General features: G+C 39.9%; 1 long non-coding RNA gene across 3 annotated transcripts; it reads left to right on the top strand.

Moving 5' to 3' along the window:
* Positions 1 to 12,462: 12,462 nt before the first annotated feature.
* On the top strand, positions 12,463 to 33,130 carry LOC134481046 (uncharacterized). Of its 3 annotated transcripts, XR_010056215.1 has the most exons (4): positions 12,465 to 13,011; positions 16,278 to 16,381; positions 24,111 to 24,302; positions 28,299 to 33,130. It is a non-coding gene; the product is annotated as an uncharacterized LOC134481046 (long non-coding RNA). The 3 variants fall into 3 exon arrangements; XR_010056214.1 differs by having other exon boundaries at positions 12,463 to 13,011; positions 16,278 to 24,302; XR_010056213.1 differs by lacking the exon at positions 24,111 to 24,302 and having other exon boundaries at positions 12,472 to 13,011.
* The last annotated feature ends 38,959 nt before the right edge of the window (positions 33,131 to 72,089 follow it).

Raw genomic sequence — 72,089 nt, 5'->3', positions numbered from 1 at the left:
CGTTTCTGATTCATGTTTAATGTTTAGTTAAATAAAGCTTGTCAAGGGCTGGAGAGATGGCTCCGAGGTTAAGAGCACTCACCGCTCTGCTCTTCCAGAGGTCCTGAGTTCGATTCCACAGAAACCACATGGTGGCTCACAACCCTCTGCAAAGGGATATCCCATGCACTCTACTGCCCTGTGTATATGAAAAGGGCTTTAGTGTACTCAATGTAAGTGAAAATAAATAAGTAAACCTTTAAAAGAATGAAACAAAATGAAGCTTGCAAAGAAATTGAGCATCTTAAAATGCCAGGCACGTTTATCCGCTCCTTTTTTTTTATTTCGTGTGTGGATCACATAACCACAGAGGTGGTTCCCCTTTCCTTAACCTCGACAGCCCAACTGGGACAGAAGTGCAAACTATCATCTACCTATCTGGGAGTGGAGTGGTTGGATACAGGGAGATGGAGCATTTGCAGTTAGTAAAGTTCTGATGTCGGTTTTTATTTCCTTTCATTTTTGGATAGATATCGGGAGCCTTTTTTTTTTTTAAGTACAAATTTTGTTTTCTGTGCAACATTCTGATCATAGTTTCCCATCGCAAAGCTCTTTCCAGATCCTTCCTCCCCATCCACCACCCCGTACTAACCCAGGCCTGCCCTTAGATGTGGTTGATGCATACCCAGGTGAGTCTCCATTGGAGAAAGGACGATATTCCCATCTCCTATGACTGTCAATGGCCGATGACCTAAATGCCAGTGACTTCGGACTTGACTCCATTTTCCCCTCTGAGAACTGGGTTTGGATCTGTTGAATGCAGGCAGGCCCTCGGTTTTGAAACAAACAAACAAACAAACAAACAAACAAACAAACACACCAAAAAATATTTAAAGCAGGCAACAACTGCCTGCACGCCAAGAGACTGTTGACTCCTCTTTGGAGATAGTACGATGTGAAACTTGCTTAATAAAGTAGAGTCCACACAACACAAAGGGAACACTTTAACAAATTATGAAGGAGAGAGGGGGGGGGGTATGTTTATCTACCTCCTCTTGTTTCTCAGACTAGAGATTTCATCTTCCTCTGTCTCTCGAGTGCTGGTGGCTTTGCTGCTGGTTTGGGGGGGGGATTGGGATAGGGATAGGAAGAGAAAAGGCTTGAGTGCTGATTTTAAAGCTCTCTCTCTCTCTAAAGCTCTCTCTCTCTAAAGCTCTCTCTCTCTCTCTCCCCCCCTCCTTCTCTCTCTCTTTACACACACACACACACACACACACACACACACACACACACACACACACACACACTCACTTCCTAGGATGAAAGAAAAGAAATGAAAAGGAAGGCACCCATGGTGATGCATGACTTTGATCTCACTTTGGTCTCAGCACTGGAGAGGAAGATAGGAAGACCTATCTAGATGCAACGTGAAGAAGGCCTATGTCAGATGAGTTAATGGCTAGGGAACTGTTAGCTGGCTAGTCTGCCATTTTGTTGCAGTTGCTAGTATTATAAGGACACTTTCTCATTGGTTGTTTCTGCTGTTGCTGCCAGAATTCATTACATATTCTGTTAGGCTCTTCTGTGTGATAACACACTCAGAAACCGAACACTGTTGAAGTCAGTCTAACTGCTTTCTTTGTTGTCTAGTTACCCGCAATAATCTTGGACCTGAACTGAACACCCAGCAGCACTTCCCGCACCCACCCATGTATAAGCTTTTATAACCTGGACCACCAACACTAGAGCGACAGGGCAGACAGAGACTATTTGGAACCGGACTTCCATTTTGAGTTTTTGTTTGTGTTCTTGTTTTTTTCTCCTGTCCTGTCCTGTCCTGTCCTGTCCTGTCCTGTCCTGTCCTGTCCTGTCCTATCCTGTCCTCTCTGTCTGTATGTCTGTCTGTCTGTCTGTCTGTCTGTCTGTCTGTAAATCCACACATATAGTTCTTTCCACATCTTATATCTCAAAACAAATAATGCTTGCTGTGATCCTCATTTCATTCAAGGGTACTACTCTCTAGACCAGAGGAGCCCCCTTACAATTCTCCACAGGTAGTGATGACCGGAGTGTTCAGTGCGACTAAGCAGGAATTATATGGTTGCCGCCATTATGCTTGATCTTACCGAAGGTAGGGTTGCGGGGCATGGTTGCCACGATGGCGACCAGTAGACCGTGATTGAGGAGACCGAACAATAATTAACCTACAATTCTCCCTCTCTGTCAACTGTTTCTCTGTCACTCTCTGTCTCTCTTCCCTCCTTCCCTCCCCCGTCTCTCAGACCTGAATGAGCATTGGAACTAAAGTAAATGTACATGTGAAAAGAAGCCAGGTGTGGTGCTGCATGTCTTTGATTGCATCACTTGAGAGGTGAAGGTGGGTAGAACTCTGTGAGCAGGCTGCAGACCTGAACCAGGTACTGATTTCCAGGGCTTTTGTGCAAAGACCCCTGACTCAACTAAAGAAATGAGGAGGAAAATAAAGAAACAGATACAATTAACTTGGAATAAACCAAACAAACTAAGAAAAAGGAAAGGCAGTAATGGAGTGGCCTGGCTTACAGAGGAGGGGCAGACATTTATCTGCCATTGCCTCCTCGGTTGAACACACAAACACACGCATGGGGGAGGGGGGAGAGACAGAGACAGAGAGAGACAGAGAGACAGAGAGAGGAAGAGAGACAGAGACAGGGAGACAGAGAGAGAGACAGACACAGAGAGAGAGAGACAGACAGACAGAGACAGAGAGACACAGAAAATTCGATCCCTGTCTCTCTCTCTCTCTCTCTCTCTCTCTCTCTCTCTCTCTCTCTCTCATCACAGGCTGAGCTCAGGGACAGTGAGTTCCACACTCACTCAGAGAAAAACTCTGTCTCCAGTCACCCTCACCCACACGCCTTCAAAATGATCCATTGTACTATTTTAGATTTATGTCTGAGGAGCCCCTCTCCCTCCGCCTCCTCCTGTTACGTTGTAGAAACGTTTAATCCCAAACAGGGCTTCTCTCCTACCCTGCCTTGATGATTCTGTTCCTGGATAAAAGATACACAAGCTTTATTATCTACAGGAAGCCTTAAATAGCACTAGAAGACCTGGGCAGGCAGATATCTACCCTCTAGGTTGTTAGTTTTGGGGGTTTTGTTTGTTTGTTTGTTTTTGTGTTTTTTGTTGTTGTTTTTAATTTTTTTAGATTTGTTTTTTATTTATCTGAGTATGCTGCAGTTATCTTCAGACACACCAGAAGAGATCAATCAGATCTCATTACAGATGGTTGTGAGCCACCATGTGGTTGCTGGCAATTGAACTCAGGACGTCTGGAAGAGCAGTCAGTGCTCTTAACCGCTGAGCCATCTCTCCAGCCCCTGTTGTTGTTTTTTGTTTTGGTCAAAAACCTGGATTCTCGGGGTTGGGGATTTAGCTCAGTGGTAGAGCGCTTGCCTAGCAAGCGCAAGGCCCTGGGAAGAGCAAGGTCCCCAGCTCCGGAAAAAAAGAAAAGAGGAAGAAAAAACAAACAAAACAAACAAAACAAAAAAAACCCTCTGGATTCTCAGGAGCTGTGTGGTGTGTCCTCTTATGTTCTGGTGCCCTCTTCTGGCATGCAGACATATAGGAATCAGAGAGAGCCCACATTTTTGTCCAGGAACAAACAAACTGCCAAACTGCCAAACAAACAACAAAGGATTGTAGGTTTTGACTGGCTCTGTAGGTTTCAGAGAAAGGCAGGGCAGACCTCTGTGAGTTTGGGACTAGACTACTCTACCGAGCAAGTTCCAGGGAGGGATTCCACAGGAGCACAGTGGACTGGACAAAATTTTGACTTTGTAATTTTATTTTTTGCCCAATTGGGATTTATGATTTGATTGTCACAAAACTTATACCTTTCATTTTATTTTATTTTCGGCCAAAATTTCATTTTCAGTTTCACTTCCGATTTAACTTTTAATTTCTTGTCGCGCTTATGTTCGGATCGAGTTAATTCTCTGGGGAGCTGTGCCCTTGCCACTGGTGCTGGCAGAAGGGGATCCCGAGATCTAGAGGTTCTGTGTGGTGGGCTGTGTGGCAGAGGAAAAAAATGAAATTAAGAACATATATAAATCTATGGATTTGTATAAGGAGAAACGTATGGTATGGTGGGAAGATGTAAGGGAGAGAAAAATAAAAAATAGATAGATAGATAGATAGATAGATAGATAGATAGATAGATAGATAGATAGATAGAGTGATTCATGCTCCCAGCCTCCTATGTACAGAGTTCCCCGAGGCGTTTTTACTCGCCAAATAAAGACTGCGGTGTTTCCCAACACACCATGTGAATGTCCGTGGCTGTCGAAATTATTTCATTTATGTTTTTCACGTTTGTCGTCCGTGTCACTTCAAGGCCATTGTGACTTCAGTCTTGTTATTGATTCATATATGCTTTCTATTTCTTTTCATTTTTCAAAACCTTTTTGTCTAAATTGTATTTGTCATTCACCTTGATTTAAACATTTATTAAAGTCCAGTTTGCCATTTATTCGTATTTACTCGTATTTTATTATTATTTTATAAATTTATTCCATCATTTCGTTTCAGTCGTCTATATTTGCCCTTCATCTCGTTCCCGCTTTTCTTTTTTTTTCTTTTTTCTTTTTTCTTTTTTCAGAGCTGGGGACTGAATCCAGGGCCTTGCATTTGCTAGGCAAGCACTCTACCACAGAGCTAAATCCCCAACCCCGTCGTTCCCACTTTATGTCTGTTAACATTTAATTGTTTTATCTCCCTTGTCCTTCTGTGTCCCTCGTCTTAATTTCTGCTTTATTGTTTTCTTTTTTTTTTAAATTTATTTATTTAACGCATGTGAGTACACTGTAGCTGTCTTCAGACACACCAGAAGAGGGCATCAGGTCTCATTACAGATGGTTGTGAGCCACCATGTGGTTGCTGGGATTTGAACTCAGGACCTCTGGGAGAGCGGTCAGTGCTCTTAACCGCTGAGCCATCTCTCCATCCCATCTGTTTTATTGTTTACATCGCACTTACTCTGTTTTTATGGCGATCTATTAACTTTTTTCCATGTCAGTCGTCGGTATCTGTTGATCACCTTGATTTTTTTTTTTTTCTTTTTTCTTTTTTTCGGAGCTGGGGACCGAACCCAGGGCCTTACTCTTGCTAGGCAAGCGCTCTACCACTGAGCTAAATCCCCAACCCCGATCACCTTGATTTTTGTTTTATTGTTTATTCACATTGACTCTTTATTCATTATTATTTTTAAGTAAAATAAAATAAATAAAATTTAAATATGGTAAAAATATTTGTTAAACAGATATTAAAAGGGAGGTCTACAGCAGATTTTTAAACTAACGGGCACACACACACACACACACACACACACACACACACACACACACACAAATTTCTCCCAGAGGTCCTGAGTTCAATTACCAGCAACCACAAGGTGGCTGACAACCATCTGTAATGGGATCTGATGCTCTCTTCTGGTGTGTCTGAAAATAGCTACAGTGTACTCTTACGCATAAATAAAATAAATAAATCTTTAAAAAAAATAAAATAAAATATGAGGTTGGCTCTCTTTGCTCCTCTCTTTGCTCTTTTGCTCTTCCTCTCTTCCCCTCTTCCCCTTTGTCCCTTCTCTCCCCATTCCCCTCCCAAATTCTCTCCACGTGCTCATGACTGGCCTTTACTCTCTTCTTCTACCTTTCTTCTCTCATTAAACCTCTCCGTGGAGGGGGAGGGGTGTGTGTGTGAGTGGGGGGAGGGGGGAATGAGGTTGACCAGTCTTCCTGTGTAACAGAGGTTTAAAAGGAGGCTGGTCGACAAAACGTTTTTTTTTGTGGTTTTTATTCTCTCTCTCTCTCTCTCTCTCTCTCTCTCTCTCTCTCTCTCTTTCTCTCTCTCTTAATCAACTCGGAAGTCGATCTGCTGTCCCTTTTATTAAAAGCCAAAGTATTAAGTGGCGAGCCGATGTTTCAACTTTCACCATTCTGTTCCTTTCACCAAAAAGAGGGGGTTCTTTGGCTTTTCCTTTCCTTTTTGAAACAAAACGAAAGGAGGAGCTCGACCAGTTGGCCTAGCTTCCCTGTTCCTTTTCCCTCTTCCACGGTATGCTCGATGAAATAAAGTAAATAAATGAAGTTTCTAGTTATGTATTTGTTTGGGAGACCCGAACTCTCTCTCAAGAGAGAGTTGCATCTTCCCGCTGCCGCCCCCCCCCCCCCACACACACACAAGGCCTCCTCCCTGTATGTGGGGGGAGGGGGAGGGGTGGACAGGAGCTAGCTGAGAGGGGGTGGGGTGGGGCGGGGCTGGAGAATATGCAGGTCCCTGAAGGTCAGTCGGGGAAGTACTGCTGCTGCCCTAGCACGCTTCAGTGCCTCTTTAGAGTTTAGAGTTTTCTAAAGTTTTCTGCCTGAAATCAGCGAGTGATGATTTCACTGTGAAATGATGTCTGATCATCGCTCTCGCTGTCCTGTCAGGGCTCCGGCTCCTGGCAAATGTCTGACTGAAGGAAACCTTAGTTAGACTCACACCCAGCTGTTTGGAAATGGTAATGGAGTTGATAGCACACCCTGGGGGAAAGAGGCAGACTCCCTTTTTGCTCACTCTCAATTCCCAGCCTCGCCCTGCCAGCTCGGGGATTTCTAAGTAAGGGTGAATCTGGACCATATATGTACAGGGTTTGGCGTTTCTGATTCATGTTTAATGTTTAGTTAAATAAAGCTTGTCAAGGGCTGGAGAGATGGCTCTCCACAGAGGTGGTTCCCCTTTTCTTAACCCGACTGGGACAGAAGTGCAAACTATCATCTACCTATCTGGGAGTGGAGTGGTTGGATACAGGGAGATGGAGCATTTGCAGTTAGTAAAGTTCTGCTGTCGGTTTTGTTTTGTTTTGTTTTGTTTTGTTTCCTTTCATTTTTGGATAGATTTTTTGGATAGCCTTTTTTTTTTTTCTTTTTAAATACAAATTTTGTTTTCTGTGCAACATTCTGATCATAGTTTCCCATCGCAAAGCTCTTTCCAGATCCTTCCTCCCCATCCACCACCCCGTACTAACCCAGGCCTGCCCTTAGATGTGGTTGATGCATACCCAGGTGAGTCTCCATGGGATATTCCCATCTCCTATGACTGTCAATGGCCGATGACCTAAATGCCAGTGACTTCGGACTTGACTCCATTTTCCCCTCTGAGAACTGGGTTTGGATCTGTTGAATGCAGGCAGGCCCTCGGTTTTGAAACAAACAAACAAACAAACAAACAAACAAACAAACAAACACACCAAAAAATATTTAAAGCAGGCAACAACTGCCTGCACGCCAAGAGACTGTTGACTCCTCTTTGGAGATAGTACGATGTGAAACTTGCTTAATAAAGTAGAGTCCACACAACACAAAGGGAACACTTTAACAAATTATGAAGGAGAGAGGGGGGGGGTATGTTTATCTACCTCCTCTTGTTTCTCAGACTAGAGATTTCATCTTCCTCTGTCTCTCGAGTGCTGGTGGCTTTGCTGCTGGTTTGGGGGGGGGGATTGGGATAGGGATAGGAAGAGAAAAGGCTTGAGTGCTGATTTTAAAGCTCTCTCTCTCTCTAAAGCTCTCTCTCTCTAAAGCTCTCTCTCTCTCTCCCCCCCTCCTTCTCTCTCTCTTTACACACACACACACACACACACACACACACACACACACACACTCACTTCCTAGGATGAAAGAAAAGAAATGAAAAGGAAGGCACCCATGGTGATGCATGACTTTGATCTCACTTTGGTCTCAGCACTGGAGAGGAAGATAGGAAGACCTATCTAGATGCAACGTGAAGAAGGCCTATGTCAGATGAGTTAATGGCTAGGGAACTGTTAGCTGGCTAGTCTGCCATTTTGTTGCAGTTGCTAATATTATAAGGACACTTTCTCATTGGTTGTTTCTGCTGTTGCTGCCAGAATTCATTACATATTCTGTTAGGCTCTTCTGTGTGATAACACACTCAGAAACCGAACACTGTTGAAGTCAGTCTAACTGCTTTCTTTGTTGTCTAGTTACCCGCAATAATCTTGGACCTGAACTGAACACCCAGCAGCACTTCCCGCACCCACCCATGTATAAGCTTTTATAACCTGGACCACCAACACTAGAGCGACAGGGCAGACAGAGACTATTTGGAACCGGACTTCCATTTTGAGTTTTTGTTTGTGTTCTTGTTTTTTTCTCCTGTCCTGTCCTGTCCTGTCCTGTCCTGTCCTGTCCTCTCTGTCTGTATGTCTGTCTGTCTGTCTGTCTGTCTGTCTGTCTGTAAATCCACACATATAGTTCTTTCCACATCTTATATCTCAAAACAAATAATGCTTGCTGTGATCCTCATTTCATTCAAGGGTACTACTCTCTAGACCAGAGGAGCCCCCTTACAATTCTCCACAGGTAGTGATGACCGGAGTGTTCAGTGCGACTAAGCAGGAATTATATGGTTGCCGCCATTATGCTTGATCTTACCGAAGGTAGGGTTGCGGGGCATGGTTGCCACGATGGCGACCAGTAGACCGTGATTGAGGAGACGGAACAATAATTAACCTACAATTCTCCCTCTCTGTCAACTGTTTCTCTGTCACTCTCTGTCTCTCTTCCCTCCTTCCCTCCCCCGTCTCTCAGACCTGAATGAGCATTGGAACTAAAGTAAATGTACATGTGAAAAGAAGCCAGGTGTGGTGCTGCATGTCTTTGATTGCATCACTTGAGAGGTGAAGGTGGGTAGAACTCTGTGAGCAGGCTGCAGACCTGATCCAGGTACTGATTTCCAGGGCTTTTGTGCAAAGACCCCTGACTCAACTAAAGAAATGAGGAGGAAAATAAAGAAACAGATACAATTAACTTGGAATAAACCAAACAAACTAAGAAAAAGGAAAGGCAGTAATGGAGTGGCCTGGCTTACAGAGGAGGGGCAGACATTTATCTGCCATTGCCTCCTCTGTTGAACACACAAACACAGGCGCCGAGAGAGCGAGAGAGCGAGAGAGCGAGAGAGCGAGAGAGCGAGAGAGCGAGAGAGCGAGAGAGCGAGAGAGCGAGAGAGCGAGAGAGCGAGAGAGCGAGAGAGCGAGAGAGCGAGAGAGCGAGAGAGCGAGAGAGCGAGAGAGAGAGAGAGAGAGAGAGAGAGAGATCTGTTAATCTGTTTGTCTCCCTCCCCTAGTTTTTCAGACAGGGTTTCTTTATGAAAAGAAAGAAACTGGTAGCTGTAGGCTGGTAGCTGCTGGCTGTTAAAGGTCTAGGTAAAACAATGTGATGGCCTAAGAGGAAAATAAAGAAACAGATACAATTAACTGTTAAGGCCTAGATGCCGTGTGAATGAGGCCTACATCAGATTGGTTAAGATAACTGTCACCTGGCTAGCCTGCCATTTTAATATTGCAAGGACGCCTTCTCATAGTTTGTTTCTGCTGTCACTGCCAGAGTTCATTACATATTCTGTTAGGTTCTGTATGACACACACTCAGAAACCAAACATTGTAGAATCCAGTGTGTCCTTGAGTGCGTGTCTACAATGCGTGCGTGCGTGCGTGCGTGCGTGCGTGCGTCTGTGCATGCGTGTGTCCATGGCCATGCTAGAGCCCACCCCAGATTTGTGTTTCAGAGATCTTTACTTATTTATTTTTCCTGCCTTGGCTTGTGTAGGCACTAAGTCACCACACTTCCCGAAAAACAAAATGAAACAAAACAAAACAAAATCCACCAACAAATGGACCAAACCCAAACCCCAAGCCAAACAAACAAATATTCCTGCCTGCCTGTCTGTCTATCAGGGCTACAACAGAGAGAAGTGGAATCTTGAATGAACAAAACTAGAATACCTAAGTCTGCCTGTTTCCCCTCTTCCCACCCTCCCCTGCCCCCCAGCCCATCCCCTAGAGCTGGTCTAGCATGTTCTCTGACCCTGGGGGTGCGGTGAACCGGCCTGCTTTGCTAAACTCTGTAGTGTATAAACTTGGTAACTCTAGAAAGCAGGAGCTGAAAATGTGCAGATAAGGTGGTGGTCGAGCTGTGTGTGTGTTGGTGTGGGAGGGAGACTGCTTCGGTAACTGCTGCTTTTCAATGTCCGGCTGAAACTCTGTGCTTATGATGTATCTTTTGGTTTATTCGATTTTACTTACTGTCTATTGGGTTTGCATTTGATTTTTATTGATTTTATTGATATTTATGTTTAACTATTTTGACCTGGCTAAATGACTGACTGACTGACTGACTGACTGACTGACTGACTAAGTCTACCTGGCATACAGGAGGAATTCAAGGACGAACGATTGTTTAAGTATGACAAAAATAAGTAAGTAAGTAAGTAAGTAAGTAAGTAAGGGGGTTGGGGATTTAGCTCAGTGGTAGAGCGCTTGCCTAGCAAGTGCAAGGCCCTGGGTTCTGTCCCCAGCTCCGAAAAAAAAGAAAGAAAAAAAAGTAAGTAAGTAAGTAAGTAAGTAAGTAAATAAATAAATAAATAAATCAATAAATAAATACGATCATTTAGAAGTAATATAGGCAGAAGGAGAACATGTGGCTGTGGATGGTCTGAGGCTTCTGGCTGCTTTTGGGTGCCTCTTCACCTTTCTGCACGTGCAAACTGAGTTTAATTAAGTTCTGTTTCCCTAGAGGCTGGGAAAGGGAGAAACAGAAGTGACCTGGAACATCAGGGCTAATGGCCGGCTGCCTCCATCTTGGTGAGGTCAGGTGTCAGCCAAGCTGGCTGCCAACCATCCACAGTTGAATCCAAAGTGCCCAAATGGGACACTATAACAAATCATGTATACAGATTTGTGTATATAGAAAACATTTTTCCTTTCTCTTCTTTTCTTTTCTTGAGAAATTCAGCTGGTCCTGATGTCTTTCCCTCGGTGTGTCCCTCTGTCATCTCTCTCTCTCTGTCTCTTTGTCTTACTGTCTCTGTCTGTCTCTGTCTGTCTCTGTCTCTGTCTCTCTGTGTGTGTGTGTGTGTGTGTGTGTGTGTGTGTTCCTTAATCTCAGCAGCACTACTCATCCAATCGATTTTTCCTCTCCCCTTGTCTCCTTCACATGGCTATTACCCCACCTTAAACAGCACTAGAAGAGCCTGGCAGGCAGATATCTACCCTCTATGCTGTCAGAATTTTTTTTTTTTTTTTAAAGTCAAAACCTGGATTCTCAGGAGCCATGTGGTGTGTCCTCCTAGGTTCTGGTGCCCTCTTCTGGCATGCAGACATATAGTCAGCAGAGAGAGCTGTGTGGGTGGCCGAGGCAGGCAGAGTGGACCTCTGTGAGCTTGAGGCTAGATAAGTCTACGGAGCAAGTTCCATGACTGCCTGGGCTATACCAAAAGAAACGTACCTTGAGGCAAAACAAAACAAAGCAGAAAAGGTTCTGCTTTTATTTTACAGACATGTGTTCTCTCTAGTCCTATTGACTATAGAAGTTTGATCATGAAGTCACATTGATTTTTATTACAGAGTTTATTTGTGTGTGAGAGAGAGAGAGAGAGAGAGAGAGAGAGAGAGTTTTTTCTTTAATCTTCAAACATATTTTTTATTGTTTATTTATTTTATGAGCACACTGTCACTGTCTTCAACACACAAGGAGAGGATTCCATTACAGATGGTTGTGAGCCACCATGTGGTTGCTTGGATTTGAACTAAGGATCTCTGGAAGAGCAGTCAGTGCTCTTCACCGCTGAGCCGTCTCTCCAGCCCTGAAACAATATCTTGAATAAACAATAACAAAAACACTAAAACTAAGTCTGCCAGTTTTCCTCTTTCTTTCTCTCTCTCTCTCTCTCTCTCTCTCTCTCTCTCTCTCTCTCTCTCCCTCCCTCCCTCCCTCCCTTCCTTCTTTCTTCCTTTCTTTCTTTTTCTTCAGATAGGATTTCTTTTTTTTTTTTTTAAAGATTTATTTATTTATTATATATAAGTACACTGTAGCTGTCTTCAGATACACCAGAAGAGGGCATCAGATCTCTTTACAGATGGTTGTGAGCCACCATGTGGTTGCTGGGAATTGAACTCATGACCTCTGGAAGAGCAGTCGGGCGCTCTTAACCGCTGAGCCATCTCTCCAGCCCCAGATAGGATTTCTTAGTGAATGATATTTATGTTGATATAAATTTTTTACGTACTTTTGACTGGCTAACTAACTAGCTAAGTCTGCCTGTCCTAAAGAAGGAGTTCCCCTGCCACAACTAAATACGTGCATAGAAAAAAAATATATAATTATTAACTTGGGATGAAACTAATGTAACAAGCAAGCAAACAAACACACAAACAAACAAAGTAGGGATGGTGGTGCTGGGTGCCTGGTATATGGGAGATGGGAGACCTGTGGTCTAGAACGTCCAGAGCTCTGGCCTCCATACTCTGGACTGCATTCTCTCTAGCAATCTTCCCAAAGTAGCTGTATTTAACCATGTTTTTATTTTTTAAATTGGCTCTCTCTCTCTCTCTCTCTCTCTCTCTCTCTCTCTCCCTCCCTCCCTCCCTCCCTCCCTCCCTCCCCCCACCACACACACAGAGGCACGTGTGAACAAGGGAATGCAAATGCACAAAATAAGTATGTTTTGATCAGAGTGAAAACAAATCACGGGAATTTTAACCATTCCACCATCATTCCACCATTCTTTTAATTTACTCTCTGTGTTTAGTCTTCCAAAGAGGGTGGCAGGTGTGTGGTTTGGTGAGTGCCGGCTGGCGGTGGCAGCGAGGAACAGAGAACAACAACAACCCCCCCTCCCCCCCATCGGGATCGGTGGAGGGTTTTAAAAATGAGTGAGCCATTTAAAAATGGTGTGGAACTGAGGTCGCCGCCACCCTCCCCTCACGCCGGAGTTTGGACGCTCCCTTTTCCTAACTGTGCCTGTTCCTTGCTAATTGTTAACCGATTCGAGAGTGCATGTCCTTTCACTTAGAGGTGGCCTGTTTTCACCGCTCCGTCCTACTTTCCTTTTCTGGGTGCCTGAGGGGGTTGGCCCCGAGTCCATCCCGCGTTCACTGTGTTCCGGCGGGACAACCGGGACCGTTTGTGCCATTCGGGAGAAGTGGTGGGTACCTGCCCCGTTGTGCGTGGGTGACTGTCCCCCTGAGCTAGGGAGGTCACTCCGGAGAGACGGAATGAGTGTGTGTGGCGGCGGCGGCGCGTGACAGTCTGTATTGGTTTGCTTGATCGAGATCGCTGTCGGGCGACACCTAGTGGCGACAAGTTTCCGCAACGCTCCTGTCCCCCCGGTTGGTGACAAAGGACGGGGAAGTGCCTGTGGTGAGCCGGCCAGGGTGAGAGGGTGACAGGCAAGCAGGCGGGTGCGCGACGGAGACGGTGTCCTGTCTGGGGACCATCTCTAGCTAGGAGGTTGTACCTGGAGAACTTCAGGGGAGGAGGGTGGCTGTACGACATATTGGGACACAGGGAGGGGTTGGTGGCAGCTGGATGAGGTCGACCAGAAGGCTTGGGCCCCGTCCCGGATTTTTTTTTTTTTTTCAAAAAAATTTTTTTTTTATTTCTTCCCTCCTCTCCCGTCCCAGCCAGCGGGACCATAGACACTTTTGAGGCCGAGAGGGTGCTGTGTCCCCGTCTTCCGAGCCGAGGTGGCCCGGCTAGGGGGCGCCACGGAGTTTTTTCTTTTCTTTTCCAGGAGTCCCTTCGGTCCCTGATAGCGGGAGCCTGGACCTCTGAGGCCGAGAGGGTGCTGTGTCCCCGCCCTCCGAGCCGAGGTGGCCCTGCTATGGGGCGCCTGTGAGACTTTTTTCCAGGATCCTCCCCGGTCCCTGCCAGCGGGAGCATGGACTTCTGAGGCCGAGGGTAGCTGTGTTCCAGGCTATCTACCATGGCCTCCTCGGTCTGTGAGCACTCAGGGTTCTAAGGTCGACCAGTTGTTCCTTTGAGGTTCGGTTCTCTTTCTTCATGGGGACCTCTTGGGGACACGTCACCGAACATGACTTCCAGACGTTCCGTGTGGCCTGTCATGTTTATCCCTGTGTCTTTTACACTTTTCATCTTTGCTATCTGTCCTTATTGTACCTGGAGATATGTGCTGATACGCTGTCCTTTTGACTCTTTTTGTCATTAAAGGACGTTGGAAGAAGCTTCCAAGGCTGTTTGCTTGTCCAGCCCTAGCTGTTTTTTTCTGAGCATGGGCCTCTTCGATGCTTGAAGCTTAACCCACTCCCCATGCGTACTCACTTCCTACTTTCCCGTGCTTTCTTGCCTGTGCTCTGTGGGGAAGCTTATGACAACCGTCCCCCGTGTCAGCTGTTCCCGATTTCCCCGTGGTGGTTGTCGTCCCTTATCGGTTGGAGTTGTTGGTGCGACTGGAAGGGTTTTCCGGGTTGGTGCTAGTGCTGCCTGGTGTGCTCCTCTGCGGTCGACGGTTTTTTTTTTTTTTGGAAGGAGTTCCCGAACCTCCGCTGCCTGTTGTGTCCCATTTTTCCACGCTATGTGGACTCTTTTAAAAAAATATATATACATACATACATACATATATTATATACATACACACATACACACATACATATATACATACACACGCACATACCTATACTCTTTCCTCTGAGATTCTCGGATGTCGACCAGTACTCGCGACGGGCACTGTCTTTTTTCTCTTTTTTCTCTTGGAGGAGGTCGACCAGATGTCCGAAGTATCTGGCGACGAGTGCCCTTTCGCGGTCGACCAGATACTGGCTTTGGAGTGTTTTCTTTTCTTTTTCTATTTTTTTTTAAATCTATATCAGTATCCACATATATCTTTCTTCTGAGATTCTCGGAGGTCGACCAGTAGTCCCGACGTCACTTTGCTTTTGGTAATCCCTCTCCACTTGACGGAGGTCGACCAGATGTACATAATATATGGCGAAGCGTACTTTACGCAGTTGACTTGGTATTGCTTTCTGGCTTTTTAAAAAAAAATTATTAAGAGCATATATATAATATATAATATACGATATATAATATATGATATACGATATACGATATATAATATATGATATACGATATACGATATATGATACATGATATATGACATATGATATGTAATATAAGATATGTAATATATGATATATAATATATACTATATAATATATGATATATGATATAAGATATATAATATGTAATATAAGATATATAATACATAACATATAACATATAACATATAATATATAATATAAGATATATAATATATAATATATATCAACCAGTTCGCCCTCCGGACTCTCCACCCCTCCGCATTGGAAAACGAGGTCGACTAGTTGTCCTATGCCTTACAAGGCATTGACTGGTACTGGCAGTACTATGGTTTTTTGTTTTTGTTTTTGTTTCTTTCTCTTTTTTTTTCGGAGCTGGGGACTGAACCCAGGGCCTTGCGCTTCCTAGGCAAGCGCTCTACCACTGAGCCACTGAGCTAAATTCCCAACCCCAGTACTATATTTTTAGGTTTACATTCAATTTTCTCTCTCTGTCCCCTGGGGACAAAGCTCTTGTAAGGCGGGAGAGAAGAGAAAGGAAGGGCAGAATCAAGTTGCAGAAGGATGACCCAGACCTGGGTGGTCTTGAATGGCCCTAGGTAGATTTGTGTACTACGTGTGTGGCACTAGCACAGGATAAAAGGTTCAGACATTTTTAATATTTACTGTAACACCTGGGGTCTGACTGGCTTCAACACAAGCTTTTGTTATCTCTACTCAATTTAACAGGACTGTGTTAATAATAAAAATAAGCAATGTGGAGAGTTCATTCACAGAGGGTTAGTGTCAGACTAGGCCAAGAGACAGTCTGATCCCCTGTGACTAAAGATACAGACAATGTTGAGCCATCTCTCAGGGCCTGAAAATCAGGCCCTGTGCCTGAGAAGCCAATGCTCTTAGGGACCGATCCCTCTATTCTGTCCCATGAGAGTGACATTAATAGTGATGTGTGATTCGATGCTCCTACCTCCACCCTGATGACCCAGAAGCAAAATAAAGTTTATAGTCTTTATAGGAAGTAACTCAGGCCTGGTGCTTAAAGACATTTTCCAGCCCAAATCGCCCCAAAATTAGGGTTGAGTAAAACAAAGAAACAACAAAAAACAAAATAGAGAAACTGACAATACAAATCTTTGAATAAATAGTTGTCGACCTCTTGATCAAAGTCACGGAACTTGAGTTTATCTTATATGTTGTAAAATAGGCAGCACCGTTGGCTCACACGGACACACGTCAGGTTTACTATGCTGGAATCTACGCCTACTTTGAGAAGAGAAATGAACTTGCAGGTATGCAGTATGTTTACGGATGGGCCGTGAATCCTCTTTATTCTTTGGATCTTTATGTGCCTTAGGTGTCAGAGTAGCTGTGACCTCTCCTAGTAACAAAGGGTCGACTGCAAATCACCAAATGTAAATTATTGGGCCTCATGGACATCAGCATGGAACACACCCCAAAGTAAGTAAGAATCATGGTAAAACATCCAAAAGCCTGAAGTCTCACCCTTGGAACACAGGAAGGTAGATATTACAGAACTGATATCTAATGGGACTACAGAACCACATTCTGTAGTCCATGCTGTCTATGATTTACTGATGTCAGGTATTTTTTGCATAAAATAAAAAATTGGGAGTTAATAATTTTAAGTAGGTACACAATATCTACACTGTTAAATTCACTCTGTAGCTTGGCCACCTTTGTTGCCAAAATCATTGCAAAAAAACTAGAATTGAAAAACGGAATTTTTGAGTACACATTCAGAAATACCTATAAAGTCCCCTATCAAGGAATGAACAATTGGAAAATGAAATACAATATTCACTCAATTAAATGTCTGTAGGGAATAAATGGCCTTTGGGAAACAGAGAGAACCTAGGAAATTGAGCTGTTTGTTACAGGAATGGACCTGGGAATAGAATTATTATCCAGAAGAATTTCCTACATCCCATGTTCCTAGATCTTTTCTACCCAAGACAAGCCCCTAACTAACTTTCTCCATTCAGAACATGTAACCACTAAGGAAGCAAAGAGAAGTTTCTAGCTGTAGAGAGATGTAGTAAATAAATGTTTCCACTGTGTCACAGGAGACACTCCTGGAAAGGGCACCCTCGAATCTGGTCAATGTAAGGAAAGCTGTTCAGCAGGTAGGCCATGGCAGTTCTCAGTGACATCATCATTAGCCCCTCCCTGAAAAATCTCTTGTATCCTGGAGAGCCCTAGCTTCTTCTGTGATCACAAGTGTCCTGACTGGATCTGCCTCTCAGATATTCCTTCAGTACCTCTAGGGTTTACTAATTGGCCTCTAATTCAGAGTAAACAGCCATTTGGAAGGGAGAACAAAGAGAATGAAAAGAACAGAGTTGGGGATAAAGAAGCTGGCCTTCTGTCTTGGTATAAGAAAAGAAGAAATACGTGGTCCATGGGAAAGCATAGTGAGTCCTGTGTAGGGGTTGAGTGGGTGTGCTGAAGAGATAGCCTTGATCTGAGCCTTTCATTTATGGGAAACAGGAGTTGGGAGCCTCTCAGAAACATCTGTACTTCCCTGCTTGTTTTTGTTGGTAGAAATCAGAGAGTTTATATCATTAATTTCTTTATTCCAAAAGCCAGGTATTGGGAAGGGCACAGTTGTTTTCCTGAGAGCTCATGGCTTTTACTCTTTTTGCCCAGAAGAAAAGGGTCCTAACGAAAAAGGGAAAGACAAGTATTGTGTCCTCAGCTCAGAGTAAACTCCTCCATGGTTTGGATTCCTATAATGCATTTTGTTTCTAACTCTGATATCTGGGAGAGAGAAGTGCTTGTAGTTGAGACTTCATCATCTCAGTCTTTCCACTAGTATTAGTCGGAAATACTAATTTCAGGGAATGAAAGTGACAGTGACCCTCTAGATATCTGAGTCAATAGGTCTGATTACCTTGCAGTTTTAGTTACTTTTATTTCTTTCATTTATTTTTTAATTTTTAAGCTAATTTAATACTTTTTTCGATATTTCTATATTTACATTTCAAATGTTATTTCCTTTCCCAGTTTCCTGTCCATAAGAGACCTAAACGTTCCCCTTCCTTTCTATTTAAACCTCCCTTACTCCCCCTTGACATTCCCTTGAACTGGGGGTCAAACCTAGGGAGGACAAAGGGCCTCTCCTTCCTTTGGTGCCCAACAATGCCATCCTCTGTTACATATGCAGTTGGAGCCATATGTCTGTCCATGTACAGTCTTTGGATATTGGTTTAGTACCAGAAAGCTCTGGTTCATTGGCAATGTTGTTCTTATGGGGTTGAAAGCACCTTCAACTCTTGTAATCCTTTGTCAAAATCTACCAACAACATGTCCATTTACAATTTTCTGTTTTGCCACTAACATTCACTTGTGTATTTGACATGCTCTAGCTGTGCCTCTCAGGAAAGATCTATATCCAGTTCCTGGAACCATGCACTTCTTAGCTTCATTAATCTTATCCTAGTTTTGGTGGCTGATCTATCTATCTATGTATATATGCTTTTGGTGGCTTCTACAGCTATGAGGTTAGGTGGAATTTTAACGTGGATTCTGAACAGCTAGGTCAAGAACGGAGAATCCACAATAGACAATGCCCAAGAGACTCCCTCCTGTTCTTATGAACCTATTGAAGTTGAGGTTTCACTGGACCTCAAGACATTCCTCTCCCTGCCCATCCTCCTGTACCTTATGTTTGGCCTGAAGTAAGAATCATGTTAAAACATCCAAAAGCCTGAAGTCTGGACCTGGGAACACAAGGAGGTAGATATTACAGAACTGATATCTAATGGGACTACAGAACCGCATTCTATAGTCCATGCTTTCCTTTGATTTACTAATGTCAGGGATTTTTTTGCATAAAATAAAAATTTGGGAGTTTATCATTTGAAGTAGGTACACAATATTTACACTGTAACATTCACTCTATAGCTTGGCCCCCTTTGTGGCCAAAATCATTGCAAAAACTAGAATTGGAAAACGGAATTTTTGAGTACAGATTCAGGAATATATATATAAGGTCCCCTATCAAGCAATGAACAATAAGAAAGTGAAATACAATATTCAGTCAATTAAAGGTCTCTAGGAAAAATATTGGCCTTTGGGAAACAGAGAAAACCTAGGAAATTGAACTGTATGTCACAGGAAAGAACCTGGGAATAAAAATATTATCCAGAAGATGCTCCTCCACTCCATGTTCTTAAATCTTTTCTACCCATGCCAAGCCCCTGACTAACTTTCTCCATTCAGAGCATGTAACCACTGATGAAGCAAAGAGAAGTCTCTAGCTTTAGAGAGATGGAGTAAGTAAAGGTTTCCACTGTGTCACAGGAGACACTCCTGGAACGGGCACCCTCGAATCTGGATAATGTAAGGAAAGCTGTTTATAGGTAGGCCATGGCACGTCTCAGTGACATCATCATTAGGCACTCCCTGATAAATCTCTTGTAACCTGCAAAGCCATAGCTTCTTCTGTGATGTCACAACTGTTCTCGTGACTGCAACTCCTTCTCAGATATTCCTTCAGTACCTCTAGGGTTTACTACTTGGCCTGTAATTCAGAGTAAACAGCCATTTGGGAGTGAGAACAAGAGGATGAAGAGATCAGAGATGGGGAGAAGGAAGCTGGCCTCCTGTCTTGGTATAAACAATGAAGAAATACGTGGTCCATGGGAAAGCTCTGAGTCCTTGGTAGGGTTTTAATGAGTTTTCTGAAGAGATAGCCTTGATCTGAGCCTTCCACATATGGGAATCAGGAGCTGGGAGCCTCTCAGAAACCTCTGGACTTCCCTGTTCTTATGGTTCCTGGAAGTCAGAGAGTTTATATTATTCATTTCTTTATTTCAAATGCCAAGTGTTGGGAAGGGCACACTTGTTTTCCTGAGATCTCATGGCCTTTATTCTTTTTGTCAAAAAATAAATGTCCTGAGGAAGAAGAGATGGACAAGTATTGTGTCCTCAGCTCAGAGTAAACTCCTCCATGCTTTGGATACCTATGGTGCAGTTTGTGTCTGACACTGGTATCTGGGAGAGAGAAGTGCTTCTGGTTGAGGCTTCATCATCTCAGACTTTCCACTAGTATTACTCTGACTACCACTTTAGATATCCGAGTCAATAGGTGTGACTAGTTGTCAGTTTTCTTTTCTTTTATATATTTCATTTTTTTTTCCGGAGCTGGGGACCGAACCCAGGGCCTTGCACTCCCTAGGCAAGCGCTCTACCACTGAGCTAAATCCCCAACCCCTTATATATTTCATTTTTTATTTTTTAGCAAAATTTATTGTTTTTTTTAACTGGATGTTTCTATATTTACATAAAATATTATTTCCTTTCCCAGTTTCCTGCCCATAAGTTCCCTACCCGTTCCCTTCCCCTTCTTCTCTAACCCCCTGTTCTGCCCCTTGACCTTTCCTTGAACTTGGAGACAACCCTAGGGAGGACCAAGGGCTTCTACTTCCATTTTGCCCAACAAGGCCATCCTCTGTCACATACGAATTTGGAGCCATAGGTATGTCCACGTACATTCTTTGATTAGTGGTCTAGTACCAGAAAACATTGGTTCATTTGCATTGTTTTTCTTATGGGGTTGTAAGCCCCTTCAACTCTTGAATCCTTTGTCAAAATCTACCAACTAGAGGAATTTTTTCAGTTCACTGGTTTGCCACTAGCATTCACTTCTGTATTTGACATGCTGTAGCTTTGTCTCTCAGGAAAGACCTAAATCCGGTTCCTGGCAAAATGCACCTCTTACCTTCATCACTCTTATCTAGTTTTGGTGGCTGATGTACATATATAATTTTGATGGCTTCTACAGTTATGAAGTAAGGTGGAATTTAAAACATGAATTCTGGGCAACTAGGTCAAGAATGTAGAATCCACAATAGACAATGCCAAATAGACTCCCTCCTGTTCTTACGAACCTACTGAAGTTGAGGTTTCACTGGACCTCAAGCCATTCCTTTCCCTGCCCATCCTCCTGTATCTTATATTTGGCCTGAAGAAAGAATCATGGTGAAACATCCAAAACACTCGAATCTGGCCCTGCGAGCACAGGAAGGTAGATATTGCAGACCTGATATCTAAAGTATATAGAGAATTGAATTCTATACTCCACGTTGTCATTTTCTTTTCTGATGTTTGGTAATTTTTAGATAAAATAAGGATTTAGGAGTTAATCATTTGAAGTAGGTACACAATACTTACACTGTTAAACTCACTCAATAGCTGGATCCCCTTTGCTGCCAAAATCATTGCACAAAATGGAATTGGAAAACAGAAATTTTGAGTACACATTCAGGAATATTTATAAAGTCCCCTATTAAGGAATGTACAATTAGAAAATGCAATACAATATTCACTCAATTAAGGTTTGTAGGGAAAATCCTGGCCTTTGGGAAACAGAGAAAACCTTGAAAATTGAACGGTATATCACAGGAAAGAACCGGGAATAAAATTATTATCTAGAAAAATCTCCTACATTCCATGTTCCTAAATCTTTTCTACCCATGCCAAGCCCCTGACTAACTTTCTCCATTCAGAGCATGTAACCACGGATGAAGCAAAGAGAAGTCTGTAGCTTTAGAGAGATGGAGTACATAAAATTTTCACTGTGTCACAGGAGACGGAAACGGCACCCTTGAATCTGGTCAATGTATGGAAAGCTGTTTAGTAGGTGGGTCATGGCAGATCTCAGTGACATCATCATTAGGCCCTCCCTGATAAATCTCTTATAACCTGGAGAGATGTCACAAATGTTGTCATGACTGCAACTGCCTCTCAGATGTTCCTTCAGTACCTCTAGGGTTTACTAATTGGCCTGTAATTCAGGGTAAACAGCCATTGGGGGAGTGAGAACAAAGAGGATGAAGAGATCAGAGATGGGGAGAAGGAAGCTGGCTTTCTGCCTTGGTATTAAAAAAAGGGAGAAATATGTGGTCCATGGGAAAGCTCAGTGAGTCCTTCCTAGGGGTTGAGTGGGATCACTTAAGAGATAGCCTTGATCTGAGCCTTCCACATATGGGAATCAGGAGCTGAGAGCCTCTCAGAAGCATCTGGACTTCCTTGTTCTTATGGTTCCTGGAAGTCAGAGAGTTTATATCATTCATTTCTTTATTCCAAAAGCCAAGTTTTGGGAAGGGCACAGTTGTTTTCCTGAGAGCTCATGGCCTTTATTCCTTTTGTCCAAAAGAAAAAGGTTCTAAGGAAGATAGGATGGACAATATTGTGTCCTCAGCTCAGAGTAAACTCATCCATGCTTTGGATCCCTATAGTGCAGTTTGTGTCTGACTCTGATATCTGGGAGAGAGAAGTGCTTCTATTTGAGACTTCATCATCTCTGTCTTTCCACTAGTATGACTCTGAACACCACTTTAGATTTCCGAGTCAATAGGTGTGATTAGTTGCCAGTTTTCTTTTCTTTTATATCTTTCTTTTTTTTTTTTTTTAGCAAATTTTAGTGCTTTTTAAAACTGGATGTTTCTATATTTACATTTAAAATGTGATTTCCTTTCCCAGTTTCCTGCCCATAAGATCCCTACCTATGGGCTGGAGAGATGGCTCAGCGGTTAAGAGCACCGACTCCTCTTCTTGAGGTACTGAGTTCAATTCCTAGCAACCACATGGTGGCTCACAACCATCTGTAATGAGATCTGATGCCCTCTTCTGGTGTGTCTGAAGACAGCTATAGTGTACTGATATACATTAAATAAATATTTAAAAAAAAAAGATCCCTACCTATTCAGTATCCCTTCTTCTCTAACCCCCCTTACTGTGCCTTCAAATTCCCTTGAACTGGAAGTCAAACCTAGGGAGGACCAAGGGCTTCAACTTCCATCGGTGCCCAACAATGCCATCCTCTGCCACATATGCAGTTGGAGCCATAGGTCTGTCCATGTATAGTCTTTGAATATTGGATTAGTACCAGGAAGCTCTGGTTCATTGGCAATGTTGTTCTTATGGGGTTGAAAGCTCCTTCAGCTCTTGTAATCCTTTCTCAAATTCCACCAAGAGGTCTGTTTTCAGTTCAGTGGTTTGCTGCTAGCATTTACCTCTGTATTTGACATGCTCTACCCGTGTGTCTCAGGATAGATATATATCTGATTCCTGTCAACATGCTCTTCTTAGCTTCACCAATCTTATCTAGTTTTGGTGGCTGATATACATACATCCATATATGCATCTTGGATAATTTGAGCTTTTGGGCCAATATTCACTTTTGGTGACTGCATTCTATGTGAGTTTTTCTGTGATTGGGTTGCCTCACTCAGGATGATATTTTCTAGTTCAATCCATTTTTCTATGAATTACTTGAAATCATTTTTTTGATAGCTGAGTAGTACCCAATTGTGTAGATATACCACATTTTCTGTATCCATTCCCCATAATTGTCATCTGGGTTCTTTCCAGCTTATGGGTATTATAAATAAGGTGCTATGAACATAGTTGAGCATGTGTCTTTGTTGTATGTTGGAGCATCTTTTCTGTATATGCTCAGGAGGGGTATGGCTGAGTCCTCAGTTAGTGCAATGTCCAATTTTCTGAGGAACCTGCAGACTGATTTCCAGAGTGGTTGTACCAGTTTGTAATCCCACCAAAAAGGAGTGTCCCTCTTTCTCTACATCCTTATCAGCTCTGCTGTCTCCTGTCTCTTTATTTCAGCCATTCTGACTTGTGTGAGGTGGAATCTCAGGGTTGTTTTCATTTACATTTCCTTGATGACTAAGAATGTTGAACATTTCTTTAGGTGCTTCTCAAATACGTGATTTTTCTCAGTTGAGAAATCTTTGTTTAGTTCTGTACCATAATTCTAATAGGGTTATTTGTCTCTCTGAAGTCTAACTTCTTGAGTTCTTTGTATGTATTGGTAATAGCTCTGTATTAGATGTAGGATTGGTATAGACCCTTTCCAAATTTGTTTCTTGCTGTTTTGTCCTAATGACAGTGTCCTTTGGCAGGCATTTTTCTACTACAGTGAAGAACTGTCAGTTAGTGAACTAGAGCAGGGACTGGCTCTTCCTGACTTCCCTACTTGTCCTGAACAGTAATTGGGGAAACTAAACAATCATGTTCTACTCCTACAAGGCATGTGTATCTACAGTCGTGGGTCTAGAGAGACCTACCCATGATTCTGGGCATCTGAACATCAACTGTATGCTGATGGAGTTTGTAGTTTTCATCCTGGCTTCTGTAACTACAGGCTATGGTGTTCTGAAGCCAAATTACACCATGTGCAGCTGTGAATAGGCTTGAGGACGCTGTCTCCTTGGATTTCTGAAGCATTGCTAAGGGATCCAGAGGAAATCAGCACCCTCTACTCAACAGATCTCTGGGAATGCTGACATTCTTGCTTCATCTCTCTATGAAGCTAGGTCAAATGATCACCTGTCAGGTATGTACTTGAATATCCTTCAGTGTGCTAGCATTGTACTGCAATGAAATACTATGCAGGAAGAGGTGTGTGAAACACCTCAACACTTCCATTAGAGATCAGTGAGATGAGCTGTATTTACATTCAAATGACTGTGTATGTTCCTGGTCTTTGGCTTTGATCATGCAGATCTATTCTCTCATACTTCATTGTTCATGTGGCCAAGTTGTGGGGAAAGCACCACTCACAATTGTTTCCCATCCTCCTTCACAGGGTAATACATTTTAGTGCAACCCTTCACATCCTATATTCTAGATTAACTGACCTAACTTTTCTTCTATAATGCATCTCTATTATCCGTACACCATGCATGTGTGTGTGTGTGTGTGTGTGTGTGTATGTGTATGTGTGTGTGTTTGTGTATGTGTGCTTAAATGGTTAGTTTGTATGCAAGTTTACAGAAACCTTGTCACTGAAAGGAGTCTATGTAAGAAATCTATAAACTGTGGATGGGGTAGAATGTTCTCCCACAATGTGACCTTCTAGAAAGAGTAGCATAATCTTCAATAAAAGAATACACTTGAAAGTAAAACTTGGAGGAAATGCCCTGCCATGTCTTCATTATCACTGTGATCACTGACATTGTTCTCTAGGCTTCTGTGGCCAGATATGTGGGCTCTGACGCCAAGTTGTATCCTGTGGATCTGTGAATAAGCTGAAGGAGGCTGTCAACTTGGTCACATGACACATGTGAAAGGAATGAGAAGGCAGTAGCAGGCCATTGTGACACTGCCCTCCCAGTAGAAACATGGAAGTGTTGACAATCAGAGTGTGGGAGTCTCATGTTTGAACTTTGACACCTAGCTAGGCAAAGTGTAACCTGTCAGTTCACTTCCTGAGTACCATCCACAAACCAAGGGTAGGCTCAGATGAAGCACTGTTGAAGACAGATACTGTCCCTTGTGAGCTGCATCTCAGGGTATGTGGAAGACCATTCAGCCTCCTGTGACATGGGAGATCAGAGTAATGAGAGGCAGACAGAGGGGACAAATCTGTGTTTATTTTTCTGGGCCACCATAACTACATTTTCCAGGCTAAGGATTTGCTCATGGAAGTCTAGTGTCTCACATTGGTATAGGCCAATCTGTATGAAGTCTTTTTTTTCCTTTTTCCTTTTTTTCAGAGTTGGGGATCGAACCCAGGGCCTTGCGCTTCCTAGGCAAGCACTCTACCACTGAGCTAAATCCCCAACCCCTGTATGAAGTCTTAATAGCACAACTGACCCCAGGCTTCTTTCTTAGTTACTGGGATTTACAGGCAGTCCGTCATACCTTGTCATCTAGATTCACAAATTCTTTTCTGGCTTCATGTACACAAGGCATATTCTTTCATTCTCTCTCTGTGTATGTGTCTTTCTCTCTGTGTGTGTCTCTATGCCTCTCTGTCATATATTTTCCTCTTTTCTACAACAGTCTTTACAAATGAAAGCACATTTCATACCAGCGTATGCACTTGATTCTCTCATAAACCCCAGTGTGATCTGAACTTGCTGTCCAATGGAGAACCACAATTAGAAATAGAGTTGATGTCCAACTCTACTAGACTAGAACTTTGAGAACTGAGAAGATGTAGAAAATTCAATAACTCCCAACAAGCCTAGGGTCCAAGGAGCATGTATAGAAGAAAAATTTTCAGAGATCCAAGAAATGCCTGCCAGGCTGACCATGGGCTAGCTTCTCTTTGCAGGGTCTTCCAGCATCAGGAGAAAGGTAAAATGGGGCTTCAATAAACCTGTATAGTTTAAGAATACCTAGTCTCGGGGCTGGAGAGATGGCTCAGCGGTTAAGAGCACCCGACTGCTCTTCCAGAGGTCATGAGTTCAATTCCCAGCAACCACATGGTGGCTCACAACCATCTGTAAAGAGATCCGATGCCCTCTTCTGGTGTATCTGAAGACAGCTACAGTGTACTTATATATATAATAAATAAATAAATCTTAAAAAAAAAAAGAATACCTAGTCTCTTCCCTTACTTTACCCTTCCCTGTCTGTATGTTCCTAATGGATGTTGTACATAAATGTAGTAGTGACACCCTTTAAAGAGTATAGACCTTGTCACATGTGGCACCCAACAGATGAATTTGACTTTTTATCCCTGGTTGAAGCTCCTTACCAAAGATCTATAACATCTTTTTCCCTATGACTGCTGCTTTGTTTTGGTGTGTGTGTGTGTGTGTGTGTGTGTGTGTGTGTGTGTCTGTCTGTCTGTCTGTCTGTCTGTCTGTCTGTCTGTTTCTTCCACATGATACCTCTCTATACTTCAGTTTGACTTCTTAATTGCTCATTCCAAGATTGACCCATCATGCTTTCTGTGAGTGTTTGCTTTTGATGACTCAAATTACACCTGTGTTAATCAATGCACCTGTAGCCAGAACTGTGTACAACTGATCACATCACGACCTGCCTCATGGCTAAAATAAGTAATTTTTGAGGCTCTGAGGGAAGTTTTTAATCAGAATTTATATGTTTTCTGGATTTTTTACTCCCCCATCCAAACTGTAGTAGTCTGCGTAAATTCCCGAAATCTTTGCTTAATTGTATTTATCTATGTACCTGGCCTACTGGGAAGGCATCATCCCAACCCTCCAATATTACTTAGCAGGAGCAATAGATGAGGAATTTGAAGAAACTGGTCGTTTAGCTATAGAAGATGTCCCCTGAGAGGGATTAACTGTGTGGAATCATCAGTACACTGACAATCATCCTGACCTAAATTCTCAGCTTCCTTTCTTCCTTGTCATTTTAAGTGTGCTACCAAAGGTGGGGAGGACCATTTCTCGGCTGTGTTTGAAAATTGACTCTTCACTATCCATGCATGAAGGTGGGAAAAAAATCAATGAAGTAGTGATATTTCTGGTTTAAAAGGGAGAGTGATTGAAAGTCTTCCCTTGTGTCTCAGGCAAAGCCCCTGGAAAGGGCAACTTGGCTTATTGATTTGGAGAAGAGCTAGTTAATGGGTAGTTATGTGCTGTTGAAGGGGACATTCCTCTGGATACTCTAATATATGCTGGAATTTCCATGGTATTCTCTGTGATGTCACTAGTGTTATGGAAACAGAAAATGCCCTTGTGACATTTAGTTAGTAATTATTGGTTTACCCACAGAATTGTTTTTCAGAATAATCAGGCTATTTCCAGATAAAACAGAGAGCATGGAAAGACGAGAGAGAGAGAGGAAGAAGATATTGGGACTTCTTTCTTCTTATAAAAGTGCAAAACATAAATTATCTGGTGGAAAGCAGAGAGAGTGAGCCCTGGGCTTGTGCTGAGGAACTTCCAGGAGGAGGTGGTCTTGGCTCAGGACTTCTAGGAGTAGGACTTATGATCTGAAGCCTCTGGATTCCTAAAGAAGAGACCCAGAGTCAAGAATATATGATGAATGTTTGGCAGAGAGCCAGGAATTGACAAGCATGCAGCTGGTTTACTATGAGTTTCTTAATTTCATTCTGAATGAGGAAGAATACCAATAAGAGCCACAGGGATAAAAACTTTGACTCTCAGGGTACAGTATTGAACTTCATCTTCAGAGGATTCCTGGACATGTCATTGAAATTTTATGACAAGAACTGAGAGGGCTACTCCCCTGGACATGTATCAAGGTCTCTGACTCTTTATCTTGAACATACATGTTTAAGACTTGGTGGTTCTAAGCACTATGGATTCCAGGACTTACCTGCATCACATCAGATATGAACTGAAAATGTCCTCCAATTCTTTATGTCTTGGCCAGATTTTGTTGTTTAGGGCCAGTGGACTGCAGAAGGAAGTGAGGCATACATATGTCTAGCAATCATGGTTGGGAGCAGGAAAGTAGCTAATAGGTATAACTTGAAGAGAGCTCTTTCAGTGTTTCAAAGTATCTGTAGAATTCCCCTTTCCTATGCTTCGCTGTAGGACTCAGCATGTTCTCTCCTGTGCCTGGGCCATTACTACGCATGTTCCCTTGTATTTATCTACAGGGTCTGCTGTGAAGGCATCATGCCAACCTTCCACCGTCAATGAGCAAGTACAGCAGATTAAGAAGTTGGAGAAACTGACTAATGAGCTCCCGAAGATGACCTGTGTGTTGGGTAAACTCCCAGGAATACTGACCCTTTGCACCAACAGCATTTGGACAAAAGATAGCCATTATGCCCACTTCTTTGTTGACTGTCCTGACCCCTCTGTGTTAACCTCAGTTTTCTAACATCACAGGAAACTGTAATTGTAATGTCGTCATGCACAAACTAATTTTCTTATGTGCCTCTCAGAGTTAAACATGAAGACAGGATAGGAGTGTGATGGGAAGCTATTTCATTTCTCAGATAAGCAGAAGCTTTGATTGGAATAACAGTCTTGGAATATGGCAAGTAATGTGTGAGCTCTCTTCCTGGACAGAGAATGCATTTTCTGTCTTCAGAGGAACAGAGAGCTGGTCAGCTTCAGAAGCACAGTAACTTAAACTTAGATAAGTAAACTTTCATTTATTTATTTTAAAGATTTATTTGATTTGATTTATGTGCATATTTTGTAACTGTCAGACACAACAGAAGAGGGCATTAGATGCCATTATAGATGGTTGTATGCCATGATGTGTTTGCTGGGAATTGAACTCAGGACTATGGAAAAGCAGTTAGTGCTCTTAAATGCTGAATCATCTTACCAGACTAACCTACTGTTGATGATGGTGGTGGTGGTGGTGGTGATGATGATGATGATGATGATGATGATGATGATGATGATACCACAACTCCAAATAGATCAAGACTTACCCTCCTGCAATGGTCTTCCCCCTCCCCTGTCTCAAAAAGAACCTACAATAAAGAAGACACCATCACAGCTGCCCATTTTCCCCAGCACTAAATAAAGAAAAGTTTTACATTGTCTTGGTTATGGAGATTCTCTTGTTCACTGGGCTCATAGCTTCAGACCTGAAGCCAGGTAGACTATGGAAAATGGAGCTCCTTTTGGAGGAAGCTGCTTACCTTGGAGGAACTGGGAAACAGTGAGCAAGAGTAAGATGTTGGTCCACCACCTTATCCCTTGCTGAGAACAAAGTTTCCTCTTCACAGCCTGAGAACTGGGTAAGGAGGGTAAGCTGGCATGGCTAACAAGCCAATCCAGTTTTCCATTGGGTATAGAGGGGGAGCATTTCATTGACTATGCTGAATGTATCTCCTGTCCACTGTGTTCTAATCCCATGCAAGGAAAGTTTGGTTGATTTTGTCTGTCCTGTGTCCCAACAAGAGTCTTTCACATTCTGAATGCTGTTTCTTCACTGATATGAACCTTGAGAGAACGGAGGGAGCCAAGGAAAGCCACAGACAACATTCTACATTCTAGAAAATCAAGGCCTTCTCATAAAAAACACTTCCTTGTAGCTGTGAATTCAGCAGGGAGGCAAATTACAACCAATGTCTGATAATGCAGCTGATATCTGGTATACAGGCCTGTCGACTAACTATTCCATGGGGAGAAAGAAAGCATCAAAAATTAGCATGAGGGGTTGGAGATTTAGCTCAGTGGTAGAGTGCTTGCCTAGCAAGCACAAGGCCCTGGGTTTGGTCCCCAGCTCTGAAAAAAAGATAAAAGAAAAAAATTAGCATGAGATACAAAAAAAAGACTTAAAAATGAGTCAGAACTCTGTCACGTGTAGTAAGTGGTCCCAGTGAGGGTTACAAATAACATGAAGGGTATTTGTTTGAGCAACAGTTACTCTGCTGAAGAACTCAAATGTTCATTTGTGCTTGAAAATCTGTCACAGAAGACTGTATTGATATCATACACTAGTCCAGAGAGACCATAACCAAAAGTATATTATTCCTTCTGTAGTACAGGGTTGAAACTACTTCACATCACACATTTCTATGTTCTACACAGATGAAAGCATTCCCTAAATCTTTGTCTTAGTAATTTGGTTTTATTTTTCATTTGGAAAATGGCTGAGTATTCTTCAGTTCCACACCTGAACTGAAGTGACTGTTCCTCAGACTGTATACGTAGAGGACATCTGAGTAGTAGTTGACATTTTTAGCCAGGTTAGTCTCCCCATGGATCTGTTTGGGCCTGAATAAGCATGCATAGACATATTTTAGCTAAGGGAATCATGTAATAGACAAAACATTACAGAATCAGTCTGCTGTAAATATTTTTCTTTTACACAGGTCAAGGACTGTGTATCAAAGGCTGTGTATCAAAGGTTGTAGATAATTGCACCATCCCTAGATGATGATATATCAAGAAGAATTCCTTAGGGCTACACAGATCGATCTAAGTATCCCCACACAATTCTAACCCAGGAGGGACAAGAAATCACTTCACGTGGAAACTTACAATAATCTGATGCTATGGTATGTGAACTGTTAATAGATAACGAAAAACCACCTAAAAAGCACATGCAAATATACAAGATGCTATTCAAAAATTATCCAGAGGCAGTTTGCAACCTACATTTAGCACAAAGAGGTTGATTCCCAACTTCACAGATTCTGATCAGAACCATTGAGTATTAAGAAATCTATATTAGAACTCACATGCGTATCACATGTCTGTGTAACTAGGTAGTCACAGCGAACATGACATTCGGGAAGCATAGCCTGAACTTGCCAAGAATGGAGGGAGTGCATTTAGCTGTTGAAGTCTGGGCATGAAACTCAAATGTCCAAAATACCAGCTAGATATCATTTACAGAACAATAAATACTTGATGAGTTTTGGGACAAAATTCGAATCTAAAGACTCCAAAAATTATTTATCATTCCACTCTGAATCCCTATGGAGAGATTAATGGTGGATATTATGAATTTAGTCTGTACCCCAGAGTTATAAGAAAATGGTGCAATTTGAAGTGATCAGATATGTTAAAGAGGCATTCAAAACAAAGGAGGTCATGCTATCTTTGAACAGGTTTGCTTCTCAAACATGTAGCATGAGTTACTGTGAATGACCTAGACACACACACACACACACACACACACACACACACACACACACACACGCACATATCCTACAAATAATTGACTTGCTCTGTGCTGTGTGTGGCATGTTGGATTTATCCAAGATATGAGGTGTATACTCCACAAGTAAGTTAAACCCAAAGTCAATGAAAAATTTAGAATTCCTCTTCCTTTCTTGAGAAAGCATTCTGTGCATGAGTAATGCTTACATTTTAAAGTTTAAGAGGAATGACTTAAAAACAGTAACAACTGAATCCCACTTTGAAAACAACATTTCAGAGATGTCTAGTGATTCAATTTTGATTTTATCAACCTGCAGTTGCTCAGTTCTCATGATTGGAGGATTGAACCAGGTCATTACTAGACATAACTCTGTAGGGACAGTAAGAGCTTCAACAATTCTTCAAGTTGAAAAACCTAAGAAACCGTACTGGCAACAGTTTAATTCAAAAGGGAGAAACTTGTGCTTGGGTAAATCCAGTACCTAAGACTGAGCAGCTGGTTCAAAGCCAAGGAGAAACATTGTATCTAAATAAGGACTTCCTGATGCAGAACATGTTACTAAAATGAAGAAAGCTAAGGGCTTCAGGAAATATGCATGAGGAAGACTTTGAATGGTAGAAATTTTATGCTATTAATTTAGTGGTACACTTTGAGAGGACGAATTTTTTTTCTTTTTTCTTTTTTTCCGGAGCTGGGGACCGAACCCAGGGCCTTGCACTTGCTAGGCAAGCGAGAGGACGAATTTTTAAAATGTTTATCTCCTTGGAAGTGAAAATATTTGAGCTGAGTAAATGCTGTAGTCCAGGTAGGAAAGGGAAGTGAGTTTCCATTCAGACATTGGAATTCCCTTCACACTGAACATGAACATGAGAGGGTTTCAAAGAAGTGTTGAAGCACATCAAAATACTGATGGGCATCCAGGAGGAGTCTCAGAGGGTTAATTCTTTCTTGTTCTGAGGGATTTTCAAGATTCTTATTGAAAATCAGTCAAGAGAAATTCAAAATCTAGAAACCAAATTCTGTACATGTTTCATTTTAGCCTTGGAAGCCCTTGACCTGTAAAGAACCCAAAGATGCATAGCTAGATTCATCTTTAAAACTGTATTACAATTGGTGACTGACTGCCTTCCCGCTATGTTCCCAAGGCCAGCCACAGGGTATGACTGTGGTGTTAATCTTCAACAAGAGAATGCTGCTTAACTTAATTACTGTGTTTTGTTTTTGGTTTGAGTTTTGTTTTCTTCAGGTATTAACTTTGTTTGTTTTGGTTGGAAGTTTTGTTATTCATTCTTTATTAATTTTTGTTCTTGTGGTGTATTTGCAGTTCTGTTAAGGTCATGCACTTTATATTATGATTGTATCATTTAAGCACTTTTTGAGAAAAGTTAATATATTTTTTAAAGAATAAAATGTGTTTTTCAACTTATAAGAAACTTGTTTTTTTATGTGTAGTGTAGCCATCCTGTAATCCCAGAAACCATATGCAGAGATAGATCACTGAAACATTCAGGGGCCTGGGGATTGATAATTTGTTCACAACAAGCCAGAGGTAAATATGTGGATTGGACTTTCAATGTGGCTAGTGTGGCCTACTGTGGATACCAATTTCATGATGGAAAAGGTATCCATGATGCATCCTTGTGGTCCTATATTTAGGTACTCCTAAAATATAGTACTCTAGGGATGATCATATAGAACAAACTAGTGAGAAACTCAATAGTTTTGCTCTAATGATTCTCAGGAAATGAAAACATTCACCAATGGAGTAAAAATAGAAATCAGGAAAACCAGACCTATCTGTCTCTGGTTACCTGAAATATAGTCACAATGGGAACCACATGGGAGAGATAATGAATTCCATGTTTCTAAAAACCTTTTTTATACTTAGTTTTTATTTTGTTGGACTTGAATATATATTTAGTGCCTATGTTGGATAGTTGTTTGGTTCAGTTTACTATCATTATCATTATTATTGCTATTATTTCTTTTATATATAAGTGTTTTGCCTGCTGTAAGTGCTATGCACCATATACATGCAATTCCCGCAGAAGCCAGTCAGGGTCATTGAATTCCACCTGGAACTGGGTTACCCTTTTGGTTCTATATTAAGCAAATGCTCAAAATGGATGAGTTGTATTACAGAGCAATAGTGATAAAAACTGCATGGTATTGGTACAGAGACAGACAGATAGACCAGTGGAATAGAATTGAAGACACAGAAATGAACCCACACACTTATGGTCACTTGATTTTTGACAAAGGAGCCAAAACCATCCAATGGAAAAAACCAGCATTTTCAGCAAATGGTGCTGGTTCAACTGGAGGTCACCATGTAGAAGAATGCAGATCAATCCATGCTTATGACCCTGTACAAAGCTTAAGTTCAAGTAGATCAAGGTTTACATCAAATCAGACACACTCAAACTAATAGAAGAAAAAGTGGGGAGGAATCTCGAACACATGGACACTGGAGAAAATTTCCTGAACAGAACACCAATGGCCTATGCTCTAAGATCAAGAATCGACAAGTGGGATCTCATAAAATTGCAAAGCTTCTGTAAGGCAAAGGACACCATTGTTAGGACAAAACGACAACCAACAGATTGGGAAAATATCTTTACCAATCCTAAAACTGATAGAGTGCTTATATCCAAAATATACAAAGAACTCAAAAAGACTGCAGGGAGACAAATAACCCTATTGAAAATGGGGTTCACGGATGTAGATCTCTCCTGAGAGACACAGCCAGAATACAGCAAATACATAGCGAATGCCAGCAGCAAACCACTGAACTGAGAACGGGACCCTTGTTGAAGGAATCAGAGAAAGGACAGATAGAGCTTAAAGGGGCTCGAGACCCCATATGAAAAACAATGCCAACCAACCAGCGTTTCCAGGGACTAAGCCACTACCCAAAGACTATACATGGACTGACTCTGGGCTCCAACCTCATAGGTAGCAATGAATAGCCTAGTAAGAACACCAGTGGAAGGGGAAGCCCTTGGTCCTGCCAAGACTGAAGTCCCAGTTAAGGGGATTGTTAGTGGGAGGCGGTAATGGGGGGAGGAAGGGGAGGGGAACACCCATGTAGAAGGGGAGGGGGAGGGGTTAGAGGGATGCTGGCCCAGAAACCAGGAAAGGGAATAACCATCGAAATGTAAATAAGAAATACTCAAGTTAATAAAGATAAAAAATGGGATTCAGAGCTAAACAAAGAATTCACAGCTGGAATGCGGAATGGCTGAGAAACACCTAAAGAAATGTTCAACATCTTTAGTCATACGGGAAATGCAAATCAAAACAACCCTGAGATTTCACCTCACACCAGTGAGAGTGGCTAAGATCAAAAATTCAGGTGACAGCAAATGCTGGCGAGGATGTTGTTGGTGGGATTGCAGACTGGTACAACCATTCTGGAAATCAGTCTGAAGGTTCCTCAGAAAATTGGACATTGAACTACCTGAGGACCCAGTTATACCTCTCTTGGGCATATACACAAAAGATGCTCCAACATATAACAAAGACACGTGATCCACTATGTTCATATCAGCCTTATTTATAATAGCCAGAAGCTGGAAAGAACCCAGATGCCCTTCAACAGAGGAATGGATATACAAAATATGGTACATCTACACAGTGGAATATTACTCAGGTATCAAAAACAATGACTTTATGAAATTCATAGGCAAATGGATGGAACTGGAAAATATCATCCTGAGTGAGGTAACCCAATCACAGAAAAACACACATGGTATGCACTCATTGATAAGTGGCTATTAGTCCAAATGCTCGAATTACCCTAGATGCACAGAACACATGAAACTCAAGAAGGATGACCAAAATGCAAATGCTTCAATCCTTCTTTAAAGGGGAACAAGAATACCCTTGGGAGAGAGTACTGAGGCAATGTTTAGAACAGAAGCTGAAGGAACGCCCATTCAGAGCTTGCCCCACATGTGGCCCATGCATATACAACCACCCAATTAGATAAGATGGATGAAGCAAAGAAGTGCAGGCTGACAGGAACCGGATGTAGATCTCCCCTGAGAGACACAGCCAGAATACAGCAAATACACAGCGAATTCCAGCAGCAAACCACTGAACTGAGAACGGGACCCTTGTTGAAGGAATCAGAGAAAGAACAGATAGAGCTTAAAGGGGCTCGAGACCCCATATGAAAAACAATGCCAACCAACCAGTGCTTCCAGGGACTAAGCCACTACCCAAAGACTATACATGGACTGACCCTGGGCTCCAACCTCATAGGTAGCAATGAATAGCCTAGTAAGAACACCAGTGGAAGGGGAAGCCCTTGGTCCTGCCAAGACTGAAGTCCCAGTTAAGGGGATTGTTAGTGGGAGGCGGTAATGGGGGGAGGAAGGGGAGCAGAACACCCATATAGAAGGGGAGGGGGAGGGTATACAGGGATGTTGGCCCAGAAACCGTGAAAGGGAATAACAATTGAAATGTAAAAAAAAAAATACCCAAGTTAATAAATATGGAGAAAAAAAGAAATGTTCAACATGTTTAGTCATAAGGAAAATGCAAATCAAAACAACCCTGACATTCCACCTCACACCAGTCTGAATGGCTACAAAAAGGTGACAGCAGATGCTGGCAACAATGTGGAGAAAGAGGAGCACTCCTCCATTGTTGGTGGGATTGCAGACTGGTACAACCATTCTGGAAATCTGTCTGGAGGTTCATTGGAAAATTGGACATTGCACTATCTATGTACCCAAGTATACCTCCCATGAGCATATCCCCAAAACATTCTCCAACATGCAACAGACCACTATGTTCACAGCAGAAGCTGGAAAGTTCCCAGATTCCCTTCAACAGAGGAATGGATACAGAAAATGTGGTACATCTACACAATGGAATACTACTCAGCTATCAAAAACAATGACATCATATAATTCATAGGCATGTGGATGGAACTAGAAAATATCATCCTGAGTGAGGTAATCCAATCACAGAAAAAACACACATGGCATGCACTCACTGATAATCGTATATTAACCCAAATGCTCGAATTACCCAAGATGCACAGACCACAGGAAACTCAAGAAGGATGACCAAAATGTTGATGCTTAACTCCTTCTTTAATAGGGGAACAAGAATACCCATAGTAGAGCATAGGGCAGCAAAGTTTAGAGAAGAGACTGAAGGAACAGCCATTCAGAGCCTGCCCCACATGTGGCCCATACATATATAGCCACCAAACTAGATAAGATGGATGAAGCTAAGAAATGCAGGCCGACAGGTACTGGATGTAGATCTCTCCTGAGAGACACAACCAGAATATGGCAAATACTTAGGCAAATACCAGCAGCAAACTACTGATCTGAGAACGGGACCCCCGTTGAAGGAATCAGAGAAAGGACTGAAAGAGCTGAAGGGGCTCGAGAGCCCATATGAAAAACAATGCCAACCAACCAGAGCTTCCAGAGACTAAGCTACTACTCAAAGAGTATACATGGACTGACCCTGGTCTCCAAGTTCATAGGTATCAATGAATGCCTAGTAGGGGCACCAGTGGAAGGGGAAGTCTTTGGTCCTGCCAAGACTGAAGCTCCAGTGAATGGCATTGTTGGGAGAAGGGCAGTAATGTGAGGGTGGATCGGGACAGGAACACCCCTATAGATGGGGAGGGGTAGGGGCTAGGGAAATGTTAGCCTGGAAACCGGGAAAGGGAATAACATTTGAAATGTAAACAAGAAATACCCAAGTTAATAAAGATTGAAGAAAAAAAGACACTTCTTCTGGAAGAGGAGAATGTATGATTTTCCATTCAGGATCTGTGGGAAGAATTTTAGACACCTGGGCAAATGTGGAATATCCTATAGACCCTTGGAAACATTTGATTAGTTCCAGAAACACTTTGGTGGGTAGGAACATCTTGGGGGAAAATGGAAGATCCAAGATCTCCATGACTAGACAGGGAAAGGTGTTGGGGACCTGGAATGTGTGGGGAAATTACCTGTCCAAGTTTGTCAGTAGAAGCATCAGCAGAAGGTGGCCCAGGCAGAGTGTGAACTTCTTTGAATCTTTCACTGTTCTCTCCAGTACTGTGTTTTGTAGATGTTGCAGGCACTCTGGCTACCAACTCATCAAAGTCCATATGTTCTTCAAACCCAGTAGACATAACCTGATATTTTTCACCTTCCCAAGAATGGGCACTAAAGATGAGGCCACTCTTTTTCTGGTAGCAGGATGTAAAGCAGATGTTCTGGTATCCCTGGTCAGTGGGTTACTAAGTGGTCTGCTATTCTTGGTCAGTGGATTACTCATGCCCTCAGGAATCCTCAGAGGATGTGGATTTCTTGTTCTCTGTCAGTTCCCTTCTGGGGTCTAGGGCCATCTTATTGACTGAAGCCTCTATACGATCTTTGAGTTTCTGTAGCTTTTCTGTAACACGAGCATCAGGTTTTTTGAATCTCTGATCTTCATAGGGTTTTGTGCATCTGAACTTGTGCCGAGTCCGTCTAAGTAGTCCTGGAGGAGGAGCAAAGTCGCTCGGGTTGCTGCTGTTCAAGTGCTTCCCCCGTTGGGGTAGGATGTTGTAATCCGGTTGGGGGACACTGAATGGGCTTCCAGGCCGTGGAGGCTGGGAACCCTTCAAGTGATTCCCCCATTGCGCTCCGGTGTTATAATCATCTTGGGGGACACTGAAGGGGTTCCCGGACCGTGGAGGCTGGGAAATCAGCGGTGCATGGTCAGAGGGTAAAGTCCGGGATGAGGCTCGCTGGCCTCTCTCCACACGTCTGGCCATTTAGTCGTTAAGGAAATTGAACAAGAAATGGCCAATGGGCTACTACCCCGTGAAGGGGCAGTGAATATACTTGCCAATCATGAGTCATGTCGAACATCAGTTAAGCTGTATCCTTTGAGTATGGCTCTCTCTCCCGAGAACCATGGACACATCCTGAACGGGAAGCAGGCCGAACTCGAGTGACCATTGATATCGAGAAACAAGCAAAGCTCGAGAGGGGCTGTCCTCGAGACTGCACTGGCCAGTCAGGAACTGCCTCACTTGACAGTTCTGCTTGTAGTAGCGGGGCGATCATCCAAGCTTTCTGAATGAGGAGGAACCCTGTCGACTCTCTTCCTTTGAGTCTAGAGTGCTACCTGCTCTTGTGCCCACTGTCAGAAGCCAAGACAAGGGATTCCTGATGGAGCAACATGATTGGAAAGGGCAAGGGGTGCTTAGGAGACTGTGTGGTCAAGCAACTCTTACAACAGGGTAGATCCCTCTAACTGGAGGCCATCAGTGGTGCAGTGATGTGTCTTGTAACCTCATAACCGAATGGGAAAGGCTGATCCAGACCCTTGCTCCCCAGAGATCGCAGGGAATAGAAAATCACTTGTGGACTGTGTTAGGGAATGAACATGTGATAGGATTTGAATAGAGCATAGAATTCATGGGATTCATATTAGAATTCCATGTGAGTTCCAGGTGTTACTGTGATGCTTCTGCCTTGATGTATCACTATTTTTTCTTGTCCTAAAGCTCTTAATATTCTTTCCATGATGATATTTTTGAAATATTGAGTATGCTACACAATGGAATGTATTTTCTCTAGTCACATATATTGAAATTCTAAATGTCTCTTGACCTCGTATGCAGTTGCCTGGCCAGAAATCCTGGGATGCTTTCAATACTGGTAAGTTGATTGAACACAAACTGTTTGTGTTACAAGCTTTGCTTGTAAATAATTCTTTTGGTGACCCCCAATTAGATTGCACAAATGTCTCCTGCCTTTTACAGCCATATCTACAATCACCCTTGCTTGGAGAAAGGAGTTAAGTGTTATGCCTTCTTTGAATGAAGAGAAAGATATAAGGCTACACTCCTCAGAGAAACAAGATAACAGGGACTGTAGGAAGAAATACGCATCTAGGCAACAATAAGTGTTCCAAGCTAACCTGTGCAGTAAAATAATGTATGAAAAATACCACTCCTTTATTATTAGTATTATTAATCATTGTATTTGTTTAAATTTCTAATATTAACCCCTTTCTGGTCCCCCTTAATAAACCCCACCACCACATACTCCTCTTTGTCTCTAAGAGGGTGCCTCCCCAACCCTCCCACTCATTCTTGCCTCACCCCTCTAGAATCCCTCTTCTCTGGGACATCAAGCATCCAAAGGACCAAGTGCTTCCCCTTCCACTGATGTGAGATTAGGCAATCCTCTGCTACATATGTAGGGTACCAGACCATGTATAATCTATGGTTGGTGGTTAGGTCCATGGAAGCCCTGTGGGGTCTGGTTAGTTGATATCGTTGTTCTACCTCTAATTACAATCCCCTTCAGCTCCTTCAGCCCTTTCCCTACATCTTCCATTGGGATCTCTAGGCTCAGTTCAATGGTTGGCTGTGAATATCTGCATCTGTATCAGTCAGGTGCTGGCAAAGCCTCTCAGAGGACAGCCATATCAGACTCCTGTTTGCAAGCACATCTCAGCATCAGCAACAGTGTCCGATTTGGTGTCTGCAGATCTCTGGATGGCCTTTCCTTCAGTCTCTGCTCCATTTTTGCACCTGCATTTCCATTAGACAGGGATAATTCTGAATTAACAAGAGATGGGTGAGTGGTCCCATCCTTGCACTGGGGGCCATGTCTATCTACTGCAGGTGGTGTCTTCAGGTTTGATTTCACTGTTGTTGTGTATGTTGGCTAATGTCATCACTGTTGAGTCCAGGGAACCTGTCGCATCCCTAGTATCTGGGCCATTCTAGAGGTTACCCCCATCCTCCACTGTTACTTCTTTCTATACTCATTCTCCTGGTCCCCTGTGCTTCTCTCCTTCTCTTCCCACATCTTATCCTGCTCTCCTGTTTTTCCATTTCACTCCCCTCTCCCACACAGGGTCCTTCCTCCATCTGCCTCCCATGATAATTTTCTTCCCCCTTCTAATTGGGATTGAAGCAGTCCCACTTTGTCCTTTCTTGTTAAGCTTCAGAGGGTATATGAATTTATTGTGGATATTCTGACCTCTTGGGCTAATATCCACTTACCAGTGAGTGCATGCTATGTGCCTTTATTTGTGTTTGGGTTACTTCACTCAGGATGATATTTTCTTGTTTCATCCATTTGCCTATGAATTTCATGAAGTCATTCTTTTTAATAGCTGAGTACCACACCATTGTGTAAATGTACCACATTATATGAATCTGTTCCTCTTTTGAGGGACATCTGGGTTCTTTCCAGCTTCTGTCTTTTATAAATAAGGCTGCTATGAATATAGTGGAGCATGTGTCCTTGTTATATGTTGGAGCAAGTTTTGGGTATATGCCAACGAATGGTACAGCTGGGTCCTCAAGTAGTAAATACAGCAGTAAATACTATGTTCAATTTTCTGAGGAATCTCCAGCCTGATTTCCAGAGTGGTTTTAAGAGCTTGCAATTTCAACAGTGAGTATAGTATTCGAAGTCCTAGCCAGAGTAATTAGAAAACAAATGGAGGTTCCTTTCTCTCCACATCCTTGCCAGAGTCTGTTGTCACCTGACTTTTTTATCTTAGCCATTCTGACTGGTATGAGGTAGAATCTCAGGATTGTTTTGATTTGCATTTCCCCAATGACTAAGGATGTTGAACATTTCTTTAGGTGCTTCTCAGTCATTCAATATTCATCAGTTGAGAATTTTTTGTTTAGAACTGTAGCCCACTATTAAATAGGGTTATTTGATTCTCTGGAGGATAGCTTATCGAGTTTTTTTGTATATATTGAATATTAGCGCTCCATCGGATATAGGATTGGTAAAGATCTTTTCCCAATCTGTTATTTGCTGTATGGAACTAATGACAGTGTCCTTTTCCTTACAGAAACTTTGAAATTTTATGAAGTCCCATTTGTCAATTTTTGATCTTAGAACAAAAGCCTTTGGTGTTCTATTCAGGAAATTTTCCCCAGTACCAATGTGTTCGAGGCTTTTCCCTGCTTTTTCATCAGTTAGTTTCAGTGTATCTGGTTTTATGTGGAGGGCTTTAATCCACTTTTACTTGAGCTTTGTACAAGGATTTAAGAATGGATTGATTTGCATTCTTCAACATTCTGCCCTTCAGTTGAAACAGCACAATTTTTAAAAAATGCTATCTTTTTTTCCACTGGATGGTTTTAGATCCTTTGTCAATTATCAAGTGGCCATAGCTGTGTGGGTTCATTTCTGCGTCTTCAATTCTATTCCATTGATCTACCTGCCTGTCTCAATACCAATACAATACAGTTTTTCATCACCATTGCTCTGTAATACAACTTGTGCTCAGGGATGGTGATTTCCCCAAAATGCTTTTATTTTTCAGAATAGTTTTCTCTATCCTGGGATTTATTTTATTCCAAATAAATTTGCAAACTTCCATTTCTATGTCTGTGAAGAATTGAGTTGGAATGTTGACGGGGATTGCATTGAATCTGTAGATTGCTTTTGGCAAGATGGCCATTTTTACAATATTATTCCTGCCAATACACGAACATGGGAGATCTTTCTAATTTCTGAGATCTTCAATTTATTTCTTCAGAGACTTGTGTTCTTGTCATATGTATCTTTCACTTGCTTGGTTAGAGTCAAACGGAGGTATTTTATATGCTTTTTGACTATTGTCAAGGGTGTCATTTTCGTAATTTCTTTTTTTTTTTGGTTCTTTTTTTCAGAGCTGGGGACCGAACCCAGGGCCTTGCGCTTCCTAGGTAAGCGCTCTACCACTGAGCTAAATCCCCAGCCCCCCATTTTCGTAATTTCTTTCTCAGCCTGTTTCTCTTTTGAGTAGAGGAAGGCTGCTGACTTGTTTGAATCAATTTTATACTCTGCCACTCTGCTAAAGTTGTTTATCAGGCTTAGAAGTTCACTGGTGGAATTTGTGGGGTCACATCATCTGCATATAGTGACATTTTGAATACTTCCTTTGCAATATGTATCCCTTTACCTCCATTTGTTTTCTAATTACTCTGACTAGGACTTCGAATACTATACTGAAAAGGTAGGGAGAGAGTGGGTATCCTTGTCTAGTTCCTGATTTTAGTGGGATTGCATTAAGTTTCTCTCCATTTAGTTTGATGTTGGTCACTGGTTTGCTGTATATTGCTTTTACCATGCTTCAGTATGGTCCTTGAATTTCTGATATTTCCAAGACTTTTAACATGAAGGGGTAGGTTCTGTAAAATGCTTTCTCAGCATCTAATGAGATGATTGCTTGTCTTGTTTTCTTTGAATTTGTTTTTATAGTGGGATTAGGTTGAGTAGTGATCAGGTTCTGTATATTGAACCATCCCTGTATCTCCAGGATGAAGCCTACTTGATCATGATGGATCATTGTTTTGATGTGTTCTTGGATTTGGCTTGCAAGAAATTTACTGAGAATTTTTGCAGGGATATTCATGAAAAAATTAGTCTGAAATTCTCTTTCTTTGTTGGGTCTTTGTTTGCTTTAGTTATAAGCATAACTGTGGCATCAGAGAAGGAATTGTGTAGTGTTCCTTCTATTTCTATTTTGTGGAATAGTTTGGAGAATAATGGTATTAGGTATTCTATGAAGGTCTAAGAGAATTCTGTACTAAACCTTTCTGGTCCTGGCATCTTTTGGTTGGGAGACATTTAATGACTGCTTCTACTATTTTACGAGTTATGGGAGTATTTAGATGGTTTATCTGATCCTGATTCAACTTTGGTATCTTGTATCTGTCTAGAAAATTATCCATTTAACCCTTACTTTCCAGTTTTGTTAAGTATAGACTTTTATGGTAGGATCTGGTAATTTTTTGAGTTTCCTCATTTTCTATGGTTATATCTCTATTTCACTTCTGATTTTGTTATTTTTAATTTGAATACTAAGGATTTACCTATCTTCTGGATTTTTCAAAGAACCAGCTCCTTGTTTTGTTAATTCTTTATATAATTCCTTTTGTTTCTACTTGGTTGATTTCAGTCCTGAGTTTGATTATTTCTTGCTGTCTAGTCCTCTTGGTGTATTTGGATTTTTATTGGTTCTGAGATTTCACGTGTTCTGTCAAACTGCTAGTGTATTATATCTCCTGTTTCTTTGTGGAGGCTCTCAGAGCTATGAGTTTTCCTCTTAGCATTGCTTTTTTTGTTCCCAAGATATGCCTTCATTTTTATTAAATTCTAAAAAGTCTTTAATTTTTTCTTTATTTCTTCCTTGAACAAGTTCTCATAGAGTAAATCATTCCTCAGCTACCATGTACATGTGGGTCTTTGGTTGTTCTTGTTGCTATTGAAGACCATTCTTAGCCTGTAGTGATCTCATAGGATGCATGGGATTAATCCAATCTTCTTGTATCTGTTGAGGCCTGTTTTGTGATGGATCATATTGTCAGTTTTGGAGAAGGTACCATGTGGGACTGAGAAGAAAGTGTCAGGAGTCATAACAGGACAAGCTAATAACTAGCAGGTGATCATCCTGAGATGGACAGCCTCGGATTATTTTATAATCCACAACTGGTTCACCCTTATTAAGCAAGGCTGTAAGGGATTCATTTTGGGAAAGTTTCCTGCTATTAAAATGCTATTCCTTTGTTATTATTAGACATATATATATATATATATATATATATATATATATATATATATATATATATAACAATCATTGAGTAATAGCACACCCCTTTGGAACAGATCTCCGCAGGCCTACGAAGTTGTACTGTCCCGTAGTGATGCTATACAGACAAATAGATGAATTCTTTAGTCTTAATAATGATCCTACAATAATTCCTAAAATTATATCAATGGTTATTAAGCTCTTTTATAGTGGGACTGCTATAAGTCTCTTTCTAATAGTCAAAATTGCAGTGACAACTGCAGTTTCCCAGGTGTCACCAGTTAATTGTTCTGAGATAGTAAACAGACTTTCTCCTACTCAGAACACATTCCAAGAGGTTGCAAAACAGTTATCAAGTGTCATAAAAAGAGTACAAATGATTTGTTACAGGTGCAAGGACAGATGATAAGATATTGACTGGGTTTATCTGTAAATAACTTCTCTATCAACTATGGTTTTAGACTTTCAGTGAACCTGTAGAGCTGACACTGGTGAAGAATGTTTAGCCATATAATTACTCCTGATGGATATTCATGTAAACATTCTCAGTTATAAACCTGTATTTCAATTTATGCTTTGATCTTTCATATGAACTTGTGATGAACATTGTAACACGTGATCATGTATTCTGAAATATGTTTAAGCACTGAGGAGAAAGAGAAGACACCCAGAAGGACTGAGAGACAAGGACTGAACTGGAAGGACAGAGACAGATGGACTGAGCTGGAGATGGGCAGAGCTGAAACGTCAGTTTGAGTTAAGGAGAACTGGATAAGTAGAACTGAGCCAAAAAGGTCTGTGCTGAGAAGAAATGTAGAGAGGAATAACTTAGAGACTATAGGTAACATAAGAGAGCAATCTGCAGAATGCAGAAGAGAAGAGGAAAAGAGAAGAAGCTGGAAAGAACAGAAGGTGCAGACAGGTTTCTCCTTACCATGGGACAGAACAGGTCATTTCTTAATAGCAACGCAGACTTAGTCTTATTAAAAGGAACAAGCCTTTTCTCTTACAAACTTGGGTTTAATTCACTTAGCATTAAAAGGGTAGAAGCGATTTCTTTCTCTATGTAATAAAGATTGGAGCTCATCTTTCTGCACTGGTGCTTGGTCTTTTGCTCCATATGCATATGTAAGTATGGATGTCTGTGTAAGTATGTAATTACGAGAAAGTATGCATGTGTATGTGTGTAAGAGTGTAATTGTGAGAATGCGTGTAAGCTGGACCGAGCTGATTTTGAGTGGAAATGTATCAATGCACGTTTACTGAATCCAGGTATTAAATTACATGTTTATGCATATTTGGCTATGTAAAATACTGACATCATTTCTGATTCAAAGATACTAACAATTTGACTATACTTACCTTTATTAATAGTTAAACAACTCCTTGAAGAAATTTTAATGGATAATATCAAACTATGTTTATAGGAATGGTACATCAAATACTTCTGTTAATAGTCAAAATCAGGAAATGCTTCTGATATTTATGCATTTTGGTATTTGATTATGGAAGAAACTGAATGATTTTAGATTTCGTAATAATGTTTATCAATCATTTATTCCTAATGTTTGTTGACAGAAGTTATCAACAAATACATATATACAATGTGCCACACATTTCTAATATAAATAGAGCAAATTAAATATATAATTTATGAACTAAAGGTGAGCAATCATGTACAAAAGCAAGATATATCATTGAGTCGACCTACATTTGGAGTTAAGAGATGATTCATGCTTCCGTGTATTTCTTTCTAGACATCTAATGAGATAAAATTAGTGTGGAAAAAGCTAAAACTGCAATTAGTATGCTTGATCTAGTATACATATTTAAACATTGCTTTTGAAAAAATATACAGGGGGTTGGGGATTTAGCTCAGTGGTAGAGCGCTTGCCTAGGAAGCGCAAGGCCCTGGGTTCGGTCCCCAGCTCTGAAAAAAAGAACCAAAAAAAAAAAAAAGAAAAGAAAAAATATACAGTACACATTTTCAAGGTTATATATACAGCATATACAAAAATTCACTGTGTCCATAAATTATCAATAACACTTAAGCAACTTTCTCTGGTCATATTAGATTTGAGTTATCAAACATACATATGTATGTATGTATACACACACAGGCACACACACACAAACACACAATTCTTCTAAAAATTTAAAACAAATTAGTAAATAATAAAGTCATTCAGACAAAACTAATGAAAAGGGATGAACTAAATTTCCAGTAAAATGTCCTCCCAAAAGTATACTTTCTAGCATATAAAACTTTGTCTCATGATTTTAAGAAAAATAGGTATGGGGTCAATATATATAATCAGATCCCAGTTGGACTTATCACTCAGAAATTGAAATGGAGTGGGAAAAATATTAAATAACAAGCTTTAGCTATACTTTTTCAATTATACAAAAAAAATCTGAGAAACAGTGAAATGACACATGTAAAATTGCTTTCTATTAAGCATTGATATCTAAGTTTAGTCTTCATAGTCTATATAATAGACAGAGAGAACTAAATCTCACAAGTTGTTTCCTGATTTAAATACAATTTTCTTGGCTTGTGAATATACCCAGAACCAATCAATACAATGAAAATGGATAGACGCTGTGTTACAACAAGTAAAAGACATCTTGTTTATTTGTTAGGCATAAATTTATTTTTGTAGCATTTCTTCCCAGGTTTCTGTTGGGTATTTTATAAATCCTCAGTTTGGTGTGGTCAGTGGTTAAATTTAACTGAACATGGTTGAATATGACAATATAATAGAAGTGGATCTTTGGGGCAGAGAATACCTTTGGATTCAACCTGGTTATAATGAAATGGTGGCCAGAGTGTGCACAACTAAACAGAAGGTAAGAAACTGGCTTCAGGTACAGGGCTCTTTATGAGATTTCACTTTGTAATGTTGGAAGAATTGTTCCATGATATCAAGAGATTGTGCAGTGAGCTGGCCTTTTCTTTATTCCTGTAATGAATTGTTTTCAGTTCCCTCAGAGAGCTTGCTAGGTGACTAGATCAATCAGGAACTCTGGATGAGTGACTTAGATATGCAAAATGTATTGTTGGTCTTTGCTATCTTCTAGGTACTTTAGGGAACTAACTTCATAAGATTTGGAATATAATCAAACAAGAGCTTGTTAAAGATGTAGAAAAAGCACTGGGTGTGGTGGCACAGGCCTTTAATCTTAGCACTGGGGAGGCAGAAGCAGGCAGAACTCTAAGTTCGAGGCCAGCTTGGTCTACAGAGAAAGAGACAGAGTCCTGGTACTGCCACAGATATAAAAGAAACACTGTCTCAAAAATGTTCAATAATAAGTTCTGTATTATACAAAGAAAAAAATTCTCATTTTATTTTACTAAGAAGTTAGTAATTTTATCTTGATTCTAATGCAATATCTTAGCTATAAAATAGTGTGAAGGCACTGAAAATATGTTTTCCATCACTATTCTCCTTTAACTACAAGCTGAATTTGTATTAAATAAACCTATGTAAATATACTTTGAAGGCTTTTCTGCGATTAGCTAAAGGGCTTTTACATTGTTAATTAAGAATGGTGGATTTCAGGCCAATCTTGAAAGGTCATCACTAAGGTGTAGATGTATATTAAGCAAACAAAATCAAATCTAAAATTTTGCACAATAAAGAATGAGAACCTTTAATTGGTTTTCCTCTAAAGTATAAAGCTTCTTTTTGTTGGAGTGAAGATCAGATGATTTGAACTAATTTTGTGAGAAATATCATCTGCTCTGAGAAGATAAGAAACAGAAAAAGATAAGCAAAAATGAATGCTAAGGGACAATGAACTGGGAGAGAGTATTCTATCGAATATATAGAACAATAAATTTAAACCCTCTAGTACTGGTTAGCTGGGGACTTCATTATGCATATCTATGTACCTAGAAAAATTTTCTTTTTCTTCTTAAGTTTGTATGGTTGCTCTGAAACCTCTGGGTTTTGTATTAAGGTCTTTGCATGTTTACATGATAGTTTTGAAATATAAGTGTTATTATCAAAAACCGTACTTTGTACATACTTTTTAAGCAACAAAATAGAGAAATGTCTGCTTGGGTTTATGAGGAAAGTTAGAATGTTAAATATGAATTTATATTTCTCATATATATCTTCTCTTCATGTACCATGCTTGTTGATGAAACCTTAGCAGATAGGAATGCATAGTAACCATCTTGCTAGAGTTTCAGGAGTTTATTGTATCTTGTTTGACATGTGCATTTCTATTAAAATGCTAACTCCTTCCTAAATCTCTAAATTCAACTGGAGAGGTTTTCAATAACTCCTAGTCTGTTGTTTATTCATATAACAGGTCTTTGGTTTTGTTATTGAATTTTATGCCAGTAACTTCTTAATGTGCTTTATTTTGAAGGTAAATTAAATATATATATCAAAATATTTTATAAAAAGATTAAATTTTTAGTGAAAATATCACTTAGTGATGGACAATTTTACAAACATTCTCTAAATTATTGAATATTCTCCATTTTTAATTAGTATAAAAATATTATGAATACCACATCCTTTATTAACATACACATCTCTAATTAATATAGCCACAAATATGTTATTATTTTTATCTTTGAAAATTTTTTCTTAGTTTGTCAGTAATAAATCTTGACTGCTGTATCTGAGCTTTCTCATCATTATTCATAAAGAAATCTATTGCTATTTAATTGATAATAGTAAGGAATGTTCATTGATAGGTAAATAGGTAATATAATAGGACAATATACACAATGGTATTTCATTCACCCCTAGAAAAACTAATCTATGATGGTTTCAGGAAAATAGATGTAACTAGAAAATATACTGAGTAAAGTAACAAAGACACAGAAAGGCAAATACCATGTGTTCCTTCTCATATAGATCATAGAATCTCATTTTCATATACTTGTATTTATGTGAAGCTGTGGGTGGTTTGATTTCATTAAACTGGAATGGGTTGCATGAGATTAGAAAGTAGGGTTTTAAACAGTATGGGTAGGAAGATAATAGAACATGTGGGATATGAATGTAAAAGTAAGAATAATGCAGACAGAATAGTATAAGTGAGAGAAAGAACTGGAAGAGCTTGAAGGGGCTCGAGACCCCATATGTACAACAATGCCAAGCAACCAGAGCTTCCAGGGACTAAGCCACTACCTAAAGACTATACATGGACCTACCCTGGACTCTGACCTCATAGGTGGCAATGAATATCCTAGTAAGAGCACCAGTGGAAGGGGAAGCCCTGGGTCCTGCCAAGACTGAATCTCCAGTGAACGTGATTGTTGGGGGGAGGGCGGCAATGGGGGGAGGATGGGGAGGGGAACACCCATAAAGAAGGGGAGGGAGAGGGATTAGGTTGATGTTTGCCCGGAAACCGGGAAAGGGAATAACACTCGAAATGTAAATAAGAAATACACAAGTTAAAAAAACAAAGAATAGTATAAGTGGTGAGGGACATAGTAAGGGTAGGAAAGAAGAACTGAGGAATGGAGGATGAAGTTGAATGTCCACAAAAATGACATAAGGCAACCTGTTACTTTATAAGTTAGGTTAACATAAATATTAAAATTTAAATCTAATACCATAATGTTTAAAGCTATATACATCATGTTTGAGGAGAAATGCCAGCCAAGTGATATCAAAATGAAAACAATATATTATCTTATTTCATCTTAGTCGAATTATCCATAATTATTTGCTAAAAACATCATTTATCTGCCAAATTTCTGGTACCACTTAAAAATTGCCTGTGATATAATAATTACTTATGATAGTAGAGTATTTTTATTATAAGAAGATCAATTTTTAAAATCTGTGATTTGATCTGTATTTTAAGCTTCTTTTTACTTAATTTTGCTCCTCCTGACATTCACTCATACTGAACTACAATTTTCAGTGTTGATATACTACTATAAAAATATGATTCTTCAGGGTTGGTGAAATTGCTCAATTATAAGTTCATATTATCCATAAACTACAGGATACCCTCCACAAAGCTCATAGACCCAAAGAAGATAAACAAGAAGAAAGGCCCAAGAGCAGATGCTTGACTCTCACTTAGAATGGGGAACAAAATAGTCTTGGAGGCAGATTGAGGGAAGGAAGGGAGAGGAGAATGGATCACGTGTGGGAAGGGATGGGAGATATGGCCAGATAGTCATGAGAAGGAAAGGAATCTTGAACTTATGGAGATGAGGGGTTAGGGGAAATCTTCAGGATGAGAAAGAGACCTGGGATAAGGGAGGTACCCATGAATCAATGGGGGTGACCTAAGCTGTGATCACATTAGTGATATGGAACATGAAAAGGCCAACTCCTGTAGCCAGGAAGGACCACCAGTGGAGGGATAAAGACACAAATACACCCACAAAGCATTCTATGCCAAATTTGTCAAGTCTAAAAGAAATTCAGGGACTGAGGGAATGGCCAGTGCAAATTGAGACCCACCCAATGGGTAAGCACCAATTCATGACATTATTGTTATTCTGTTACACTTGCAGATAGGAGTATGTTGTACTGAGAGACTCCACCCAGCAGCTGACTCAGGCAGATACAGACACCTACAGCCAAACAGTGGATGGAGCTTGAGGACAGTTTGGTGGTCCGAAAGGCAATAGGAACTGCACAGGAAGACCAACAGTGTAAACCAACCTAGACCCCTGGGAGCTCTTAAAGCCTGAGCCACCAACCGAAGATCATGCACAGGCTGAACCTAAGCCCTGGTGCATATGTGGAAGACATGTAGATGAATCTTCATGTGGGTTCCGCAAAAACTGGAGTAGGGGATGTCCTGAAAGTTGTAGCCTGACTGAGAAATCTGTTCCCAAACAGGGCTACCTTGTCTGGCTGCAGTTGGAGAGGATGTGACTAATCCTGAAGAGTCTTGATGTATCAGAGTCAGGGCAAAATCTAGGTGTGTCATCATCTTAGGAGAGAAGAGGATTGGGACAGAGACTCTGTGAGGAAGGGGCAATAGAGGGAGCAACATTTGGTATATAAATTAAAAAAACTAATTACTAAATTTGCTATTTCTTTAACAGTAATCTCCTAGATTATAGTCCCACTGTACATTAATACTGTGCTCTTAAACGCAATTTCTACTTGTGGACTTCTACTTGGATAGTTGTTTAGCTTCTTTCTTATTACCACCAGAGTTCATAAATAGGGGGCTGGGAATGCAATTTTCTTCAGAAGGCAGGCATAGATGTGCCATAAACAAGGCCAGTAGGCAAATGAAATATAACTGAGTATTGAAGATTGAGCTAGAGTAGGGAACATAAATGTCATTTCCAGTTTAATAACATGCTTTTTGTCATGAACAAATACAGGAGCAGAGGATTCCATATATATAACATATAACATATTTTTGGTCTTACACTTTCCTCCCCTTCAACTTCCCATAGATATTTCTAGAATATATATATGCATGCATGAACAGCACTTGAAACTCAGCAGAAGAATCAGTGCAATGATGGTGCAATTTACCTTATCATAAAGGAAGGTGTTTTCCAACTCTTTATCTGACATAGGGATCATATCCATAGCATAAGACCCAATATACCTTATTCTTCAGAAATATGTTACATATTTGAATAAATGCTTAAAATAATTGCACAATAATTATCAAAAAGTACATGAAAAATACTAAACCCACAAATCATTGGTGAAGTATAAATACAAATGACAATGTTTATACTGTGTTGCTGGAAAAAAGAACCATGGTATACAGTTGTTCAGACTAAAATTTAATATAGCTACTATAGAAATGGGTATAGAAACTAAAAACTGAAATCACTTGTGATTCAATAGTACCACTGAAGGAATATGTACCTGAAGGAATCTATATGTATATTCCTGTGATACCTTCATTAAATGAGTTTATCTTCTCACTGTTCACAATATCCATGTTACAAAATTGGATAAATAACATATATAGACACTAGACCTTTATGTAACCATAAAAAGAGCAAAATTACATCATTGGCATGGATATTGATGAAGCTAGATATCGTTGTCCCAATTGAAAAAACAGAACTATGAAGACAAATGCCTTAATCTTATGAAAGTAGGCAACTACTATTTGTTTGACTATGAAGCCTCTTCTATAGAAGGAAAGTCAGATGTCATATTATAAACATGGTCAAAGTTTTCCCATGTCTCAGATGGCCCTACAGAGGATCCTACTATTCCTGTTTTGCTAAATGGCCATGTTGTCAAACTGCTTTCCAATTCTTATTGTTTTTGTCCATAGATTACAGCTTTCATGAGCTGTGGTCAGAGAAATGTATAGGTGTACTGTGCAGCAATTAGTGCAGATATGTGTAACTGGTATAAGTGCTAAGACCGTGAGAAGAAGAATGCTGAGCATAAGGCTGGGGAAACATTGCAGAAAAGGAGAAAGCAGAACATGAGGAGTGGGAGGATGCAATCGTGACTTCTGGACATGACACAGTTATTGGACCTATGGACTCACTGCATCTACACTCATATGCACAAGTCCTGCACACGATTAAGACAAGATTAGGGAACATCCCAGTAGGCAATACTCAGTGAACCAATGGATTACAAAGAAAAGAAAAAAGGAAAATATAAAGAACATGAAACTGGAAAGGAAATGTATCTGGAGATAGTAGAACCAAGTTAAGGATAGATGTGATCAAGGTACATTGTACACATGTATGAAGAATAAATAAAAATTCTAAAATAAGAAAAAATTCTGAAAATCTATTAAGAATTTTTATATCCTATGGAAGTCATTTTTTCCCTAAAAGTAGAGTAGAGTATCCTAACTTTTAGTAAGTTGCAGGAAAGTCAGTGAAAAAAAGTAGTTACATTAGTTCAGTGCATGCTGTCTCCATTATGGAAATATCAAACTGGGGCTCATTAATCTGTACAGTTAACTTTTATCATCTGTTCAAATAAAATAAAATGAAACACTGTGTTATGATCCACCAAAACCAAACTGCACACTAGAGATTTAAATGCAGCCCGAAAAATGCCCTGCTCTTAGCCTCAACCATTTTACTCTTTGAAACTCTGAATACATATGAATATAAAAGGTCTAACTTGATACACAGCATACAGTATGGTGTCTTTGTGACTTATATGGCAAGACTTTCAGGGTTGCACATTGCCTTCAATTATGTCATTCATTTTAAAAATCCAAGGACACCAAGATCTAAAATCCATGGGTTTTAATCCTGACAGCCATGGATTGCACTCTGTACATGATCACTTTATATATATTAGTTAAACTCTGAAAGGCAATTTGATGCCTCACAAAATTAAATTGATTCATTGCTATGGTTATGGTAAGGGTTTCTTGTGAGAATAAATGTAAATTTCCCTTGGCAAAATTTGCTTTCTCTTCTGGTGGGTTGTGAGCTATTGATGATCTTAAACCTCTTCCTTCCCAACCTAGCACTTACTATAGTTTATTTTTCACTGTCGATCCTATACACACTAATACACACAGGAAAAACACTGAAAATACTATGGGCTTTGTTTTCTGTCCCAAAAGATCTTTTTTGACTTCTTCACCATCTTCACCACCACCACCACCACCACCACCACCACCACCATCATCAACACCATCATCACCATCATTATCTAATTTACATGAAACTGAATTTGGAATTTCGTTACACCAAAGAATGAAATGAGAAGTATTCTGCTTGAAGCAGAGATATTGATGAACACTAGGTCCAGTGCAGTCATTTTAGTGTTATAAAGACATTGCCAAAGTTGCTTCAGATGATTGATTGAAATGCTAGCAACAGGGTTTGAGAGTCCCTTAGTGAGAGAATGGTCTTTTACAGCAAGGCCTTCATTAACACACCTTGATTTAACCCATCTACCAACAAAGTGAAATTGTCCCAGAAATAAAATAGTGCCTCTCCAGAAATAGCTTTTATCCACTGATACGCATCTACTTCTATTTCTTAATTGTCATGTTGATATGGGCTTAGGATACAATATATTCTGATTTATTAAAGGTATTTTAGTATCATTTGGGCTAATTGTTAAAAATTTAAAGGAACATACCACATCTATGCCATGATTGTATCTCATACCACTGTTACTTTGATCTTGAAGAGTTTCATGAAAACTGAAGTATCAAAAATGTATACCTTCGCATTCAAAACTTGTAACATCTATCATGTGAAACACCCACTGTACCCAATGGATTGATGTCTCTGGAAGCATTTAAAGACTCTCCTAATGCATTATTGCAACTCTACAGAAGCTTCACTCACATAGTGGCAGTTCCAGATTGACTGTACAACAAATCATTTTCTGTGCCTTGGAAAGGATTTACAATATTTTCATTAAATTTTGATATGAAACTAGTTAGGACTTTGAGAAAAGGGGGCAGGCAGGCCCTAGAAAGTATGTTTTTAAAATTCTTTTCTTAAAATTAGACTTTTTCGTGCAATATATTTGAATTATGATTTCCCTTCCGTCTATTTCCCCCACTTCTTCTATACCTCTCCTGTCATCTGCATCTACATTCTTCTGACTCTCACTAGAAAACAAACAGTCATCTAAGGGATATAAATAAAATGAAAGTTAATGAACTGGAGTAGAGCAAAACAAGCAGACAGAAAAGAGCCAATACAGGGTACAAGAATCAGATACAGACACAGAGACACAGACTTCCATTCACATACTCAGGAATTCCATGGAAACATAAAACCAGGAAAAATATATACACAAAACACACAGAGTAACAATTAATAGATAAATAAATAACAAAAGAAAAAAGAAATTCTGAAGAAAAAGTCCTGGCCCATTATGAGACAAGGATCCTCCAAAGATGATGTTCAATTCCCTTAGTGCTTTATATGCTTTAGTTTGTGTACCCAGTGAGATTCCCTTGGAGAAAACCAAGTTTTCATTTTCAAATGATTACCCATTGGAGATAACTTCCAGTTTAAAGATAAGGTGATATGTAGGGCTTGGCTTCTTTCAAGGGCTAATTAATAGGTAAGGAGATCTGTGAGGTGCTGTCCTCTGAGCATGATACAGTTGTGGCACTCAGGAACTCACCATAGTTACATCTATCTGAACAGACCCTATATAATATTGACCCTGCCTATTCAAAGGAACTAAGCGCAGTGCTGGAGAATAGAAAATGATGGAGCCATGGGTATCTTACCAGTTGTTAAGTGTATAGCTTCATGCCCACGTTCACAGAGGAGGCTCAGGTTAAATCCAGGGGGTCATGAAGCAAAAAGATAAAAGACTTGCACGTGCTATGGGGATTTGGTCTAAAGATGGTATGTTGGTTGGGGCAGATAGGAGATTGGGAGTATAGAGGGCTTCCATACATGTGTTGTGCATGTATGGAATTGTCAAAGAATAACTTTCTTTCTTAAAACTTCCAAATGTAACCTCTAAGAACGGTTTGGCAGACATTCTTTCAAATCTGATCTATTTGTTTTAAAAATTGGGTCTCATTGTGTAGCTCAAATTGACCTAGAACTCCCAGTGTTCTGTCTCCTGTCTCCCTGCTCTTGTTGCAGGTTTACTTTACATTGACAATGTAAAGAATATATGTAAATCTTCTGTTTATGAAGTTTGATTACATAATGCAATATTCTGTCATTTTTTAATTTACTAATTCTGTCATGTTTTTAATTTAATAATATATCTGGAATACATGTGCATGGGGAATTTCTTCATGGAACATCCTGCATTTAATAAATGGTAGTATACTCATTTGTTTAAATAATAATCTACTTGTGGCATTCAGATTACTTTCATTTTCATTAACTAAAGTTTGCTACAGAAAATCAGCATGGACACTGACTCAGGCACTGTACTCAATGGTGATTATTTACATTATATTTTGTATAAATTACAAAACACGTTGTTGGAATGATGTCAAGGCTGTTAAGTAATGTAAAACTTAGTCAGGGGAGGAGGAGGTGGAATGGGGTGAGGAACTGTGGGAGGGGGACCTGGAGAGAGCACAATGTCAGGAATGTAAATAAATAAAATAATTTTAAAAATAGTTTCACTCATAAATTCAAATGCTAGTTTCTTTTTAACATCTACATTGCAATTCAATCGTGAAGTTTAGCATTTTATGCTTACTGAACTTTGTAAGCATTAATCCTTACATTAATTTACTTTTCAAACTACTTGCCAATTTCCTCTTTTCTTATTACTCTGCATCAATTGTGTATGCTAATGTAGAATGCTTACTACTCATAATTTGTGCAGAAAATACATTCATGAATCTTTTTTCATTTTAATGATGTTATGTGTGAAAGTCTATGTATAGATTTGTGCACATGAACATAGGCACCTGGGGAGACCAGAAGATGTCAGATCCCATTGAGATGGTTTTACAGCTGGTTGCGAGTGGCTTGATGGGTGTTGGAAACTGAATTTGTGTTTGCTCTAAAGAGCAGTAAGTGCACTTAAACACTAAGCCATTTCCACAATCCTTATTCCATAATAAAATCAACCTATTTACAATTTTTTCATATATTTCAGGGTAACTTTGAACTTGAGACATCTTGCCACATTCCAGGTGCTGAGACTACATTCATGCATTATTTTTCCAGCTTTCTTTCCTTTATCATAGCAAGATGTGTTGGATTAAATATGTTAATATTATGCAGGAAATCCTCCAAATGTTTACTTATAGAACCTTGGATTTAGTGTCTGTTTCTTTCCTCTGCAATGACTATATTAATTTTACAGTTTGCAGTTCTCTCTTTCTTTACATAATCCATCTGATGTGTTTTTGCTTTCATATAGAATGAAGTAAAAGCCTATTAGTTTTTCTTTGAATAGTTAATGTACTAAGAAAATGTGTTGAATTTCCTATTTTAAGGCCAATACAATACCTTATTCCTTTAAAATGTTCCTAGAGCTCTGTTTATTATTATTATTATTATTATTATTATTATTATTCTGGTTTTCATTAGTCTCATTATTAATATTCTCGTATGCTTTTATGTGTTCATGTCATGTAGTGAATATGGAAGTCAGATTACAACTTGCTAGAGTCGATTCATTTCTTCTCAACATATGTGTGTAGGTATCAAATTTAGGTTCTTGGTTTGCATGTCATGAAACTTTATCTGCTCAGCGATCTCACTGGAACACTATATAATTTTAAGGTAACATATAGCTCCAGATGCTTCAATATTTTACATATACGATGTTTTCATCATTTTGATTTAATAAAAGTTTTTGATTATTCTAGTGTATTTTGTTTTCCATGTACAATTAGTAACCCTAGCATTCTGTTATTTTAATATTTAATTAATAGATTAATCATTATTTTTATGCATTTGATACCTAGCTAATATGGAATGATCTTAGATACAGGTGACTAAATGTAATTAGTTACCTACAGCATGAAGCTTGGTACATGATTTTTGTTCATTATTACTATGCATGTGCATAAAACAGAGAAGATTTCCTTGTGCCAATCCTGATGCCAATGTTAAACAGTATGACAGCTACCGACTACATGTGACTTTTAATCACTTGAAAGGAGTTAGGATTTTATTGTCAAATGATATTTCCACAACATCAAGTAAATAGATTTTTTTTGCTTCAATTAATTAAACATGCTATAGCAGGAAAAAGTTGAATTTCCTTTTGTTACATTAAGACCGAATTTAACTTTTCCATTCTCCTCCCTATCAGAAAGTCACTATTCTTATACAGAAAGATGTACCAGGCACACGTTGGATTTCTAGCATAACATGTAATTACAATCATCAGTCTTGTCAGTTTCAAGTGACTGCTCACATCATGCCTGTAAAACACAATGATCAACATGGCAGGATAACCATAAGGACAGTGCAGTGGCATAAATAGCTTGGAGGTAGCCAGCAGCTCTCTAATTTTACTTAATTCCTGTTCAACAAAGATGCCTGGTACTGGTAATTTAGCCACATATGTAAGGCTATTGAAGCCGTGGTTATGGGGAAGAATCTACAGTCACTTACTTACTTAAGCCAGTGTCACACCTAACAGCAATCATAGCCATGTGTCCTTATATACAGAATTAAGTACAGTCTCTGCAATAAAGATCACACTAAGAATCCCAGCCATTCAAACTGCAGGATAGAACTTTCAAGTCCAGTCTCAATGGCTCTACCTACAAAATGTCACTCGATCCAAGGCTGAAGAACATTACAGAAGAGGGGGCGAGAAGATTGTAACGTTACTATGAGATGGTGTCTCAAAGTAACACCAGAAATTACTCTCATAACATCTCACTAACATGACTGCCTAAACAAAAGCTGAGGAAGACAGGGAATGGGGAAGAATTAAAGTTTAGTTTTCCTTCTGTTTCATTTCTTCTTCTTCTTCTTCTTCTTCTTCTTCTTCTTCTTCTTCTTCTTCTTCTTCTTCTTCTTCTTCTTCTTCTTCTTCTTCTTCTTCTTCTTCCTTCTCCTCCTCCTCCTCCTCCTCCTCCTCCTCCTCCTCCTCCTTCTCCTCCTTCTCTCTCTCTCTCTCTCTCTCTCTCTCTCTCTCTCTCTCTCTCATTGTTGGGTATTTCCTATTTACATTTCGAATGTTATTCCCGTTCCAGGTTTCCAGGCCATAAGCCCCCTAACCCTGCCCCCTACCCTTCTATATGGGTGTTCACATCTCCACCCATGCCCTCCCCATGCCTTCCCACATTCCCCTACACTGGGAGTCCAACCTTGGCAGAAACAAGAGCTTCTCATTCCATTGTTTCCAACAAGGCTATCCTTTGCTACATATGCAGTTGGAATCATGGGTCAGTCCATGTATAGTCTTTCTGTTGTGGTTTGGTCCCTGGAAGCTCTGGTTGGTTGTTATTCTTATTATTATGGGGTTGCAAATCCCTTTCTCTAATTCCTCCAACAGGGGTCCGATTCTTGGTTCAGTGGTTTGCTGATGGCATTTGCCACTATATTTGACATATTCTGGCTGTGTCTCTCAGGAGGGATCAATATCCAGTTATTGTCAGCCTGCACTTCTTAGCTTCATCCATCTTATCTAGTTTTGGTGTCTGTATATGTATGGACAACATATGGGCCAGGCTCTGAATGGCCGGTCCTTCAGTCTCTGCAATAATCTTTGCCTCCTTATCCCCTCCTATGGGTATTTTGGTTCCCCTTTTAAAGAAGGAGTGAAGCATCAGCATTTTGGTCATCCTTCTTGTGTTTCATGTGATCTGTGCATTGCATGATGGATAATCCGAGCTTTTTGGCTAATATCCACTTACCAATGAGCGCATATCAAGTGTGTTTTTCCGTGATTGGGTTACCTCACTCAGGATGATATTTTCTAGTTCATTCCATTTGCCTATGAATTTCATAAAGTCATTGTTTTTGATAGCTGAGTAATATTCCATTGTGTAGATGTACCACATTTTCTGTATCCATTCCTCTGTTGAAGGGCATCTGGGTTCTTTCCAGCTTCTGGCTATTATAAATAAGGCTGCTATGAACGTAGTGGAGCATGTGTCTTTGTTATATGTTGGGGCATCTTTTGGGTATTGCCCAAGAGAGGCATAGCTGGGTCCTCAGGTAGTGCAATGTCCAATTTTCTGAGGAACCTCTAGACTGGTTTCCAGAATGGTTGTACCAGTCTGCAATCCCACCAACGATGGAGGAGTGTTCCTCTTTCTCCACATCCTCGCCAGCATTTGCTGTCACCTGAGTTTTTGATCTTAGTCATTCTGACTGGTGTGAGGTAGAATCTCAGATTTGTTTTGATTTGCATTTCCCTGATGACTAAGGATGTTGAACATTTATTTAGGTGATTTTTGGCCATTTGATTACCTTCAGCTAAGATTGTTTTGTTTCTCGCTGTACCCCATTTTTAATTGGGCATTTTGGCTCTCTAGAGTCTAACTTTTACGCTCTTTGTATATTTTGGATATTACCCACTATCAGATGTAGGATTGGTAAAGATCTTTTCCCAATCTGTTGGTTGCAGATTTGTCCTAATGACAGTGTCTTTTGCCTTACAGAAGCTTTGCAGTTTTATGAGATCCCATTTGTCGAGTCTTGGTCTTAGAGCACAAGGCATTAGTGTTTTGTTCAGGAAATTTTCTCCAGTCCCCATGTGTTCAAGACTCTTCCCCACTTTTTCTCCTATTAGTTTGAGTGTATCTGGTTTGATGTGGAGGTCCTTGATCCACTTGGACTTAAGCTTTGTACATGGTGATAAGAATGGGATAATTTGCATTCCTCTACATGCTGACCTCCAGTTGAACCAGCACCATTTCCTGAAAATGCTATGTTTCTTCCTTTGGATGGTTTTGGCAAAGGATGGATCTTCCTTTGCCAAAGATCAAGTGACCATAGGTGTGTTGGTTCATTTCTGGGTCTTCAATTCTATTCCACTGATCTGCCTGTCTCTGTACAAATACCATACAGTTTTTATGACGATTGCTCTGTAATACTGCTTGAGTTCAGGGATAGTGATTCCGCCTGAAGTTCTTTTATTGTTGAGGATACTTTTAGCTATCCTGGGTTTTTTGTTATTCCAAATGAATTTGCAAATTGCTCTTTCTATCTATATTAAAGAATTGAGTAGGAATTTTGATGGGGATTGCATTGAATCTGTAGATTGCTTTTGGCAAAATGGCCATCTTTACTATATTAATCCTGCCAATCCATGAGCATGGAAGATCTTTCCATCTTCTGAGATCTTCCACAATTTCTTTCTTCTGAGACTTGAACTTCTTGTCATACAGTTCTTTCACTTGCTTGGTTAAACTCACACCAAGTTATTTTATATTATTTGGGACTATTGTGAAGGATGTGATTTCCTTAATTTCTTCCTCAGCCTGTTTGTCCATTGAGTAGAGGAAGGCTACTGGTATGTTTGGGTTAATTTCATATGCTGACTCTTTGCTGAAGTTGTTTATCAGGTTAAGAAGTTCTCTAGTGGAACTTTTGGGGTCACTTAAGTATACTATCATATCATCTGCAAATAGTGATATTTTGATTTCTTACCTTCCAATTTGTACCCATTTGACCTCCTTTTGCTGTCTGCTTGCTCTGGCTATGACATGGAGTACTGTATTGGATAAGTGGTGAGAGAGTGGGCAGCCATCTCTAGTCCCTGATTTTAGTGGGATTGTTTCAAGTTTCTCTCCATTTAGTTTGATGTTAGCTACAGATTTGCTGTATATTTCTTTCACTATGTTTAGGTATGGGCCTTCAATTCCTGATCTTTCCAGGGCTTTTATCCTGAACGGTTGTTGAATTTTGTCAAATGCTTTCTCAGCATCTAATGAAATGATCATGTGCTCCTTATCTTTGAGTTTGTTTATATAATGGATTACATTGATGGATTTTCCTATATCAAAACTTCCCTGCATCCCTTGGATGAAGCCTACTTCATCATGATGGATGATTTTTTTGATGTGTTCTTAGATTCGGTTTCCAAGAATTTTATTGAGTATTTTTGCATCGATATTCATAAGGGAAATTGGTCTGAAGTTCTCTTTCTTTGTTAGGACTTTGTGTGGTTTAGGTATAAGAGTAATTCTGTCTTCATAGAAGGAATTCGGTAGTGCTCCATCTGTTTCAATTTTGTGGAATAGTTTGGATAGTATTGGTATGAGGTCTTCTATGAAGGTCTGGTAGAATTCAGCACTGAACCCATCTGAATCTGGGCTCTTTTTAGTTGGGAGACCTTTAATGACTGCTTCTATTTCTTTAGGAGTTATGGGGTTGTTTTTATTTGTTACTGTTTTGACTTTGCTACCTGGTATCTGTCTGCAAAATTGTCCATTTCCTCCAGATTTTGCAGTTTTATTGAATATAGGCTTTTATAGTAGAATCTGATGATTTTTTTAATTTCTTCAGATTCTGTTGTTATGTCTCCCTTTTCATTTCTGATTTTGTTAATTTGGATACAGTCTCTGTGACCTCTGGTTAGTCTGGCTAAGGATTTATGTATCTTGTTGTTTTTCCCAAAGAAACAGCTCCTGGTTCTGTTGATTTTTTTTTTTAGATTTATTTTCTTTTGCATTTTTTTTTCAGAGCCGAGGACCGAACCCAGGACCTTGTGCTTTCTAGGCAAGTGCACTACCACTGAGCTAAATCCCCAACCCCGGTTCTGTTGATTCTTTGTATGGTCCTTTTCGTTTCTACTTGGTTGAATTCAGCTGTGAGTTTGATTATTTCCTGCCTTCTACCCCTCTTGGGTTTACTTATTTATTTTTTTCTAGAGCTTTTAGGTGTGCTGTAAAGCTGCTGACATATGCTCTCTCCTGTTTCTTCTCGCAAGCACTCAGAGCTATGAGTTTTCCTCTTAGCACAGCTTTCATCGTATCACATATGTTTGGGAATGTTGTATCTTCATTTTTATTAAGTTCAAAGAAGTTTTTAATTTCTTTCTTTAATTCTTCCTTGACCAAGTTGCCATAGAGTAGAACATTGTTCAACTTCCTTGTATATGTGGTCTTTCTGTCATTATTGTTATTGTTGAAGACCAGTCTTAGTGTGTGGTGATTTGATAGAATGCATGGGATCATTTCTATCTTCCTGCATCCGTTGAAGCCTGTTGTGTGACAAATTATATGATTAATTTTGGAGAAGGTTCCATGAGGTTCTGGGAAGAAGGTATAACCTTTTTTTAGGCTGGAATGTTCTATAAATATCTGTTAAATCCATTTGGTTCATAACTTCTGTTAGTTTCTCTACATCTCTGTTGAATTTCTGTTTCCATGACCTCTTCAGTGATGACAGTGGGCTGTTGAAATCTTCTACTATTATCATGTGAGGTGCAATGTGTGCTTTGAGCTTTAGTAAGGTTTCTTTTATGAATGCAGGTACCCTTGCATTTGGAGCATAGATACATATGATTGAGAGTTCATCTTGGTGGATTTTTCCTTTGATGAATATGAAGTCATTATCCTCCTTATCCTCCTTAGGAAGCCATGTCCTTCCTTATCTTTTTTAAAGACTTTTGGTTGAAAGTCAATTTTATTTGATATTAGAATGGCAGCTTCAGCTTCCTTCTTCAGACAATTTGCTTGGAAAGTTGTTTTCCAGCCATGTACTCTGAGGTAGTATCCGTCTTTGTCTCTTAATGTGTGTTTCCTGCATACAGCAAAATGATGGATCCTATTTATGTATCCATTCTGTGAGTCTGTGTCTTTTCATTGGGGAATTGAGTCCATTGATGTTGAGAGATATTAAGGAATAATGATAGTCACTTCCTTTTATTTTTCTTGTTAGGGGTAGAATTATGTTTGTTTGCCTCTCTTTTGGTTTCATTGCAAGGAAATTATATTTTTGCTTTCAGTATGGTGTATTTTCTCTCCTTGTGTTGGAGTTGTCCATCTATTATCTTTTTTAGGCTTGGATTTGCTGAATCTTTGGTTTTGTCGTGGAATATCTTGGTTTCTCTGTCTATGTTAATTGAAAGTTTTACTGGATACAGTAACCTGGGCTGGCATTTGTGTTCTCTTAGGGTCTGTTTGACATCTGTTCAGGATATTCTCACTTTCATCGTCTCCGGTGAGAAGTCTGGTATAATTGTTGTAGGTCTGCCCATATATGTCACTTGACCTTTTTCCCTTACTGCTTTTAATATTCTTTCTTTGTTGTGTGCATTTGGTGTTTTGACTATAATGGGATGGGAGGAATTTCTCTTCTGCTCCAATTTATTTGGAGTTCTGTAGGCTTCTTGTGTGTTTATGGGCATCTTTTTCTTTAGGTTAGGGATGTTTTCTTCTATAATTTTGTTAAAGATATTTTACTGGCCCTTTAAGTTGGGAGTCATCTCTTTCTTCTATACCAATTATCCTTAGGTTTGATCTTTTCATTTTGTCCTGGATTTCCTGTATGTTTTGGGCCAGGAGCTTTTTGTTTTCCATTAACTTCATCAGTTTTGTCGATGATTTCTATGGAATCTTCTGCCCCTGAGAGTCTCTCTTCTATCTCTTGCATTCTGTTTGTGATGGTTGTATCTTCGGCTCCTTGTCTCTTCCTTTGTTTTTCTATCTCCTGCTTTGTCACCTTTGTGGTTTCTTTATTGTTTCTATTTCTATTTTCAAGTGGTTCACCTGTTTGGTCGTGTTTCCTATAATTCTTTCATGGATTTTTGTGTTTCCTCTCTAAGGGCTTCTACTTGTTCCCTTGTGTTTTCCTGCATTTTTCTAAGGGAGTTATTTACGTTTTTCTTAAAGTCATCCATCATTATCAGCAAATGACATTTTAAATCTAAATCATGTTTTTTTGGGTGTGTTTATACCCCAAAATATCCTGTAATTTCTTTGGTGGGATAACTGAGCTCATTGATGCCAAGTAGTATTGGTTTCTGTTGCTTAGGTTCCTGTGCTTGCCTCTAGTCATTGGGTTCTATTTGATGTTTGCTTGTCTTGCTACTTCAGAAAGTGACTTGACCCTGCTATAGGCCTGTGTGTCAGCACTTTTGTAGAACTGTTTTCCCGTTTTCCTTCAGCCTTTCCTGAGAACGGTGTTCTGATTTCATGTGTGTAGGCACCCCTGGAGGCTGTTTTCCACCTCTAGGCTCAGGCAGGAATCAAAGGGTCCTGCCTCTGGTTGCTCCTGTTATGTTCTTGCACTCCATGAGCACAGTTGGCACTGTGCGATTCTCTCTTGGGTCTCTACTGTGGGAAGGTGGGTATTCTCCTCTGACTTCTCAGGAGTAGCCACACTCCTGAGGCCCAGCTGTCTCCCCCATGGGATTTGGGTACAGGGAACTGTTTGGCTGTTCAGTGCAGTCCTGGGTGCAGACCACAACCGTGGGTACCGGCAGCTGACTGTTCCTAAATCCCGGTGTCCAGAGGCACTGTTCAGTTTCCCTTTGCACCAGTGATATGGGCCAAGGTGTGCAGATGTGTCAATCTGTCCTGCAACCTCAGAATTTCTCGCAAATCATTTTTATTACAGAATTTAAATGTAAATATAACATTCTGATTCTTGAATTGATTTTCTGGAAATTTAACTTGGAGAGGCAAGACCTCACTCACTTTCTAAATACAGAAACTACTAATGAAAAGCAAGTTGTTTAAAAAATATTTCAAATTAAAAATGTAGTCATTTTCTGTGTTGGCTGGGGGAGGGTTTTGTTTATTTGTTTTTTGTTTGTTTGTTTTAATTTAATATGGAGAAATATTTACAGTACATCAAAATAAGTATAAAATGCATCACAATAGAATCCTCTGCATTCCAGCAATTTTTCTACATAAGCAGAGTCCACTGAGGGGTCAAGTATGTACAACAGACTTCCTGCTTCATAATTGTCAGAGCTTTAAGTCTGTCCTATGTTCTCTACACTTAGATTTTTATAACTTTTGCATGAATGGGTGCAGATCTAATCTAATAGATAAAATAAGCTAGTATACCTGACTATGTCCCCTGCCCCGATGAGAAAACTATGTAATTTTTGCATTGTTGTTGTTGTAGTTGTGTTTTTGGGGAGCCGTGTTTTCTATTATCCCCAATAAAAAATAATCTAGTGATCAATTAGTGAATAGAAACGAAAATTATGTATTATGGTGAGAAATTCCCCAAAATAGAGTTTACACAAAGGTAAATCTAAAATAGTTGTGGGTACACATGCACACATGCTCATGACCCATGTAGCTGACAAGCATCCAGCACCCAATCAACTTAAGTGATTTGGGAAACTGACTTAATTCACACAGAAGGAATGTCATGGGGAATACATTTTTTCTTAGCTGCTTTTTTTTTCTTTTTTTTTTTTCGGAGCTGGGGACCGAACGCAGGGCCTTGCACTTGCTAGGCAAGTGCTCTACCACTGAGCTAAATCCCCAACCCCTCTTAGCTGCTTTTATAAGTGACCAAATGGTGAAACATGATTTAAACAAATACTGTTACCCTGCATTGTTGTTTATAGTAACAATTTAGTTCATGTACAAACTCCATGTGCTCTTTCTCTATTGTGTTTCTCCTGTGTGTGCTTCTGCATGAATATACAGGCACACATGTGTATGTGGCATACACAGGTGTGTGTGTGTGTGTGTGTGTGTGTGTGTGTGTGTGTGTGTGCATGTGGGTGTGTGTCTTATATGGTATTTATGAACATAGGTAACATGTTTATTTATAATTTGGAAATACTGATACCCACATTTGATTTATGGATCAACCATGCGCTGATCTACACACATATCTCTGACATTTCATTATATCAAGTGAAGAGAGAGAGACTAACAGGCTGGTGATATCTTTTATCCTACCCTTGTCAGGAAAAAGTGGTGTATCTTTTGGCAAGAAAACCAAAACTTCAGCAAAGACATATACACCCCACAAAACAGGAAAGGTCATCTCATTTGAAGGGGAAAGTTATCAGACTGGGAGAAAAATGAGTTTGCCACATTTCAATATTTGAGAGACATGAGACTGAGCTTCAGAAGATATAACGGGAAGGGACAGGCAGAATCCCCAAGGAGCCAAAGTAAGCTAAACACAGGTGCTTCTCATTACACGAGAGCTCATGGATTGGTAAGGATGGTAAACACAATGATAAGATCTTTGCAATCCATACTCAGTCTTCATATAAGGTTACAATGTGAACAAGATGAGAAGTAGTCACCACCACAGTGCTAACAGCTACTTAAGCAGTTACAGTGTGATAAACAGAGTGTAACTGTAGACAGAAGAGAAGGATGATATCTGAAAACAGACAAGGCTGTGCTGAAACTGAACAGTTTTCCATGTAAGTAACCAAGCAAGCACATAGCAGCTGCCCTATGCAAAAGTGAGCAAAGAGGAATGAGCTGTATAGATACTATGTGTACAGAAATACAGGTAGTTTGGTGGAATTCTAAGATGTTGAGATGAAAGGATAGGAAGAAATTTCTATGAAGCCGGGCACCATATCTTGTTCTTAGAATACTCACATTCAAGAAACTGAGGAGAGGAATTAGAAATTTCAGGTTAGCCTGGACTACATATCAAGACACCACCTTTTTTATTCTTTTTTTCTTTATTTAAATCAATAGTCTGATTGATCGAATATCATGAACGATATTAAAAAAACAGAAATTTAATGCCTACGCAGTGATACTCTCACTAAGAAAACATGTTCTATAAAGAGAAAGGAACTATTAAGTTACAGATACCAGCTGCCATATTGAAGGCTACGGCATGAAGGGCTATAGTGCTGTTTGGTTGATCCTTCTTCTCTTTGATGGCTCAGTTCACACTTCTTAAGATTCATCTCTGACTACCTCATTGTTGTGCAGGCATCGAGATGTGCCCTGCCTCTAATTCTGTGTATTTAAACCAGTAATCATTTATTTATCCAATGATTATTTGATTTTACTTTACCTTGAAAAATGATGAGTCTTGAGGAAATGATACCTTTATTGTGTGGGTTCGATTATTCATAATAGTAATCAGAGAATAATCTGGGCCCAACACACACACAGACAAAGGGGTGGTTGGAGAGAGTATACCTGTGGCAACAGGAAAGCATAGAGATGAGTGGGTTGATCAGTTTTTCTGCAAAACATTGATAACTAGTTAATGATAAGAATGGGTAAAAAATCGAGATACAGTCAAGGTTTTCTTTTCCTTTCTTTTGAATGATAGCTTATACAGCATGTGAAACTGAACTTAGACCCATGGTAAACCTTCTGCCTGAGCTTCAGTAGAGCCAGGACTACAAGTTTCACCATCTTTTATAAATATTTGGACACTTGGCTCAATGCTTAGCACACTTTGGAAAAATCCCCTGGTGTTGAGATAGAAAGTATTAGATATGAAAATCTGTGAGAATAAATCATTTCTAAGCTTTGATTTTTGTGACTGCAGGGAAAGATTCTGACTCTATGTAACTGAGGCTTTAAAATTATTAAAAGGATTAATATCTCTCATCTGCAGGGGTCCTTCTAATGGCTTACTGCTCTGTCTTCCAGGAGATGAGTGTCAATTGCTCTTTGTGGCAGGAGAAGGGCTTGTCTGTCAAATGCTTTGCAATTGCCAAGTTCTCTGAGGTCCCTGGAGAATGTTTCCTCCTGTTCACCCTCATCCCACTCTCATAGCCTTTGCTATCTGCACCCGTCCATCTCTCCACACCCCCACGTACTTCTGTCTGGCAAACTTATGTATCCTGGAAATTGGTTACACTGGCTCTGTCATAGCCAAGATGTGGAGAGTCTTGTAAGTGAGATGCGAAGGCTCTCTTAGGAGGGATGTGCCACACAGATGTTTTTCTTCACACTTTTGTTATAACTGAGTGCTGCCTATTGACCACCATGGCCTTTGGCCACTGTATGGCCCTGCTTCACTATGCAACCCAAATGAGTCATGGGGTATGTGCCCATTTGGCAATTGTTTCATGGGGAATAGGTTGCCTTGTAGGGTTGGGACAAAAGTACTTGGGGCCTAAATCTAACCACTCACCAGGAGTTGATAAACTCTTGGTCATCTTCTATACAGCAGTGACATCCATGCTGAACTCCATCATCTATAGCCTACAGAACCAAGAAGTCAATGCAGCACTGAGAAGAACTCTGAGGTTGAAGAAAGTTCTGATAATCAATAGGTAATCGAGGATCCCAAAGTGCTCTTTCAAAAAGGTGCAAAGTCTGTGAAAGAAAGAAAACAGAACCACTGTGCTCTTTCTGGCTGTCTTGAAACAATCTTTAAGAAACATAACTTTGTTTTAGAGTGTTCTCTTTATTCACCACCATTTTTAATTGCAAATAATGGTAAAGTATGCTTGCTACTAAATAACTTTAGTAGATTAGTCCAGTACTTAAAGATTTTGATCTGGGTAGAATTTAAACCACATGCTAATGTCTCAAGGGCCTTGAAAATTCTCTGTATCCATTCTTAGCTATTTGGAGATCTTCCAAGAAATTACTTCTAAGTGATCTCAGCTCGTTATGCTACAATTCCATATTTCTCAGCATATGTAAATTCATTGCACTGGACTGGAACTGCTAAGTAGTTCTCCGGGCAGTGAATTGTTAGCCTCTGCTTTGTGTGGGTCAGTCCATACTTCAGTTCTGGCCAGCCAGGGCCTATGATTTTGGAACAGGAGTAATCTTTCCTCCCTTTTATGATTTCTAACAGGGTGCTGGAAAAGAATTTCAGCCAGGTGATTCACAACATCAACATCATAGTTTCGATAAACACATACACACACACACACACACACACACACACAGGAATACACACACACACACACAAATATAAAAGGTCAGCTAGTGTCAGATAATTAGATTTTGGTTGTTATTCCACGAGAAAATAAAATAAAATAAAATTAGAATCTTGGGTCTTTATGAGTGTAATGAAACAAAAATAAAATTCAATTTAAGTGTGCAGAAAATATGGAAGACATTAAAATATAAATTACCATGACAATAAAACTACAGTATTGTTTTAGGCATGAGTCATCCAAACAGAAAGACAATAATTATATTCTCCTCAGACTCATTGTTCTGAGTCTACTTACATGCAGTAAGGACCATTAAGGCCAGACTGTTGGAAAAAAAATGACGGAGATGCTGAAAACAAAGCCTAAAGTTTTGAAGAGACACACAGTCTTTCCATAGTCTTTAAGTAATTCTCCTATAATTTCTATTACTTTAAAAGGAAATATAAAAGAAAAATACATTAAAATATTTTTAACTACAAAAGGAAAATAATTTAAAATAATTTAATTGCTCCTTAATCGGGTGTTGTTAAAATGCCAGGCATCCCCCTAATGCTGAACTGAGATAAACAAAGCAGCAAACACTTTTTGGTATCTGTGTCAAGTACATATAATCTCAAACTAAAAGAGAGAAACCACTAGACAAGTCCAAATTCAGAGACATTCTAGCAAAGTAATTATTTCTCTTCAAAGGTGTGCTCACAGAAGATAAAAATAGTAATGAATTATCACAGAATAGAATGACTTAAGATATGTAATAACTAAATGTCAACTGGATTTCTGGATTGGATAAGGGCATAGGAAGTGTACAGTACTAGAAACATTGCTGTTATGATTTGGTCAACCTACTTCGGTATTTGTAATATTTTAATTTTTTCAATTATCTGATTTTTGAGAATTAGTCATTAGGTGGATTATGGAATATAAAATTCAGGAATTGGTGTACGATATAAAAGTACTGTTTCCTATCAATTAAATCTGATTTTCCTGTATAGATTGACTTCTGCTTTATTTTTTGTATTTATGTATTTTATTAATTTATTTATGTCTCAAATGCTGTCATCTTTCCTGCTTTTCCCAACAGAGTCCCTTACCCCAAACCCCATCCCTTTCTGATTTCTTCTTTCAAAAAGAGAAAACAACAGCAGATATAAGGCATGTTTAGTCCCTGAATAGCTGTTCATTTGGCCATGCATTTGAAAATCTACAACATTGATAGTGCAGACATCAGGAAATAGCTTCAAAAATGATCTTCAAAAATTAAATATTCTCCAGTTATCAGCTATCAGCTATCAGCTCGACAAAACTGCAAAAATCCCAGAGCAAAAATGTCCTAGTAATATACATAGATAAAAATGATCAGACAAGAAGAAAAACAGATAGCAACCTTCCTGGATTCAACAGAAGAGAGCCTGAGTTCCTGTAGTGTATTCTGCATGAGTTTATAGAGTTTATGGGCTAATACCTGGAAGTGAACACCTACAAGAACCAACAACAAACTAACCACAAACTGCAATATTTATAAAAGCTAAACAAATATGTGGAAAGTTTTATTTTTCAGCTACATATGAGAAGACTAATGTTTATTAATCTGTATATTAATAAAATTTAAATTGTATTACTGCAAATTTGTGTTGCAATTTATTGTAATTTTTGAAATAAATAGATTTTAAGTTACTCAGGTGATTGTTAATTTTTTGTGTCTTTTTTTAAGATTTATTTATTTATTATATATAAGTACACTGTAGCTGTCTTCAGACACACCAGAAGAGGGCATCAGATCTCTTTACAGATGGTTGTGAGCCACCATGTGGTTGCTGGGATTTGAACTCAGGACCTCTGGAAGAGCAGTCGGGTGCTCTTTAACCACTGAGCCATCTCTCCAGCCCAATTTTTTGTGTCTTTAACTGCACTATAGATCAATAAAATGTTTAATTGACTGTGATTATTGAAAGATAAAAGTTTTAAAGTTGCCCCCCTAGACACAAAGTTTAGAGCAGAAAGAAAAAAAAAACCCAACAGGTTAGGCCCCAAAATTGTATGTTCCAAGAAGCCTCTCCTAGGGCTATAGAATAGATAATTACATTGGCCAGCTCAACAGCTTTCTCCCAGAAACTAGCTGACCATAAATCTTAGAGAACAATCTTGAGAAGCAGGAAACAACTTCTCCTAGGAACTAGCGGACCATGAAGTTAAACAATTTGAGAAGTAGGAGACAGCTTCTCCTAGGAAACAATCTTGGGGGACAGAGAGTTCTTCTTTGTGATTTTTCACTGTTATTCTACACACTTTCCAATGACGCCATCCCTGCCCCCTCGGGTTGTGGTTTCTCCCTTTAAATACCTCTTCTCCCAGCCTCTCGGGGTCGAACTCCACTGCCCCTGCATGGGATATGAGTCTCGACCCCAGTGCACTGGTTGCTATCGATAAACCTGTGATTACAACAAGGACGGTCTTGTGTGAGTTCTTGGGGGGGGTCGCGTCATCCTGAGACTTGAGTGAGGGTCTCCCCACTCCAGGGGTCTTTCAATTATCACTATGAATATTCATGTAAATCAAATTATATTAACCAGGAACTGCTCTTCTGTTCTTTTACCTTTTGTTGTACATATGTAAGTGTTTTACCTGCTTGTATAAGTGTGCACCACATGCATACCTAGTGCCCAGGAGGTTGAAGAAGGTGTGAGATCCCCTGATGCTGAAATTACAGACACTTGTGAGCTGTCACACAGGAGCTGGGCATTGGCCCTGGGTTCTCTGGAAGAACAGATAGTGCTATTAATCACCGAATCATTTCTTCATCTTCAGCAAACACCATTTTTGTAAATATAGTGCTTAAGCTGACCTGTCTCTGCATAGACCACTGTTTTCTCTAATGTGATAATTTAATATTAAACACACATACAACTGCTTCTTACCTTCATATATACATAATATATAGCATATATTATATATATACACACATTCACACAGACACACGCATACACACACAGACACACACACATACACACACAGAGACACACACTCACACACACACGCACACACACTCACATACACAACTGCTTCTTACCTTCAAGTAGACTTAGTTACTTTCATAGTTATAGTTATTTGTTTGTTTATTTATTTTACAT

This window comes from Rattus norvegicus, chromosome 11, assembly GCF_036323735.1.
Source record: "Rattus norvegicus strain BN/NHsdMcwi chromosome 11, GRCr8, whole genome shotgun sequence".
NCBI lineage: Eukaryota > Metazoa > Chordata > Mammalia > Rodentia > Muridae > Rattus > Rattus norvegicus.
Note: the sequence above shows the minus strand (reverse complement) of the source record. Positions and strands in the feature narration are given on the sequence as shown.